This window comes from Sciurus vulgaris (genome assembly GCF_902686455.1).
Source record: "Sciurus vulgaris genome assembly, chromosome: 1".
NCBI classification, from domain to species: domain Eukaryota; kingdom Metazoa; phylum Chordata; class Mammalia; order Rodentia; family Sciuridae; genus Sciurus; species Sciurus vulgaris.
Window position 1 is genome coordinate 108055182 of NC_136461.1, and position 72089 is coordinate 108127270.

At 39.2% G+C, this 72089-nt stretch overlaps 1 protein-coding gene and 1 pseudogene across 2 annotated transcripts; both read left to right on the top strand.

Moving 5' to 3' along the window:
• Positions 1 to 11274: 11274 nt before the first annotated feature.
• On the top strand, positions 11275 to 27988 carry LOC306654249 (3 beta-hydroxysteroid dehydrogenase/Delta 5-->4-isomerase-like; the record flags this gene model as incomplete). The annotated part of the gene is made up of 3 exons (XM_079127612.1): positions 11275 to 11338; positions 17629 to 17751; positions 27108 to 27988. 3 exons carry the CDS (start codon positions 11275 to 11277, stop codon positions 27971 to 27973), a joined length of 1053 nt encoding a protein of 350 aa, XP_078983738.1. The 3' UTR covers positions 27974 to 27988.
• Positions 27989 to 33899: 5911 nt separating this feature from the next.
• Positions 33900 to 56042, top strand: LOC306663854 (3 beta-hydroxysteroid dehydrogenase/Delta 5-->4-isomerase-like; annotated as a pseudogene). Its single transcript has 3 exons — positions 33900 to 34027; positions 45669 to 45830; positions 55135 to 56042. The product of its transcript is annotated as a 3 beta-hydroxysteroid dehydrogenase/Delta 5-->4-isomerase-like (transcript).
• The last annotated feature ends 16047 nt before the right edge of the window (positions 56043 to 72089 follow it).

Consider the following 72089-nt stretch of genomic DNA (forward strand, 5'->3'; position numbering starts at 1 on the left):
TTCAACAAATGGTGCTGGGAAAACTGGAAATCCATATGCAACAGAATGAAACTAAACCCCTATCTCTCACTCTGCACAAAACTCAACTCAAAATGGATCAAGGCCCTTGGAATCAGACCCAAGACTCTGCAGATTATAGAAGAAAAAGTAGGTCCAAATCTTCAACTTGTTGTCTTAGGATCAGAATTCCTGAACAGGACTCCCATAGCACAAGAAATAAAAGCAAGAATCAATAACTGTGATAGATTCAAACTAAAAAGCTTTCTCTCAGCAAAGGAAACTATCAGCAATGCAAAGAGAGAATCTACAGAGTGGGAGAAAATCTTTGCCACTCATACTTCAGATAAGCACTAATTTCCAGAATATATATAAGGAACTCAAAAAACTCTACAGGAGGAATATAAATAACCCAATCAACAAATGGGCTAAGGAAATGAACAGACAGTTCACAGAAGATCTATAAGCAGTCAACAGATATATGAAAACATGTTCAACATCTCTAGTAATAAGAGAAATGCAATCAAAACTACCCTAAGATTCCATCTCACCCCAATTCGAATGGCAATTATCAAGAATACTAGCAACAATAGGTGTTGGTGAGGATGTGGGGAACCTTTTTATATCTGTTACAAATTTGCTAATTTTTCCATAAATTTACATTTTGTAACAATTGCTACAAAATTAATAAATTTAGAAAGATTAATCTTTTATAATGAAATAATATTTACCTAGCATGGCATACTCTACTTTCATCAATTTGTCTGCAAATGCCATAATATTCTCCTTTCTGGCTGAATAATATTCCCAATGAGCCAATCTCAAATAACATTTTTTTTTCTCATAAGTGGATGATGATACATAATGTAGGAAGCGGGTGGAGAATTAAAAGAAGAATGGAGAAACTTTAGATTACACAGAGAAAAATGAGAGGGAGAAGTGGGGGAATGAAAGATGGTGGAATGAGGCAGACATCATTACCCTGTGTATATGTGTGATTACACAAATGGTATGACTCTACATCGTGCACAACCATAGAAATGAAAAGCTGTACCCCATTTGAGTACAAGGAATGTACTCTGCAAATGTAAAAAGACATAAAAAGGGAAAGGAAAACCTGCACACACATAAAAAGAAATAATATGCTTTATGCTTTTCTTTTAGTTTTTTCCTCAAAACACAGCTTAAATTCTTGTATTATTTGTATATACACTTACACATATTAATTAGAATTTTAAGTCTCTATAACCTTGAGTTTTAGTAAAGACCCCCAAACAAAGCAATCCTAAAGTGCCAATGATTACCAATGACTCAAAAGAACACTTGTAATTGACATTTAATTGAGTCACACTAGGCTGTTCTCAAGGGAATTTCCAGCCTTGTGGACTGGATAAGAGCCATTGTCTGATCTTTTTTCCCTGAAAAAGGAACTGGACTGTGGGACTGGGGACTACAGGACTCCCCCTGTAAAGGCAGAGGACAGCCCCAGTGGGAGGCAGTCTGAATGCGTCCTATGCAAGTCTGGGGGACCAGATTCAGAAGGGCTGGGAGACCTGCTGTTTAACAGTCTCATCATCAAGGTGAGAGTCAATGCTCCAGTTAAGGGGCCTCTTCTGCTTGTGACAGCCATAGAACTTCACTCAAGGTGCATCAAGCTATGGCTGAGAAGCCTATGAAACTTGCTGTGTTAGCCTCTCTTCCCGTATCTTCCACGCGCCAGTGAAAACATGAGGTTAATTAAGAAATAAAGAGTGGAAAATGGAGAGTCACAGAACTCATCCTAAAAGGTGGAAATTTTTCAAACGTTTTTGAGAAATAAATGGATAAAGAAAATGTTGAAGCAAAACACTTGGGGCCAAGGGAAGTCTACAGTTAAAGGTGTTTTTGAGCCATTCCATATAAACTCTAGCCAGGACAAGAAAGAACCACATCCTGGGCAGTTTCCCACAACCAGCAGCATCGGGTCAAGGTAGCAATTGGAAGACGTCTGTCCCACCAGAGAAAAGAACATTTGTATGAACTTTGTGGGAGGAAGGTGCTATACTTTCCATAGAAGAGATGACTGGAATTTGGGTTTTACTACCAATTACTTTTTGCTTCTTGACTCTTCTAGGTTGAAATCAAATTGTGATGAATATTTGATAGATAATTGTCCTCCTTTTCTCTTTTCTTTCTTTCTCTTACTCTCTCTCTCTCTCTCTCTCTCTCTCTCTCTCTCTCTCTCTCTCTTTCTCATTTTCTCTCTGTCTCTCTCCCATATTATGTGCCTACCAAATCTAGAGTCTTGGGTATGCTAGAAAGACCCACAGAACTTTTTGTGTTTGTGTCTCCAAATTCAACATAAACTTAGGAATGTGGAGCAGTATTTTCTTTGTAGGTTTACCCCCAAATTATTAGCCAAAGAGCTTCTTTTCTGTTCTCTCCTCCAGTCTTGTGCCTTTTGTTAATTTTAGGACATATCAGAATATACTTCTCTTATTCAAAATGTTGGTAGTGATGAAAGTAAGAAGAAAAGTGTAAGTTAACACTCATAGGACTCTTCACTGTAGGCAGGAAATCAAAATGGTGACTAGGAAATAAAATAAAAAACATGAACATAGACAGAGTTGAACAAAGATCTTAATACTTCACTATTCAGTGGGGATGTGGTGAGTCATGACCAGTTACTTAACATGATAGTGTACAAACAATTTTGATGAGTTTATCCAAGTTGAGAGAAATTTTAACAGTCATAGAGATTACAATGCAAAATCTAATGTGATATTGACTGAAGCTATAGTCAGAGGAATCAAGAGACCATAGTCTGAATTCTCTTGACTTGAGCTTCTGATAGGGACAAATTCTTTTGCACAGGAGCAGGGGAAATGTTCTTGGGGAAAAAAGGAAAAATTCCTGGAACATAAAATTTAAAGATGATAAAATTCTGAGAATGGAAATGCATAAACTGGTTTATGCTATAAACTGTGTCTTATCATTAACTTAAACGTTTGATGGACAGGAAGACTACTTATATCTCACAGAGGAATGCTGCCCTGTGGAGAACAGTAAAGTCAAAACCCGTGGACAAAGTCCTAATGGATGCTACTGCTAGAAACATGAGGGTTGACAGAATGAAGAGAAGGCTCACAGGAGAGTTGTAGTCTTTCAACCCACTTTTCGTAAAGACTTTGTCTCTCTTTCACCTAACTATATTATAGGATGGACCTTTTATCTAATTGGGGGAGTGTTTCCCCTACCAAGCCCCACAAAATAGAAAAAACATTCATTAGTCAGCTTTTCATCACTGTGACCAAAATATCTGACAAGAAAAATATAGAGGAGGTAAAGATTCTTCTGGATCATGGTTTCATAGATTTTATTCCAAGGTGGGCAGAGCCCACTCCTCTGGGACTAAGGTGAGGCAGAGCACCATGGCAGGAGGGCGTGGTGGAGGAGCACCGGTCCATGCATGGCAGCCAGGAAGTAGAGTGAGAGAGAGGGGCAGTGGCTGCAGTGGTTCCAAGACACAGCCCTATGACCACCTCCTCCAGCCACAATTCACCTACCTACAGTTACCACCCAGTTACTAGAATCATTTGATGAGGTAATAGCTGTGTTCATCCAATCTTTTCACATCTGAATATTCCTGCATTAACACAGGAGTTTGGGGGTGGGGCTCATATATAAACATAACATCATGAATGCACATCCTTCAAACTATAGCAATTAGAATTGGTCATTGGAAAATGGTAATATGGGCTGAGCATGCAGAATTTAGAGTAACCACTGGTTTACAACAGTCTTATTTGGGACATAAACTGGGGTTTATGCAAAAATCCATGAATACCACACAGAGAAAACCACTTAAAAAACTTTGCATTAAAGGGCTTTTACTGGATGGACGTGTACTACTGTGACACTGCTCATTAAGGGAAAAATATATCACAGGATGTTTCCCCACAAATGATGATACTCATTTTTGTAATAGAAGAGGAGGGCAATGAAAATAGGTGTGCCATAGAAAACTAAGACCAAATTAAAATATGTTGGTGCAATGTGATTTTTAATGAGAAAACTGAGAATGATTACATCAACTATTTTATAAGAATGATCTCTTGCCACAGTGAATAAAAATTATGCTGACAGTATTTGGAAATGGAAGCAACGTTTCTGAAACATGTACTTGTAGACAATTTTTGACCTCAGGTGTTCATGGCATTTCTGCAAGATTTCTTCTGGCAGAGACTTTTGTCATAGTTTGAGGTAAGTGTGCATGAAAGCACTTCCTTTGTAGATCCCAGCTTTCTTGATAGTTTGAGATTTTACTACACTGACCCCATTTTGATTCTGACCATTTTCACATTCTTTCTGAGTATCAGGCATTAATTTAAGCTACTTTCATGAATAGAATTCATAAAATCACTTTGAAACCTCAAATACCACAATGTCTTAGATGACATCAGGAAAACACTCTGTTGGCATAATACTGCACAAGGAGACCTGATTCAAATGCAAATGGTTTACCCAGGACCATGCTTCCTGAGGGAGGCAAGGAAGAGGTAATTGCAAGCAAACAACCCATTTCCCTAGGATTGTAACTATGTAAAGAGCTGCTGGAGTCTATCAACACTTGGACCAAATTGTAGAAACGGCTCTCAACTGATGAAAAGAGAGACACTTGGTTTGCAGTTGACAGTTCCAAGATAAATGTATGGAAACTATTATCATGGAAGTTACTTTGATTGGAGAAGATAACAAGTCAGTTCAGTAGAATGAATTGCATGTACAAAAATGAAACTGTGGGAAAAGCCCCCCGTGTCCTGAGGTTTTCTGAATCATGGTAAGTGGCCAAAGTCATGCCCCAAGATCAGGCAGAAGGGCAGAGGAAACCTGGTAAAAGGACAACCACTTGGGGAACGTTCTTGTGAACATTTCCAGATTGCATTCAAGTAGGTTATTATGCCCATCAGAAAAACATCCTTCCAAGTCTGGAATGTTGTTGGAATTGCCATTATGATGTCCCCATTTCCCCACTGAACATGGTCTACAAAAGGAATTGAAAATGATGGTTGCACAGCAATGTAGACCTGGGGCTTACTCAAGACAAGGACCTTTCCCAACCTTTCAAGGTCATGATGCCATAGGAATTTCTCTCTTTCTGCAAAAGGGATAGAGGCAGCAGATGGCTACAGAATCCATGGAGGGAAAGTCCTGAACATTCTGACCTGTGAGACTGATGCTGGTAGGCCTGGGGGTCACACCTGGGCCCTAACAGGCATAGACACTGACTCTGCACTGGACTTTGATTACCCATGCCAGGGACAGATGTTCAGATGACTACTGACAAAAGCAGCAACTCTTGCTCAAGCTAAGACAAATGTTAGTTCTGCACACCAAGGCACTCTCTGTATACCCTGTGCTGTCCAACAGAAGGCAGAGATACCTCCTCAGTAATATTTTTCTAGAAGAGTGAAAGGGGCAACTGAAACACTGATTGTCTTAAGTGGGAGAGATAAAGACATGAAGGGCTGCCACATACCCCTTCTCAAGTCTGTGATCACACTCAACAGCAGTGCGGCTGAAGGAGTATCCCCACCTGGTGGTGCTCTGTAGTCCTGATGGATCTGGTGGGGACAGAGGGCAAGGATGGTGGTCAGACTGTTCAACTCCTGTCAAAGAAAGATCATGATGATATGACAACCATATACATGTGGGCTTTCCCTTACATCATCAACAAGGGTTTTCTGTGTGCACCTGCACTCATGGGATTTCTCTTTAGTCTGCTATAGGGTCACCCTGTCATCACACATCCTACTGGCTGGGTTCTGCTTCCCAAATTGGCCATGACTGCTTGGAGCTGCCTGGTGACAGGAGCAGGAGGCTTTCTGGGCCAGAGGATCATCCAATTATTGATGCAGGAGGAGGGCCCTGGACAAGGCCTTCAAAGTGGAATCCTGGAAGGAATTCTCTAGTAAGTGAGTCCACTATCACACACTCAAGGAAACTTGAGGTCATAAGGCTCCTGCTGTGTCTACATACATCAGAAGGAATCTGGGATGGCATTGCTTTCCGGAGAATCAATACTTGCCTGATTCAGATTTGGACAGAGTGGTAGTAGGCAGCCACTGAGCCATGTGACTCCATCCCTCCCATAGAGAATATCACATCAGGTTTCAAATCTGCTCACTGAACACTTCACTGTGCTGAAGGTGTGGGTGTGGCAATTGGTGTGAAAAATCAGCAGAGGATTATCTCACAGACACTCATAAATGCAACCCTGCCTCTCTTCATCACTCATAATTGGGTTCTTTCCTTATTTCTTTTGTTCTGTTTTGCTCTGTCTTGGTAGAGGGTGGGAATTCATTTAATATTTTCAGTGGAAGTGAATAAAAACAAAGTGAAGGTAAAGCAGCATGTTTATGTCTAAGAAAGTTACCAAGAGACAGAGACAGAAGAAGTTACTAGTTTGCATTTTGACACATGCGAGAATGTGAAATCATGAATTCTGATGAGTGGGACCAACACTAAAGCTATACTTGTAAACTGTGGTCTGGAAGAGAAATGGAAAAGAATCCCTGGGGATCTGCCTGCAACACACTTATGTCAGCAGTAGGCATCAAGGGAGAAGGTCCCCAAGAGGGGTAAGGTCAGTAAGTGGTAAGGAGAATTCCCTTAGGACCCTCAGATGCCTAAAAATCAAAGCTAGTTACTGCCCAGCTATGGTGAGGAGTATGGCCTTCAACATGTTTATATTAGTAGCACAGGAAGCAAAGCAGATGCCTGGGTTCTGGGAAAGGCCTTTGCACTTATTTTTAGCCCAGTGTTTTCTGTCATTGAATACACTGAAGCATTTTCACAAACTTAAGACGTTTTCTCCAAAAGCCAGGCAAGGGTGAGCAGAGAAATGGGAAGTGGATATTTGATTGGAACGAGGCCTCCACTAAATAAGCATAAGGCCTCAAAATGCCTGAGACAATAGGGTCTTCCATTCCTACATGAGACTGGCACAGAACTGCCTCTTACAGGCAGTCAGAGCTCCTGCACATACACCAGCATGCACTGCATGTAATGTGCCACAAGGAGGAAGAAAAGCCAACAGGCTAATGGCAGGCAGCTCCAGCCTGCATTCTCCCTTCCTCGCCTTCCACTTGTGGACTCTGCAGCCTATGGCAAATGAATAAGAAAAACAGGGAAAGATGCTCAGCCACTGGCTTAAGTTTTAGGCAAAAAATGAGCACAGAGAAAAGTGCTGAGCTTTCAGTGTTCAAACAACCATCAGGGAGCGGGTGGGATTTGGGGAAGAGACCGAGTTGTGTAGCTTGTGGAAATAGCCTGAGAGCTGGTGCAGAGTTGAGGTTGAGTGTGTAGCTGAGGAGAATCAAAGGGAATGCAGAGGCTCGATGCCCACTACTGATCAGGGTTAAACAGGTTATATTAGGTAGCATAGGTCCACAATGACCTTTGTACTAGGCAACATTGGCCTCAGATTTGCACATACGGTGTACAAGTAGGTGATGTACTGTTCAGTCATGTTAAAAAAATGTCAAGATACCACATTTGTGTCAATTATTTTGATGTTAAGTATGCGAATCATTTCTAAACTTTACAAAAAAATGTGTGCAATGGAGAAGACAGAGACTGGCCTTTGGCATCTTTCCATGTCCCTTCCTTCTTGTGTGGGGAATAGTTAAGACAGGCACTTGGCCTGGCCCTGGTCATTGTCTTCTGACATGGGAAGGTGTGTGGAACTAGTCCCCAGGAGCCATTGACATCAAAGCCTGGGGTCTTATAATACTTTTGCCTTTAATCCCCTGTGCACAGGAGAGGACTTGAGGCTATGGCTTATACTTCCTATAATCCCAGAGAAAGAAAGGAGATGCCTAAATGGCACTACAGGTTTTTCTACCATTTTTTCCATTGAAATTGCTTGCATATCTTGAATAAATTACAGATACTATGCTCCCAATCTGATTACTCAATATTCAAATTTTATAAGTAAATGCTCAGAAACCACTCTGAAGTTGTGACTATCTCTAGCCTCAACTAATACACTGACAGAAATCCAGGGTGACTGGATAGAGATCTCAATTAACCCTGCATATGTAGATGTTCAGAGATGGGTTTGCTGAGGGTGAGGACGAACGATGCCTACCCTACCTAGCCTCTTATTCAGCGCGATTACTCAGGCATTGGAGATCAAGCTCTGAAGGCACGGATCTAATTTTATTTAGGGTTGCACAGGACATATATAGACACATTATCCAATCAGGTTAACATGCTTGTTAAAGTATAACACAGTCAGCCTTTAGGTGAACTATACATCGAGGGTCCACGTAGTATAAACAAACCAAGCATGCCTAAGCAATTCTGCCCAGCAACAGGTCTGAGACAAAGGACTGGGGAAATGGCAAGCTCCAGCACACAGCATGAGGCAAGGCAGTGTGGGCAAGCTCACATCACAGCTTTCTGTGATGCATGTCAGAAGGAGGACTCCCCTCAGCTCAAACTCAGCCTCAGCAACTGCAAAGACCTTCATTCCATGGCGAGTCTTTACCATTACCTCAGTTTCTCTGTTCAGACTGGCTTACTTAGACCATGGTGTCAGTGACTGCTGTCAGATAAACTTGAGGAATGTTTCTTACATGTATAGAGACTCTATCTGCACATTCGAGCTGGGAAATTCTTCAAGTGTAGGTCTGAGAATCAGAACCCCTGTTTTCATCCTAGAGATCACTATCTGTATAAAAACCAGTGTGGCCATGAGGTGCCTGTGCAATCAGGAGCTGGTCTGGCTGATGCTTCAAGTCACAACAGTCAGGTTTTGAGCAGGACCTCTCTCCATCCAGATGCCAGCCCAGCCTTGCTATGACCTTGCTGGGCAGGAAAAGAGCATATGAAGGCATAAAGCAGAACATAGCCCTGATTATTAAAAAAAAAAAAAAAAAGATGTTTTTCCTTCTTCTTCTTATCTGTCTTGAAGACTTCCTCCTGAGGAATTCCTGGTGCAAGTTTTCATGAGGTGGACAGACACTAGCTAAGGAATGACTGGAACAATATACAGACTAGTTTATCAGTTCCTTTCTGTATAATTGGTAATTATTAATTTATATTTTTGAACATGTGGAAGTAAAGAAACACACTTGTGTGATTCAGGAAGACAATATTATTCTATTTAAGACAGCATCTCACCACATTTTCCAGGCTGACCTCAAACTCTCCATGCACATGTGTAGTCCTCCAGTCTAGTTGGGATTATAGGTGTGCAGCACTGTGACTGGCAGCAATAGAGTTATAGATTAAATTTTAGAATGTTCTGCCCAACATAGCCACCTATCTGAACTTTTTCCCCAACAACCCAGACATTGATAAGAAATGAAGACAAAGATCTTTGTACACAAACTCCAGTATTGTTATATGAACACACTGTCAATTATCCAGAGTCAAACTGTCAAAAAGAGGGTGGGCAATAAGCATATAGCAAGAAATCAAGGTTGTAAAATCAGGGAGAAAGCACAGCATATATAGACCCAGACCTGCCATGGAGAATGAGGAGATCAGCACCGGGGCTCTTTCAGCTGCCTTTACACTATAACAGGTTACACCATTCCACGTTTCTTTAACTATTCTTCGTGTTGGGGTGTTGGTAGAGGCCAGGGGTGTGGAGGCAAAGGTGGGATTTTCACCATAATAGATTGAAGGAAACAAAAGTGTTATTATAGAATATATATTAATGCTGTTGTTTGGGGCCAGTTTTTCACTCATGTCCCTCTATAAGGCAAAAAATAGTGAGTCATAAAAATCTCCTCATTCTACTGTGGTCCTGTCCTATACCCTTAAGGAAGTAATGCTGAAGAAACTGCACAGAAAGATCTTGCTCAGTCTGTCACCATTGCATCAGTCCCTTTCTGTCCAATCATATTGCCACATGGTTTTCCAAATGCCTGTCATACCTATGCAGTAAAGTACCCTTAATAAAGCAAAAGGACAAGGTTCAGACAGTTTCCTAATGGATGAATACACGGAGGTTCTAAGAGGGTGCCTGTGTCCTTCCCAAACATTTTGCTCTGTGCGTCTCTACATCTGTATCCATTGTAGTAATATCCTATAGAGTAAACAGGTGAAGCATTTTGTGGACTCTCGCCCCAAATCCAAGCACAACAATATGCTGATCATCTACACATATTGGAAATAAATAGCAACAAATGCCCAAACATGTTTCCCCCTGAAATCTCCTTGCTGCTTAAAATCTGGAAACTCGGGGAGGAAGCAATTACCTGTGGTCCTTCACTGAGATTTCATTAACTAAATTCACATCACAGGATGACTCATTTCTGTTAACACTCTGCCCAGACTTCTCTTATTCTATAGTCCTCTATTAAAGTCCCGTAGAGAATAATTTACAAATCATTGTTTCAGGGGCCTTATAGACTTTCTCCAAAGCACAGGGACTTTCCCTGAAAATTATTATCTAGCTACCCCCAAATTGTCTACATACCCCATTTTGCACCTTCCTTGGAGACTTGGTTCATGGGGACTTGGTCCCTTGGATGCACATGGAAATGCATTTAATCAGGGAAAATAAAATTACCAGTCCCTTGGTAATTGTTATCCAGAAGGCCTAAAGTGAAAATGGAAGAGACTGACTGATGCTAGACAAAGCTTAGAATTCATTCTGCCTGAACTCAGACTACCAGCCTCAGAACGAACCCCTCTGGGAAAAATTCCTGGAGCAACAGAGAGTACCTCTAGGACTCTAGGCACAAAGCAGGACACCCATTTGGGGAAGTAACTGACCAACAATCTATGGATCCCAGAGGGTTTGGTTTGAAAAAACTGATTCATTTACTCAAATGGATTGTGACAGTAACATCCTTAGAAGCAGTGTGTTTGTTTTAAATGTACAGAATAAAAGAGCATATTTGGGTTCATGCAGGATACACAGCTCCAGTGAAACCATTGCAGATGGCTGTACCTGATGCAAAGCCACACTAGGTTATTTCCAAGGGAACAGATGGCCTGGGGAAATATAAAAAGCCACTGTACAATGGCTTTCATGCTGAGAACAGGACTTGCCACATCCCATAAAAATGCTGACTGGAGCAGCTCACATAAAGTAACTTTAATACTTCCTGTGCACATGTGTGGGACTAGATTCAGTATGACTGGGATATACACCCATTCATTAAGCTCATCACCCATGTCATGGGAGATGCTTTGGTTAGTGGGGACCCTCTACTTGGGCACCCTATTTGCTGTACCTGAGAAAGCATTTCAAATAGAATGTCTCTGCTTACCCTAATGCATCTTACAGATGCCAAGATAAACAAGAGGCTAATTAAGGAGAGAGTAGTGAAAAATGGAGGTAGAACTGTAAGATTCATCCCAGGGAAGGTGAACATTTTAAAATGGATTTTGAGAATTAAGATGGGTGTGGAAAATATTAAAGTAAAACACTTCAGGCCAAGGGAAGTGTCAAATAAAAGGGCTTATTGAGCCATTCCATACAAATGCTAGGCAGTAGAAAAAGGAACCAGGTCTTGGGCAGGTCTCACAACTACCAAGATCAGAACAAGTTGGGCCATGTCTGCCACTCCAGAGCTAAGACCATTGTATGGACTTTGGGGAAGGAACGTGCTGTGACCTCCACTGACCATAGATTAGCAGAACAATGCTTTCACAGGAGGTTTCAGGACAGGAGGAAAATCTGTTTGAAGAACTTGTTGAGTGTTCTGGATGGTAAACAGCTCCCAATGACTCCTTGATAGTAGTCTGCTTCCCTTTTGAGTCTAGGGCTTCAACATATGCTTAGGATTATGGAGCAGTTCCTTATTTGTTTTGTCCTAAGCTGTTATCTCAAAAACATTAAAAAATCTTTTACTCTCTTCCATTCTCTGGCCTAGTACTGAATTTAGACCATCTCAGAATTTGGGGTCTTATGAAAAACAGTGGTGAGTGTGAAAGTGGAAAATTGAAAAGGAGAGTTAAAAGTCTCTTCTCAGCAAAGTGTAAATCTTGAGCCAGTTACCAAGAAGTGGAGTGAATAAAATTGACATTGATGGGTTTAAAAATATAATACTGCCAAGAACTAGCTGTACCAGTAAAAAAGACTGGAAATATTGATTTCTTCCCAAAATATCAAAATTTATTGAATAATATTAAATTTATTAATTTATTTGTTTTTCAGTACATTCACAAATTAAACCACTTTCACCAGTTATAATTCACTGAAAACACACCTGGTTCACTTGGTATCAGGTACAAGGCAATCACATGTTCTTTTGTCTATTCCAATCTTAATATTAATTCTAATATTTCTCACACTAAAAGGCATATATGAAATTTTAAACAAATATATATATATATATATATATATATATATATATATATATATATATAAAGGGGGTTTAGACAGAGACAGAAAGAGAGAGCAAAAATGATTTAAGTTGGCCCATGGTTTCAGGTTGTCTTTGCATGCAAAGCAGAGAGCAGATGTGAGTGAAAAGTTTACTTTACGTTGTCACATAAGAATTTTAAGGAATGAGTTCTGCAGAGATGAAGTGAAAGACACAGGATAGCAGATTGTTTCAATAGCAGATTGTTTCAAAGTATCAATTTTAGGTGTCAGCATGAAGGTGTCATAGATGGTTATAAGGGGCAGGAGAGAGACCAGGCTATATATATGAAAAACCCAAATTGAATATCAAATTCAATGTTGAAAATTTGAAAACTTTTCCTTTAAAATATGGTACAAGAAAAGGGTGTCTACTTTCTTCCCCATTATTTGATATAATACTCAAAAATTTAGACAGGGTGATTAAGAAAGGAAAGGATATCAAAGGGATGAAAGTAGGAAAGGAAAAAAAATCAAATTCACTGTCTGCAGATGATATGATCCTGTACTTAGAAGATTCTAAAAGTTCCATCAGAAGACTGATAGACCTAATAAATAAATTCAGAAAAGGAACAGGTTACAGGATCAACTTAAAAAGTAAATAACTGTTCTAGACACCAAAAATGAATCTACTGAGCTAGAAATTGGGAAAATGACTTCATTCACAATAGCTTCAAGAAATTCCTAGGAATAAATCTAACCAAGGAGGTAAAATGAAATGAAAACTATGAAACCCTGAAGGAAGAAATCAAATGAAGCACAAGAAGGTGCAAAGACATCCCATAATCATGGATAGGCAAAAATAATATTGCTAAATTTACCATAATACCAAAAGCAATATACACATTCAATGCAATCCTCATCAAAATACCAATTCCATTTTTCACAGACAAGTACAAACATATCTGAAATTCAACTAGAAAAATAAAAGATGAAGAATAAGCAAAGCAATTCTAAGCAAAAAAAAAAAAAATGCAATTCTGGATGCATCACAATATCTGACTTCAGTCTGTACCACAGAGTATAGTAACCCCATGTTACTGGTGTAAAAATAGACAAATTGATCAATGGTACAGAACAAATGATGCCATTTGTAGCCCACACTGATACAGTCATCTGATCCTTGACAAACATGCCAAAAATATACATTGGAGAAAAGAGAGTTTTAAGTGGTGTTGGGAAAACTGTTTATCCATATGCAGAAGAATGAGACTAGATCCTAAAACATCACCCCGCACAAAACTTAAATCAAAATGCATAAAAACCTCAGAATTTGACCAGAAACTATACAAACCCTATGGGAAAACATAAGGTCAACCCTCCAACATATGGTTACAGATAGTGACTTTCTCAATAGTACCCCTGAAGCTCAGGATATAATGTCAAGATTTAATAAATGGGATGCCATCAACTTAAAATGCTTCTGCAGAACAAAGAAAACAATTATGAATGTGAAGAGAGAACCTTCAGAATGGGAGAAAATCTTTGCTACCTACTCATCTGACAGAAAATTAATATCCAGCATATGTAGAGAACTCAAAAAAGTTAACACCAAGAAACCAACAATGCAATTAATAAATGGGCAAATGAACTAAACAGACACATCTCGAAAGAAGAAATACAAATGGTGACCAACAAATGTATGAAAAAGCGTTCAACCTCTTTAGCAATTAGGGAAACACAAAAGAATTCATCTCACTCAAGTTAGAGTGGCAGCCATCACGAAAACAAACAATATCAATGCTGGAGAGACTCTGGAGGAAAAGGAAACATTTTATAGTGTTGGTGGAATTATAAATTAGTATAGCCACCGTGGAATTAAGAATGAAAGTTCCTCAAAAGACTACACATGGAACCATCACTTAACCCAGTAATGTCACTCTTCAGTCTTTATCCAAAAGAATTAAAGACAGCATAGTATAGCAATACATACATACCCATATATACTCTAGTAAGTGAGCTTGAAACTTGGAACCATAAGGCTCCTCCCAAGTCTATACTCATCAGCAGGAATCTGGATGGTATTTTCTTCAGGAGGCTGGATACTTATCTGTTCATAACTGGACAGGGTGGCAGTAGGCAGCCTCTGAACCTCTAGGACTCCATTTCTCCCATTTAGAGAATGCCATATCAGTTCTTTCCTCTGCTCACTATTCTTTACTGTAATGAAGGTATTGGTGTTTCAATCGGTGTGTAACATCAACACAGTATTATTCACCTGCAGCCTCCAGCACTTGGAGCCTGCCTCACACTGTTGTTCTGGATCTCTTTGTTCATTTTGTTCTCTTTTGCTCTGTTTTGGTGGTGTTGGGGAAGGTAAATGTGACAATTCATTTAGCATTTTTTGTAGAGGTGGTCGAAAATGCATGGAAAGTAACACTACATTTGAGTATCTAAGAAAGATATAGAAAGACATAGAGACAGAAAATGTAATAATGAGGACTTGTAGAACGTCTACTGAATGACCGACACAAAGTGGAAGCCAACATGACTGAATGTACATCTCCTGGACTCTACCTACACCTTTCTCACTATCCCCATTCTGTTCTTCAACCCACAAAGTAAAGGACAGCAAATTTGATTGAGCAACCCATGATCTGTGCTAAATTGGCTGCCCCTGGTAAAAGTATAACCGCAACACAGATGTCGCATATTACCACATGCTCCATCCCCAGATCCTCCAACAATCCTGTGGGAAGGCAGGAAAGGGAAAGTACCCACCTAGACAGAGAGGACCTTGAGGTGCAGCAAGGAGAGGAAACTGGTCCGATGTTATCTAATCACTCAGGAGCAGAGGCCAGGATAAAGACCCATCCCTGAGCCCCAGAGTGGCACTGGGTATGAATTGTGACACAGTGACACAGTGAGTCCTCAGTCTCTCTCTTGCCTTCCTTGATGGAAATAAGTCACCTGCCTCCATCCCCATTCCCTGGATTCTAGGGGTCTTCCTGTAGGAACAGACTTCCCAGAGGACACTCTCCTACAAAAAGTGGGCCTTTAATAGTACTTTTGGACCCGAGCCATTCCTTTGCTCTTCTCTGCTCCATTGGTCCACTTCAGTGGCCCATGTCCTCCCCTATTTGATTCATTATGGCCTGTAAAAAATGTTAATGTTTCACCAATATTAACTCTAAGTCCTATGTCTGAGCAATATTTGCAAATTAACATCTAATGACAGGAAAGGGCAATGCTCACCCTAAGGAATAGCCTCCTAATGGTCACAGTTCAGTGGGAGTGAAAGATAGGCAGGAGCTGGCAACATGGTACCAGAACAGAAACCAAGAGTGTCCATCCATTGCCAGGCACTATGTGATACCTTGACAGTATCAAGTCATTATTTCCCCATGACAGCCCTAGGTCATAGGAAACATTGTTACATTCCATTTCTACAAATAAGACAGGCACAGGGAAATTAATTAACTTGCCCAAGACTCCATAACTAGAATAAGCATTCAGAGTTTTAGAACAGGGGCTCTAACTACAGTAATTTAGCTCCTAAAGATAGCCCAATTACTTATCTCTGGACCTCCCTCCAATGCAGATCTTACCAGAAAAGTAACTGCCTAGTCTCTATACATAAAAGCAGGCCAAGACCTCAGTTTCTTGGACAAGGCAGAAACTATGACTTCATTTGAAGTACCCGATGTGTCTTCTCCCAGTTCTCAGGATCTCTGAGCATGGATGGCAGAAGGTCCCTTTTTCTTTGGGCTCTGAGTTTTACCACTATTACCTTTTAAGGCAACAGCAAAGGAGAGTAAGGAGCAGGTGCCAGGGACATAGCCAGCACAATGCTACTTTCATGAAAACCCACCTCCTTCCCCTTCCCTATCCTTTTGCCCTCCACTACAGAGTCTTCCTGGAGTTGCCTACAAGGATAAGCATTCTGGAGGACAAACAAATGCAGCAGAGGATTAAAGAAACAAGCAGTTCTAATCATATCGAAGGAAGAATCATCATTAAACCTGAATTTTCCCCTCAGATTGTCCCTCCTGCTATTCTAGAACATGGAGGCCAAATTTCAGTTCAGTTGACTTCCCCATACTCTCACTCAAAAAAGTTGATTCTAAACAATTGGTTCTGTCCTTGGGCTGCATGGAAAAGTGACCATGGCTTGAAGGTAGAATCAGAATGGAATCTTTGCTAGAAGTATGTCTTAGAGCTCTCCCTTATTTCTCTGAGCCTCACTCTCCTCCCCTACACAGGAGACAGGGACACTCCACGAGATAGTGAGGAAAGGAAGGACGCAGAGTAGAATTGTGTGCAAATTATAAAGCACAATCAAGTGTAGGATATTGATGCAGACAGCATGCAGCACAGTGTGGACTTCATGTACTAATTTGAGGTGACAATGTTACTGACAGTGATTCCTGGAGACTGAAGACAAGCTTGAAGACACTGATGTTGTGCCCAGTGCCCAACACTAAATGGTTACAAGGGCAGTCCCTTGGAGACTGATTCATTTTCAGGACTGATGTTTGCTTTTGATTATATCTTATAAGAGATGTTCCAATAAATCCATCATAGGAGCCCATCTCAAGCTCACTGATAAGGGCTCCACTGTTCTCCTAATCACATGAGCAGCAAACACCTGGTATGATGTAATCTTTTCTGCCCAACTCTGATTCGGGCAGTACCAGCACCTGTCAGGGGAAGCCTGATATTCTTACTTTGTAGGTCTCCCTCCTCTTCTCCCACTGTTGGGACTTAGACACTCCTCATGGGGTCTGGAGCAGAGACATACCTGTTAACCTGTTACTCACCCTACCCTCTCTTACACTCCATAGCTGTGCATTTGAAATGATGAAACCAGGTTTAGCATCCTATGCCACACTCTACATCTGCTTCTCCATCAATTCCAAGTCCATAAATGATTCTTTATTCCTATAAAATTAAATTCTAATTTCCCCCTCAAGTCCAGATCCTCACAACCTCCCCATTCTTCTTAATGGAATTGATAAACTTCCCATGAATCTATTTGAATAATTGTTGAGCTGTCTACTCAGTTTCACTTTCGAAACTAGAATGTGATTAAAAACAGTCATTTTTTTTCTTTCTGAGTAAATGCTACATGTTCTGATTTCTGTGCATTTCTTTACTTGTTTGTTTGTTTGTTTGTTTTTCATGGAAATCATCTCTCACTAACACTCTCCCTCCCATCTCTGATGGTCCTTGAAGATACAGGTCACAGTCTTCTTATGACATTTCCAAGCCCATCCCAAATACTTCCTAATCACCTGCCTAATCACCTTGTGTTCCCACAGGTTTGCAGACAAAGATCAAGGTGACATTGTTGGAAGGAGACATTTTGGATGCCCAGTGCCTGAGGAAAGCCTGCCAAGGGATCTCAGTTGTCATTCATACAGCTGCTATTATTGATATCTTGGGTATCAGTCAGAGAGACCATCATGAATGTCAATCTTAAATGTAGAGAGGCCTGGGATGACATGGAGTAGGTGGAACTGTGGGTGGCAAAGGAAGATGAGGAGGGGTAAAGAAGCCCCACCATGGTAACCTGCTGTTCTCTGGCCCAGGTATCTTTTTTCACCTATCCCAGATAACAAAGCTCAGGGCTGTTATTCTTAGGATTTTATGTGAGGAACCAAAGGCTGAAATGTGGCAAGGTCCCACAATTAATTAGTAGAAAAATGGGAACTTAAACTCACATATGTATGGTTCATCTGCCATGAACCTCTTGCTACTGTTTCTTCTTTCCAAACTTACCTGATTCTAAATCCAAATTATTTTTTGTTTGTTCTTATTAGATATGCATGACAGTAGCGTGTATTTTGATATACTCCACATACATGTAGTATAACTTACCATTCTTGTGGTTGTACATGATATAGAGTTTCACTGGTGTATATTCATATATAAACCTATCAAAGTTATGTCCAATCCAATCTACTCTTTACTTTTCCAATCCCCACTCCTGTCCCTTCATTCCCCTTTTTCTAGTCCATTGAAATTATGTTCTTCCCTCCCCCACTTACTGTGTATTAGCATCCACATAGCAAAGAGAACATTTGGCCTTTTGATTTTTGGTAGTCACCTTATTTCACTTAGCATGATACTTTCTAGTTCCATTCATTTACTGGAAAATGCCATAATTTCATTCTTCTTTATAGCTGAGTAGTATTTCATTGTGTACATATACCTGCCACATTTTCTTCATCCATTCGTCTATTGAAGAGCACTTACATTGTTTCCATAACTTAGCTCCTATGAATTGAGCTGCTATAAACATGTTGTGACCATGTAACTATAGTATACTTATTTTAAGTCCTTTGCATATATCCCAAGGAGTGGGCTATCTGGGTCAAATGCTTGTTCCATCCCTACTTTTTGAGGAATTTTCATGCTGCTTTCCAGAGAGGTTGCAGCAATATGCATTTCACCAGCAATATATGAGTGTACCTTTTCTCCCACATCCTTGCCAACATTAATTGTTACTTATATTTTTTTTCATTTTTTAATAAACACACAGAAAAACAGCACTTTGTTTAATAAATGTATACAAAATTTTATTTTGAAATTTGCAAACACAGTACATATACAAATACTTTGACTTAATTACATGAACAAACCGCAGTCTCAAAATCTTTCTAAAATCAATCATACATAAAATACCAGGTTTCTGAAGGGGTATATAGAAAGCATATACAATTTTTTAAAATGTGATATGGCTTATTAAATAGCATATTAATTTAGAGAAGCATAAACTTACTAGATGCACAATATCTTTCAGGTGGAAAACTGACATACTGACACATTTCAATTTTGTGTTATATTTATTTCCAAGTATTCTTAATTGCACTATTTAAATGGATACTATCATAGATTTAACTAAGAATGTCTCCATAAATGTTTTGCAATATTAACAAAAAACATGAAATGTTTGTTGGTTACCACAACATGATTGGAAGAGCAGTTAAAACCCCTTGTAGGTAGGTGAGAACTCAATGAGTGACTGGCCAAAGGGCACTCATATAATTCAACACCCAAAAATTACCACACAATTTCTTCTAATTTGCATGTTCCAACACATAAATAATACATTTAATTGGCAATCTGTAAATCAAATCTGAAGCCCTAACTTAACAGGATTCAGATAGATCTGGAGTTAGGATCTGAACACTATTTTGGCCATAGTGATATTAAGCTTCATCAGTCATCTGGAGATCAGACTTGCATCCCTTCAAACAGCATATAGCGAGGTATCACTGTTCATTTATAACAATTCTTGGTTCAAAGACGAACTCAACCAAGCTCATATTCTTGATAATTGCCATTCTAACTGGAGTGAGATAAACTCTCAGTGGAATTTTCATTTGCATTTCTTGAATTGCTAAAGATGTTGAACATTTCTTCAAATATTTGTTGACAGATCATATTTCTTCTCCTGTAAAGTCCCTTTTCAGTTCTTTTGCCCATTGGCTGATTGACTTATTTGAGGGTTTTTTGATGTTAAGTTTTTCATGTTCTTAATATATCCTGGAAATTAATGCTCTCTCTGAGCTGCAGGTGGCAAAGATTTTCTCCCATTCTGTAAGCTCTCTATTCATGTTCTTGATGGTTTCCTTTGCTGTGAAGAAGCTTTACTTAGATACCACCCCATTTATTGATTCTTGATTTTACTTCTTGTGCTTTAAGAGTTTTGTTGAGGAATTTGGTTCTGAAACTGACATGATGGAGATTTGAACCTACATTTTCTTCTAATAGGTGCAGGGACTCTAGCCTAATGCCTAGGTGCTTGATCCACTTTAACTTGAGTTTTGTGCAGGATGAGAGATAGGACCTTCCTTTCATTTTGCTACATATGAAACGTCAGTTTTCCCAGCATCATTTGTGGAAGAGATTATCTTTTCTTTAATGTATGTTTATGTCACCTTTGTCTGGTTTGGGATAGCTGTATTCATATGGGTACATGAGTCTTTTATTCTGTTCCAGTGTTCTTCATGTCTGTTTTGCTGCCAGTACCATGCCATTTTGGTATAGCTCTGTAATATAATCTAAGACTGGAATTATGATGCTTTCTGCTTCACTTTTCTTGTTGAGGATTGCTGTGGCTATTCAAGGCCTCATATTTTTCCAAATGAACTTCATGAAGGCCTTTGCTGTTTCTATGAAGAACACCATTAGGATTGCAATAGGAATTGTATTAAATCTGAATAGTGCTTTGGTAGTATGACCATTTTGAGAGTATTAATTCACCTCTCCAAGAACGTGGGAGATCTGTCCATGTTTTAATCTTCATTTTCCTTCTTTAGTGCCTGGAGATTTCATTGCAGTGGTCTTTTACCATTTTGTTAGATTGTTTCCTAAATGTTGTATTTTTTTGAGGCCATTGTGATTGTGATACTTTTCCTAATGTCTCTATCAGTTGATTCATCACTTTGTACAGGAATGCAATTGATACATGGGTGTTGATTTTATATCCTACTACTTTGCTAAATTCATTTATGAGTTACCTAAAAGTTTATTGGTGAAGTGTTTGGAACTTCTAAATATTGAATCGTGTCATCATCAAATATGAATAGTTTGAGTTCTTCTTTTCCTATTCATATCCCTGCAATGTTTTTCTTCTAATTGTTCTAGCTCTAGTTTCATGGACTATATTGAATAGAAGTAGGGGAAAAAAGGCATTCTTGTCTTGTTCCAGTTTTTAGAGGGAATGTTTTCAATTTTTCTCCATTTAGAATGATGTTGGTCATAGGTTCAATGTGTACAGCTTTTACAATGTTGAGATATGTTCCCACTGTCCCTAGTTTTTCTAGTGTTTTGAATATGAAATGATGCTATATTTTGTCAAATTCTTTTTCTGTATCTATTGATATAATCATATTATTCTTATCTCTAAGACTACTGATGTGATAAATTATATTTATTGATTTCCATACCTTGAACCAACCTTGCATCCCTGAAATGAACCCCACTTGATCACAGTGCACTGTCTTTTTAATACGTTTTTGTATGAGATTTTCCAGTATTTTATTAAGAATTTTTGCATCTATCTTCATCAAGTACATTGGTTCAAAGTTTTCTTTCCTTTATTTGTCTTTGTCTGGTTTTGGTATCAGGGTAATACTAACTTTGTGGAATCAATACGTAAGCATTCCCTCCCTTTTCGTTTCATGTCTTCTACTACATTTGATGTTCGTTTGCTCTTCTTTTTCTAGGGATTTGGGATGTAATGTTAGGTTATTTATTTGTTGACTTTTCTATTCTTTTAATGAATGAGCTCAATGCAATGAACTTTCCTCTTAGCACTGCCTTCATAGTGTCAGAATATTTTGGTATCTCACTATTCTCATTTATCTTGAAGTAGTTTTTTATTTCTTCCCTAATTTTTTATGCTACCCATTAGTCATTCAATAGTGAATTCTTTAGTCTCCAGGTATTAGAGTAACTTCTATTTTTTTTATTCTATCATTGATTTCTAATTGCATTCCATTATAATCTAATAGAAAGCAGGGTATTATCTCCATCTTTTGTATTCACTCATAGTTGCTTTGTGGCCAAAGATATGACCTATTTTAGAGAAGGATTCATATATTACTGAGAAGAAAGTGTATTCAGTCATTAATGGATGAAATATTCTATATATGTCTGTTAAGTCTAAATTTTTTTTTTTTTTTTTTGGCAGTGATGGGGATTGAACACAGGGCCTTGTGCTTGCAAGGCAAGCACTCTACAAACAGAGCTATATTCCCAGTCCTAAATCAATTGCAGTTTTTAGTTCTATAATTTATTTATTTAATTTTTGTTTTGAGGAAAAATCCAGTAGTGAGAGATTTATGTTAAAGTCACCCAGTAATTTTGTGTTGTGGTCTATTTGATTCTTAAAATTGAGAAGGTTTGCTTCATGTACATAGATACTCCACTGTTTGGGGCATAAATATTTATGGTTGTTTTATCTAAAGAATAAATATAAGATTTATCAGGATAGATGAAGTCTTAGAAATATAAATCAAAGGAATGCACAATCTTTTCAATGAAATACATTTAATTCCCTTAAACAGTATGATCTGTCCCTTCTGATTAACTTTGACTTGAAGACCACTTCATCTGATATGAAGATAGAAATCCCTGCTTGTTTATGAGATCCAAATGAATAATATGTTTTTTTCCCATACTTTTACTTTCAGTCTCTGGATGTCATTGTCTATGAGGTGAGTCTCTTGGAGACTGCATGTTTTTGGGTCTTGAGTTTTAATCCAAATTGCCAGTCTATGTGTTTTGATTGATGAGTTTAGGCCATTTATATTTATTATTTGAAATGCTTTTTATATCCTTTCATTTTGATTTATTTCTGGTTTTTTACTTTGAATTACCTCCTCCTTTGATTGACTATTCTTCTAGTATAGTTCCTCCCTTTGCTGGTTTTGAGTATGTTTCTTATTGCCTGCTTTCTAGTTGTAAATTCTTTAAACATTTGTTTATCATGGAAGGTTTTTATTTCATCATCAATTCTGAAGCTTAATTTGCTGGATAAAGAATTCTTGGCTGACATCCATTTTCTTTCAGAGCTTTGTATATACTATTTCAAGACCTCCTAGCTTTGAGGGTGGGTTGAGAAATCAGCTGAGATTCAGATCAGTTTCCCAGTAAAAGTGACCTGTCATTTTTCTCTGGCAGTCTTTAAATTTCTATCTTTATTCTGTATGTTAGGCATTTTCATATAATGTGCTTTGGTGTAGGTCTGTTTTAATTTTGTACATTTGGGATCATGTAAGCCTCTTTATTTGATTTTCCATTTCATTCTTCAGGTTTGGGAAATTTTCTGATATTATTTCATTGAAAAGATTGCACATTCCTTTGATTTGTATCTCCAAACCTTTCTCTATCCTGATAAGTCTTATATTTGTCCTTTTTATATTATTGAATATTTCTTGAACATTCTGTTCATGGTCTCTCAACATCTTTTCTAAATGGCAAACTTTATTTTTGAGATTACATATTTTGTCTTCATTGCCTGAAACTCTATCTTCCAAGTTGTCTTTGTTGGTAATGCTTTCCATTGAATCATTTTGGTTACTGATCCCTTCATTTCAAGGATTTCTGCTTGATTTGTTTTCAGAATCTCTATCTTTTTATTGAAGTTATCTTTTATTTCCTATATTATCTCTTTGATTTAATTTCTTACAACATATTTACCTCATAGATAGATTAAATTATACATTATGAACTCCTTCTCTGATATTTCTTCCACTGAGATGTTGATTTACCCTGTTATTGAAATACCTTGGTTTCTTTGGAGTGATTTGTTCTCTAGATTTTCATGTTGATTGTGTGTCTACCCTTATAGCCCTATGGATCTGAGGTGATAGTGATTCTACCCTGTGGACTTGAAGTGTCCCTGAATGTTTCCACTACATCACCATTTGGTGGAGACTAATAATAACAATAACCAACATAAACAATATGCAGCTTTAAATAAAATATTTTCTCCTATGATATCTATAATGTTAATGTATGTCACAATCAACAGAAATGATATTGTCACTTATTACCTACAATAAAAAGAATAATTTACAAAAGCATTTACAATTTTGAATGGTGGACAGGGATAGAACAGAGGTGATGTAGGGTGTGATGTTTATGATGGTGGAAAAGAGAAAATAGGAGTAAAAATTTAAAGGATGAGTGAAATAGAGAACAATAGAGGGAGGCTGTTAGCAGAAGAAAAGAGAGAAAGAGAATGACAGGAAACATAAAAGTGACAAAAATGTCTATGTGTATACATACATATTCTATATATATCTATATATATACATATATACATATTATATAATATATATGAGGTAAAAAGTTTTAAATTAAAAGTGAAATAAAGAATTCAAAAGAAAACTGAAATAAAAGAACCAAATATTTTAGTTCTCAAAATACTGATCCATGAAAAATAACTGGTTTCAAAAATGCTAGAAATGAGAAGAAAACAAATATGATTATGCATAAATGTCCATTAACCATTAAGGTCACAATTAAATGAAGAAAAAACAAAAACATTGATGAAAAGTTAAAGAACTTTTTTTTGTTGAAGTTCAAAAGATTCTCAGCTTCCCTTCACTGCACTCTTCTGTAAGTTCATCTGCTTCCCCCTCAGGATGGGGATTGCTGGAGTAAGAGTTAATTCCCTAGGCAGAACTCCTGGAGGCAGGGTTTAGGTTTAGGTATGCTCCAGCTCCTTCACTGAATGCCAATTTGTTTAGCAATTTAAATCAGCACACCTCCAAGGCCCTGCAATTGGGGGTCCATGCTGGAAGACCGCACCATGAGGATCTCCCCTGGGTACTATTACTTCACCTACAAACCCCATATTTTTCTGATCTTGGATTCAGTCTTTAATCTCAATCTCTCCCACCCCTGCCCTTTTGAATTCCTGGCCAGGAACATCTCTCCCAGCTTGTCCTGCAAGCAACAAGATTGGAGGGGGGAAACCTGGTGGGTTTCCACAAACAGTAGTACTTTGTGTAAACTTCTCTCCATGTTTGATTCTCTCCTGGTCATGTAGGCACTGTCCTTCTCATGCAGTGTGTTTCCTAGGCCGTGTTTTGGGCCAGCCTTCAGTTTGCCAGGAATTGGCTCCCTCTGCTGTGGGCCTCAAAGTTGTGGTTGCAAACAGATCTTTCCTCCATCCTCCAAACACAGCCAGGAGAGATGTTACTTTTTCCCCATACAAGGATGTTTTCCAGGGTGCCTTTCAGTTTAGTTAAGCAATGTCTTTGATCTCTAAACTCTCCATACACAGACATGCTTCAGGACTCCTAAAAATGCAGGTTTCTTTAATTCCCTGATCCCTCCACTTTGCTCACAGAGGGACATTCTGGCTGGTGCTGCTGGAGACTTCTTCCTTATTTTATATATCCAACTTCCTGAGTCTCAGATTTGCTTTGCATGTCCAGTATTAAATTCCAATAAAGTGCCCCCATTTTTCTCGCCTGACCGAGGAGCTTCCTATCTCCTTTCTTGGTTTCTTGCCATGGATCAAAGAAGAAAGCAACATTCTCTATTTCATGACCTTGAAACCTCTCACTACAAATTCTTGAGATCCATCCACCCCTGTTTCCCTGGGCCAGAAGAGACCTTGAAGTTTTCTCCTACTTCATGCTTCTAAGTCTTCAATCAGGGCTGATGAGAACACCCAGAGCCCTCCTCAGGAAAGGCTTCCTCTCCAGAAAACTGGCAAAGCTGGCTCACAAAGGTCTGCTAAGAGAGAACAACCCAGCATACCACAACCCATGATATTTTTAAACAATGATCATTTTCCACTCTCCATAATCCTACCTCTTCAGCTCACTGAGTTCACTGTTGTGAAGCAGGTCCTATACAAGTGCCCAAAATAACACTTGCATATATCAGTATTTCCAAATACCTTTTATAAAGCTACCACAAGGTACTTTTGAGTCCCCAGTCATTACAAGAATACAACTATTTTCCTACATAACAACATGCTGACCACCCACAAGGTAAGATAATCCAGGACTTAACAAAAGTTTCATTGGTACTCCTGTCTACTCTCTGCTTCTGTTTCAACAATAGATGTGAAATGAAAAAGGAAGTGTTGGAGGCACAAATCACAAATATGCTGTCAACATTGCCTGCTGGTTAACATTTTCTCTAATATATGAATTAATTTTTGTAACAAGTTAGGCTCTTTCTCCAGATAAGCAAGTTGCACAAGCACTTTAAAAGGGAAAATAAAAGAAAAAGTAAACCTGCCAAAAAGATATTATTCCTTCTTCAAAACAAGAAACTCTGCATCATCTCCAAGACCTGCAGGTCTATTCTGTTACAGGGATTCCACACAATGACAATATTATATGTCTTCCCAGCAGAAAGTTCATGCTACTTTTTGGTTTCAGTGAGGCTCGATAGTAAAGTCCAGTGTGGAACTCCAAAAAATTAAGTAAAGGGAATGATTTTCACCCCTACTGCTTATAACTAGGCAAAGAGAATGATAGAAAGACTTTAGAGTGGGCTTTTAAAGAACACACAGTCAGGAATAGGATCTGGGTCTCCAGCACCTCCCCCAACTCAATAACCAATTGCTCAGTGACCAAAAAATTTCCATGTTATAAAGTGTTTTTTAATCCTCAGCAAATGTGAAACATGGCAACACTGTAATATCTGTTTAACAGGGTATGTCATCTATAAACAACCATTTATGAGCTCATTTCATGTGAAATTCCAACCATTCTTGAGAGTATGAGCTCCTGAGTTTTTAGATTTGAAAGTCTTATCTTTAATGAAATGATATGCAAGAAAAAGACTGATTGACTCATTGGCTGATTTTTTTGATAATTCTGGGAACCAAACCCAGGTCCCAGAGCATGCTAAACAAGCGCTCTACCCCAGTTATATCCCAAGAACAAATGGCAATATGGTAACATCCACATGGCAAAATATTAACTGGAAACTCTATGCTCATTTCCAGAATCAAAATACACACACACACACACACACACACACACACACACAATGGAAACACACATATTGGAAAAGACAGTTTATGACCCTGAAAGGCAAAAACTTATCATTACAGATCACAGATGTCAGATTCCTTTCTACAGTTTTTCCCAAGACTTTAGCATTGCAGTTGTGAATTTAGGGACAGAGAAAAATACACATGAATCAGGAGTAAATCCCTCCATTGTGCTAACAGATAGAGATGAATGTGACTCTATGATCATGGTGCCTTAGGGTTATTTCCTAACACGGACATCTTACTCCCCATGTGCAGGTACCCGACTCCTGTTGGAGGCCTGCATCCAAGCTAGTGTGCCAGTCTTCATCTACACCAGCTCAGTAGCTGTGGCTGCACCTAACTCCTATAAAGAGATCATCCAGAATGGTCACGAGGAAGAGCATCATGGAACTACATGGACTGCTCCATACCCATACAGCAAAAAGCTGGCTGAGAAGGCTGTGCTGGCAGCTAACGGGAGCACTCTGAAAAATGGGGGCACCTTGTGGACTTGTTCTTTAAGGCCCATGTACATCTATGGGGAAGGAAGCCCTGTACTTTCTCATCTTGTGGTGGAGACCCTCAGAAACAATGGGATCCTGAGAGGAGTAGGCAAGCATTCTGAAGTCAATCCAGTCTATGTGGGCAACGTGGCCTGGGCACACATTCTGGCCTCCAGGAGCCTGCGGGACCCCAAGAAGGCTGCAAGCATTGGAGGACAGTTCTACTACATCTCAGATGACACACCTCACCAAAGCTATGATGACTTAAATTACAACCTGACCAAAAAATGGGGCTTCCAGCCTGATTCCAGGCAGAGCCTTCCTCTCTCTCTGATGTACTGGCTTGCCTTCCTGCTGGAGGCAATGAGCGTCTTCCTGAGTCCCATTTACAAATATCAGCCCCCCTTTGACCGCTATTTACTGACATTAACAAATAGTGTGTATACCTTCTCCTATAAGAAAGCTCAGCGAGATCTGGGTTATAAGTCTTTAAACACCTGGGAAGAAGCCAAAGAGAAAACTGTGGAGTGGATTGGTTCACTAGTGGGAAAAACACAAGTGAGCACTGAGGAAAAAGGCTCACTGATGGGCAGATGGCAGGGATGGGGACCTTGGTTTTTGTCAGGAGCTATATGTTGAGTTCCTCCAAATGGTTCCCTCTAGAAAGTGACAAATGAAGCATCCCAGGTTTGGCTGCCTCCCTTTCACACAATAGTCAGTTTGTTGATTTCCTCTGACCTCATTATTCTATTTCCTTTTTCCAATGCTAAAGCTTTTCCTTTCCTTGGTCATCTCCCATTTCTTCATAAAGCTTAATGAAAAGACCAATAAATGTTTTTAACACATACCAGGTGAAAGGGCGTTTCTATGAATTACAATTTCCTATTTTCCTTCTTCCCCTAGGTATATCCACCTCTGGTTCAAAAACAGAGTGGAACAGGAGTGGAAAAAGCAAGGATAAGGCCTGAATGGATCCTCAGACTGACTGCAGCCTACAAGTTTCAGGTACATACTGAACTCCTTCACTAGGTTCCACAGATCAAACCCAGGTGGAGTTGCTCATGCTGAAGCTCCACACCACAAGTTGAAAATAAATTCTTCATTCCAACCTCCAAGAAATCAGCAAGGAGACCCTGACCACATTCTCACACAGGTCAAGTATACTTGCCAGAACAAAGAAGGGCACATTGCTTTCACACTCACAAGGCAAGAACCTTTGAAATATCCAATCTGACTTTTGTTTTCTGATTTTGTTTCCTTTAGACACTTCACATCTAAAAGCCACCTCCTGTCCTATGTCCACTGAACATCTAAAGTTCAATATGCTTTACTTGATTCTACAACCACAAGGAAAACCAAGGCAGATGCATAAACTTAGTCTGCTACAAGTTTGCATTTTGACACCTAGGAAAACACAAATCACAAATTCAGTTGATTTGGATTATCATTAAGATATATTGTATTCCTATGTTCTGAAGGATAAAGGGAGAAAAAAATCTTTAGGAACCACTTGCAACATCCATACCAACTGATAGAGCAGCTTGCATGTGGTGCAGTGCCAGTTAGGGTAATGTAACAGAATATTTGTTAGTCACCTCAGTTTCCCAAAGAACAAGAATAAGTCTACCACACTCTGATGAGGTCTACACACCTTCAACATTTCTAGTCCAGTAGCACAGGAAATAAAGGTAAGACGTGGGATCTGGGAAACACCTTCACTATTCTTTTTAGCCCAGTGATTCCTGTCATAGAAAACTGAGGCATTTTCACAAACCTCGGACATTTTCTCCAAAAGGCAGACAAGGGTGAGCCGAGAAAGGGACGTGGATATTGAATTGTATGGTTGCCTCCACTCCATAAGCTTAAGGCCTCATAATGCTTGGGACAACAGGGTCTTCCATTCCTACTTGACACTGACACAGAACTGCCTCTTACAGGCAGTCAGAGCTCCTGCACATACACCAGCATGCACTGCATGTAATGTACCACAAGGAGGAAGAAAAGCCAACAGGCCAATGGCAGGCAGCTCCAGCCTGCACTCTCCTTTCTCTTACGTAATCCTGGGGGCTGCAGACTATGGCAGGGGTATAAGGAAAAGCACAGCTACATGCTCAGCCACTGACTGGAGTGCAAAAGCCAAAAAATGCACAGAGAAAAGAGCTGAATGTAAGGTGTGTTTGAAATCTTAAGAGAGTAGGTGGGACTGGGGAAGGAGACCAAGTGGTTCACCTTAGTAGCAGCCTGAGAGCTGGTTCAGGAGGGTGAGTGTGAGGGAGGGTGGGTGAAGGATGAGGGGAATAGAGAGGCTTGAGTCCAACTGAGCATGGATTGGTGGAGGGGATTAGGTATCACAGGTTCCAGATTAACCTTTACACTGGGCAAGGCCAGCCTAGAGGGCAAACATAGAATGTCCAAGTGGGTGATGTCTGCTCAAGACCTAGTGGCAAATGTCAATTTTTTTCTCTTATGGGAAGAGGGAATGAATGAATTACCACTGAACTTTATCCCCATCAGGTTTCTTTTTTCATTTTCAGATGAGGTCTCAATAAATTGCTGGGGCTGGCCAAAATGTGTGATCCTCCTGCCTCAGTATCAAGAGTCCCAGGAGTTACAGGTGTGTGTTGCAACACCTGACCCCAGGAGAGAATTTTTATTTCAATTATTTTATCTGTAAATATTTCTAAACTATGAAAAAATAGTGCCACGTGGAGCAGAGAAGAAACAGTGGTGGTGTCCCATACCCCTTCCTGCCTTCTCTGGTGAAAAGCAAAGATAGGCACTTGGCCTGGCCGTGGCCATTGTCTTTCCATATGGGGAAGGTATGTGCATGTTGGTCTCCAGGAGCACTGACAGCAAAGCCTTGGGGTCTTCCAATGTTCTTCCCTCTAGTTCCCTGGACACAGAGCAGGACAGAGATTTATGGTCTTCCACTTTCTGTCATACCCCAAAAAGAAAGGAGATGCCTAACTGGAACTATAGGCATCTCTATCTTTTTCAACATTAAAATTGCCTAAGTTGCTTTATAAATCACAGATACTTGTGTTTTACTGTTATTAATCAATACCCAGATTCAAACAGCAAATGATAAATTTGCTCCAAAGTTAAGAACATCTCAATCCTCAGTTAATCAAGCCCTAGAATTCCCAGTGACCAGGTGATGTTAAGTGGAACTTTGAAATAACCCATCTTATTTTATTGTCTACTTTGGTTTTCTTTAGCCCCTTTATACAACAAAAGTCACCTTGTTTGGTAAGCTCATTGAACACCCAAAGTTCAATGGGTATTTTCTGATTCACAAACCACAAGTAAAAACCAATGAATATCTTTATACTTAATCTATTAAAAATTTTCTTTTTGAAACCTGAGAATATACTAATTATACTAATCACTAATTTGATTGAGAGTGGCTATCACTAAGGATATAGCTTAAGACTTTCCTCTGAGAGAGAAAGATAAAAAAAAAAAAAAACACTAAGGAACCACTTGCAACGCTTCAAGGAAAAAAGAATCAACAGTGAGCAGAGAAATGGAATGTTCACCAGAAATAGGTAAAGTGAAAATATAACCTTCCCTCCGGCAGCTTAGATACCTGAAGAACAAAAGCCAGTGCCTCCCAGCTCTGATGAGGCAACCACACCTTCCTTGACTGGATATGGAATTCAAAGTCCAGTAACAAAAAGCATAGGATGTCCATAAGTTCTTGACAAGGGTACTTTCTCCATTTCAGTCCATTGGAATCCATCACTGAACCCACTAGGGCAGTCTCACAGGGATAGGATGAGGCATCGTCTCCGAAAAGAAGATAAGTAGTGTGAATGAATCAGACAGTGAATTGACTGAAGGAACATAAGGCCTCAAATACTTTGCATAACAAAGTCCACTATCCCTACATACAGTGGCATAGAATGCCAGGTAGTCAGAGCTCCTAGACATAAGCTACATGCACCACATGAAATGCACCACACAGGGGCAGCAGAGACAGGAGAGACAATGGCAGCCTGCATAAGTCCTTTTCTTCCCTTCACTACATGGGGACTCTGCAGCCTCTGGTGAAGAAATAAGGGAAAGCACAGGTAGGTGCTCAGCCACTGGCTAAAGTGGTCTGAATATTTGAACACAGAGAGAGCAGCTGATCCTATAGTGTTGGGGAAAGCCTCATAGTGAAAATGGGATTCAAAAGCCAAAGAGGTTCATGTTGGGAACCAGATTACCAGAGGGTGAAGTGGCCAGAGGGTGATGGCCTGTGCAAGAACTTTCAAAATGTGAGAGCACCAAATTTTATGTTAATTATTTTGATCCTGAACTATTACAAACTCTAAACATTAAAAAGAAAAAAGTAAAGTTCAAAGTCCAGTTCCAGGAGGGGGACATGTGGGTGGAGTTACAAGTTTAAGCATAAAATCATGCTTCCTAAAAACTGGGTGCTGATCAATTCTGATCATTGCTGGAGATAGATCTCACTGTCTATTTTATCTTACTTTGACATTCCTGAATGCTTGAAATAGGATTTTTTTTTAAATAATCTCCCTATCAATGGAAAAGAAGTGTGTAAACTGGGAGAAAAGTCACGTGGACTGGAGCCAGTCCCATAGGTTACAATCTTTCATGTCTGTCACTGACTCTGGTCTATTTCAGAGATAAAATGTGAGACCAGGTGGTTACTGAACACACAGGAAAGTGTGCAGAGTACACAAAGGATCCCTCATGGGCAGGGGCTCAAAGGTCCCAAGATTTTCGACTGGATATGGAGATATGGGAGGATTCCACAGGCAGAAAAACAGGGAAATTGATCCAGAATGGCGAGTCCTTCAAAGACTCATGTGGGAAAGGGGGTCCTGCTCCTGCACAAGGAGACTTGTCTGGGCTGACCAGAGAGCTCAGGTGCAGAGGAGGAAGATATACCTGCACAGGCATGAGGGACACAGGCCTGAAAACACCCACCTTGGTCTTCTCAGGAGATACTCCTTCTTTCTTCTCCTCAGAGTGTACCTTCTGTGCTCCTTCTAGAGAACATTGGACATTCTATTTTACTTTCCATTTTTATGCCTCATCTACCTCTAAACTTCTGACTCTATAGAAAAATATGTCCTCCACGGGGATTGGTGATCCAAAGATGGCAGACTAGAGGGTGACTGCATCTCCAGTCGCTCCAGAACCCAGAATTCAAGAAGGAGAGGCATTGAGAGACTTGGACTAATAGAGCCACGGGGTGAGTCTCCCCCACCGGTGAAGCGCTGCCCGGGTGGCAGGCCCGGATTCGGGTGGCTTATTAGAGTAGGGTAGGGCAGCTAGAGTCTTCCCCAGGCAGCTCTGTGCACTCCAGCGGTGGGCTCCCCCCACAGGGCCAGATTCTCAAGCATCTCGGAGCAGGCAACCCAGTGAGAGCCTTTCTGCACAGAAATAAAGCTTCAAGTCCCTGAACCAGGGCAGCGAGTTCCTGCCCGCACATTGCTTAGGGACCTGGACAGGGCAGCCAGGGACTTCCCCAAGCAGCCCACAGCCCGCCCCCTCCGCAGGAAGTGCCTTTCCAAGCTAGCTTCTCGGAGCAGGCCCCCCAGTGAGAGCCTTTCCACACAGAGCCAGCTCCAAATCCTGGAAGCAATAGCAGGCTAGGGGCAGCTTTCCTTGGAAGCACTGCATTATCAACTTACTCCAAGACTTCAGGCTACTAAAGGCAGGAAGGTGATACACTGGAAATCTACAGGGACACTATCAGCCAATAGAAGAATTCTGCAATATCACAAAGTCCCACTGACATCTGACCAATAAGAGAAAACAAGGGAAGAAGATGTCCCAAACAAACCTAGATACTATATCAATAAAACTCAATGACAGCACAGAAGAAGAAATGTCCGAAAAGGAGTTCAGAATGTACATAATTAAAACAATCAGGAAGCAAATGAGGAGATGAAAGAGCAAATGCAGGCATTGAAGGAGGAGGTGAAAGAGCAAATGCAGGCATTAAATGATTGCACCAATCAACAGTTAAAGGAGCAAATATGGGAAGCAAGAGATCATTTCAATAAAGAGTTAGAGATACTGAAAAAAAAAAACCAGAAATCGTTGTTGAAATGAAGGAAATAATAAACAAAGTTAAAAACTCCATAGAAAGCATAACCAATAGGATAGAACACCTGGAAGACAGAACCTCAGATATTGAAGACAAAATATTTAATCTTGAAAACAAAGTTGACGAAACAGAAAAGATGGTAAGAAATCATGAACAGAATCTACAAAATTATGGGATATCATGAAAAGGCCAGATTTAAGAATTATTGGGATTGAGGAAGGCATAGAGAAACAAACCTAAGGAATGAAACAATCTATTCAATGAAATAATATCAGAAAATTTCCCAAATCTGAAGAATGAAATGGAAAACCAAGTACAAGAGGGTCAAAGAAAGATCATGATGATATGACAACCATATACATGTGGGCTTTCCCTTACATCATCAACAAGGGTTTTCTGTGTGCACCTGCACTCATGGGATTTCTCTTTAGTCTGCTATAGGGTCACCCTGTCATCACACATCCTACTGGCTGGGTTCTGCTTCCCAAATTGGCCATGACTGCTTGGAGCTGCCTGGTGACAGGAGCAGGAGGCTTTCTGGGCCAGAGGATCATCCAATTATTGATGCAGGAGGAGGGCCCTGGACAAGGCCTTCAAAGTGGAATCCTGGAAGGAATTCTCTAGTAAGTGAGTCCACTATCACACACTCAAGGAAACTTGAGGTCATAAGGCTCCTGCTGTGTCTACATACATCAGAAGGAATCTGGGATGGCATTGCTTTCCGGAGAATCAATACTTGCCTGATTCAGATTTGGACAGAGTGGTAGTAGGCAGCCACTGAGCCATGTGACTCCATCCCTCCCATAGAGAATATCACATCAGGTTTCAATCTGCTCACTGAACACTTCACTGTGCTGAAGGTGTGGGTGTGGCAATTGGTGTGAAAAATCAGCAGAGGATTATCTCACAGACACTCATAAATGCAACCCTGCCTCTCTTCATCACTCATAATTGGGTTCTTTCCTTATTTCTTTTGTTCTGTTTTGCTCTTTTGGTAGAGGGTGGGAATTCATTTAATATTTCAGTGGAAGTGAATAAAAACAAAGTGAAGGTAAAGCAGCATGTTTATGTCTAAGAAAGTTACCAAGAGACAGAGACAGAAGAAGTTACTAGTTTGCATTTTGACACATGCGAGAATGTGAAATCATGAATTCTGATGAGTGGGACCAACACTAAAGCTATACTTGTAAACTGTGGTCTGGAAGAGAAATGGAAAAGAATCCCTGGGGATCTGCCTGCAACACACTTATGTCAGCAGTAGGCATCAAGGGAGAAGGTCCCCAAGAGGGGTAAGGTCAGTAAGTGTAAGGAGAATTCCCTTAGGACCCTCAGATGCCTAAAAATCAAAGCTAGTTACTGCCCAGCTATGGTGAGGAGTATGGCCTTCAACATGTTTATATTAGTAGCACAGGAAGCAAAGCAGATGCCTGGGTTCTGGGAAAGGCCTTTGCACTTATTTTTAGCCCAGTGTTTTCTGTCATTGAATACACTGAAGCATTTTCACAAACTTAAGACGTTTTCTCCAAAAGCCAGGCAAGGGTGAGCAGAGAAATGGGAAGTGGATATTTGATTGGAACGAGGCCTCCACTAAATAAGCATAAGGCCTCAAAATGCCTGAGACAATAGGGTCTTCCATTCCTATGAGACTGGCACAGAACTGCCTCTTACAGGCAGTCAGAGCTCCTGCACATACACCAGCATGCACTGCATGTAATGTGCCACAAGGAGGAAGAAAAGCCAACAGGCTAATGGCAGGCAGCTCCAGCCTGCATTCTCCCTTCCTCGCCTTCCACTTGTGGACTCTGCAGCCTATGGCAAATGAATAAGAAAAACAGGGAAAGATGCTCAGCCACTGGCTTAAGTTTTAGGCAAAAAATGAGCACAGAGAAAAGTGCTGAGCTTTCAGTGTTCAAACAACCATCAGGGAGCGGGTGGGATTTGGGGAAGAGACCGAGTTGTGTAGCTTGTGGAAATAGCCTGAGAGCTGGTGCAGAGTTGAGGTTGAGTGTGTAGCTGAGGAGAATCAAAGGGAATGCAGAGGCTCGATGCCCACTACTGATCAGGGTTAAACAGGTTATATTAGGTAGCATAGGTCCACAATGACCTTTGTACTAGGCAACATTGGCCTCAGATTTGCACATACGGTGTACAAGTAGGTGATGTACTGTTCAGTCATGTTAAAAAAATGTCAAGATACCACATTTGTGTCAATTATTTTGATGTTAAGTATGCGAATCATTTCTAAACTTTACAAAAAAATGTGTGCAATGGAGAAGACAGAGACTGGCCTTTGGCATCTTTCCATGTCCCTTCCTTCTTGTGTGGGGAATAGTTAAGACAGGCACTTGGCCTGGCCCTGGTCATTGTCTTCTGACATGGGAAGGTGTGTGGAACTAGTCCCCAGGAGCCATTGACATCAAAGCCTGGGGTCTTATAATACTTTTGCCTTTAATCCCCTGTGCACAGGAGAGGACTTGAGGCTATGGCTTATACTTCCTATAATCCCAGAGAAAGAAAGGAGATGCCTAAATGGCACTACAGGTTTTTCTACCATTTTTTCCATTGAAATTGCTTGCATATCTTGAATAAATTACAGATACTATGCTCCCAATCTGATTACTCAATATTCAAATTTTATAAGTAAATGCTCAGAAACCACTCTGAAGTTGTGACTATCTCTAGCCTCAACTAATACACTGACAGAAATCCAGGGTGACTGGATAGAGATCTCAATTAACCCTGCATATGTAGATGTTCAGAGATGGGTTTGCTGAGGGTGAGGACGAACGATGCCTACCCTACCTAGCCTCTTATTCAGCGCGATTACTCAGGCATTGGAGATCAAGCTCTGAAGGCACGGATCTAATTTTATTTAGGGTTGCACAGGACATATATAGACACATTATCCAATCAGGTTAACATGCTTGTTAAAGTATAACACAGTCAGCCTTTAGGTGAACTATACATCGAGGGTCCACGTAGTATAAACAAACCAAGCATGCCTAAGCAATTCTGCCCAGCAACAGGTCTGAGACAAAGGACTGGGGAAATGGCAAGCTCCAGCACACAGCATGAGGCAAGGCAGTGTGGGCAAGCTCACATCACAGCTTTCTGTGATGCATGTCAGAAGGAGGACTCCCCTCAGCTCAAACTCAGCCTCAGCAACTGCAAAGACCTTCATTCCATGGTGAGTCTTTACCATTACCTCAGTTTCTCTGTTCAGACTGGCTTACTTAGACCATGGTGTCAGTGACTGCTGTCAGATAAACTTGAGGAATGTTTCTACATGTATAGAGACTCTATCCGCACATTCGAGCTGGGAAATTCTTCAAGTGTAGGTCTGAGAATCAGAACCCCTGTTTTCATCCTAGAGATCACTATCTGTATAAAAACCAGTGTGGCCATGAGGTGCCTGTGCAATCAGGAGCTGGTCTGGCTGATGCTTCAAGTCACAACAGTCAGGTTTTGAGCAGGACCTCTCTCCATCCAGATGCCAGCCCAGCCTTGCTATGACCTGCTGGGCAGGAAAAGAGCATATGAAGGCATAAAGCAGAACATAGCCCTGATTATTAAAAAAAAAAAAAAAAGATGTTTTTCCTTCTTCTTCTTATCTGTCTTGAAGACTTCCTCCTGAGGAATTCCTGGTGCAAGTTTTCATGAGGTGGACAGACACTAGCTAAGGAATGACTGGAACAATATACAGACTAGTTTATCAGTTCCTTTCTGTATAATTGGTAATTATTAATTTATATTTTTGAACACGTGGAAGTAAAGAAACACACTTGTGTGATTCAGGAAGACAATATTATTCTATTTAAGACAGCATCTCACCACATTTTCCAGGCTGACCTCAAACTCTCCATGCACATGTGTAGTCCTCCAGTCTAGTTGGGATTATAGGTGTGCAGCACTGTGACTGGCAGCAATAGAGTTATAGATTAATTTTAGAATGTTCTGCCCAACATAGCCACCTATCTGAACTTTTTCCCCAACAACCCAGACATTGATAAGAAATGAAGACAAAGATCTTTGTACACAAACTCCAGTATTGTTATATGAACACACTGTCAATTATCCAGAGTCAAACTGTCAAAAAGAGGGTGGGCAATAAGCATATAGCAAGAAATCAAGGTTGTAAAATCAGGGAGAAAGCACAGCATATATAGACCCAGACCTGCCATGGAGAATGAGGAGATCAGCACCGGGGCTCTTTCAGCTGCCTTTACACTATAACAGGTTACACCATTCCACGTTTCTTTAACTATTCTTCGTGTTGGGGTGTTGGTAGAGGCCAGGGTGTGGAGGCAAAGGTGGGATTTTCACCATAATAGATTGAGGAAACAAAAGTGTTATTATAGAATATATTAATGCTGTTGTTTGGGGCCAGTTTTTCACTCATGTCCCTCTATAAGGCAAAAAATAGTGAGTCATAAAAATCTCCTCATTCTACTGTGGTCCTGTCCTATACCCTTAAGGAAGTAATGCTGAAGAAACTGCACAGAAAGATCTTGCTCAGTCTGTCACCATTGCATCAGTCCCTTTCTGTCCAATCATATTGCCACATGGTTTTCCAAATGCCTGTCATACCTATGCAGTAAAGTACCCTTAATAAAGCAAAAGGACAAGGTTCAGACAGTTTCCTAATGGATGAATACACGGAGGTTCTAAGAGGGTGCCTGTGTCCTTCCCAAACATTTTGCTCTGTGCGTCTCTACATCTGTATCCATTGTAGTAATATCCTATAGAGTAAACAGGTGAAGCATTTTGTGGACTCTCGCCCCAAATCCAAGCACAACAATATGCTGATCATCTACACATATTGGAAATAAATAGCAACAAATGCCCAAACATGTTTCCCCCTGAAATCTCCTTGCTGCTTAAAATCTGGAAACTCGGGGAGGAAGCAATTACCTGTGGTCCTTCATTGAGATTTCATTAACTAAATTCACATCACAGGATGACTCATTTCTGTTAACACTCTGCCCAGACTTCTCTTATTCTATAGTCCTCTATTAAAGTCCCGTAGAGAATAATTTACAAATCATTGTTTCAGGGGCCTTATAGACTTTCTCCAAAGCACAGGGACTTTCCCTGAAAATTATTATCTAGCTACCCCAAATTGTCTACATACCCCATTTTGCACCTTCCTTGGAGACTTGGTTCATGGGGACTTGGTCCCTTGGATGCACATGGAAATGCATTTAATCAGGGAAAATAAAATTACCAGTCCCTTGGTAATTGTTATCCAGAAGGCCTAAAGTGAAAATGGAAGAGACTGACTGATGCTAGACAAAGCTTAGAATTCATTCTGCCTGAACTCAGACTACCAGCCTCAGAACGAACCCCTCTGGGAAAAATTCCTGGAGCAACAGAGAGTACCTCTAGGACTCTAGGCACAAAGCAGGACACCCATTTGGGGAAGTAACTGACCAACAATCTATGGATCCCAGAGGGTTTGGTTTGAAAAAACTGATTCATTTACTCAAATGGATTGTGACAGTAACATCCTTAGAAGCAGTGTGTTTGTTTTAAATGTACAGAATAAAAGAGCATATTTGGGTTCATGCAGGATACACAGCTCCAGTGAAACCATTGCAGATGGCTGTACCTGATGCAAAGCCACACTAGGTTATTTCCAAGGGAACAGATGGCCTGGGGAAATATAAAAAGCCACTGTACAATGGCTTTCATGCTGAGAACAGGACTTGCCACATCCCATAAAAATGCTGACTGGAGCAGCTCACATAAGTAACTTTAATACTTCCTGTGCACATGTGTGGGACTAGATTCAGTATGACTGGGATATACACCCATTCATTAAGCTCATCACCCATGTCATGGGAGATGCTTTGGTTAGTGGGGACCCTCTACTTGGGCACCCTATTTGCTGTACCTGAGAAAGCATTTCAAATAGAATGTCTCTGCTTACCCTAATGCATCTTACAGATGCCAAGATAAACAAGAGGCTAATTAAGGAGAGAGTAGTGAAAAATGGAGGTAGAACTGTAAGATTCATCCCAGGGAAGGTGAACATTTTAAAATGGATTTTGAGAATTAAGATGGGTGTGGAAAATATTAAAGTAAAACACTTCAGGCCAAGGGAAGTGTCAAATAAAAGGGCTTATTGAGCCATTCCATACAAATGCTAGGCAGTAGAAAAAGGAACCAGGTCTTGGGCAGGTCTCACAACTACCAAGATCAGAACAAGTTGGGCCATGTCTGCCACTCCAGAGCTAAGACCATTGTATGGACTTTGGGGAAGGAACGTGCTGTGACCTCCACTGACCATAGATTAGCAGAACAATGCTTTCACAGGAGGTTTCAGGACAGGAGGAAAATCTGTTTGAAGAACTTGTTGAGTGTTCTGGATGGTAAACAGCTCCCAATGACTCCTTGATAGTAGTCTGCTTCCCTTTTGAGTCTAGGGCTTCAACATATGCTTAGGATTATGGAGCAGTTCCTTATTTGTTTTGTCCTAAGCTGTTATCTCAAAAACATTAAAAAATCTTTTACTCTCTTCCATTCTCTGGCCTAGTACTGAATTTAGACCATCTCAGAATTTGGGGTCTTATGAAAAACAGTGGTGAGTGTGAAAGTGGAAAATTGAAAGGAGAGTTAAAAGTCTCTTCTCAGCAAAGTGTAAATCTTGAGCCAGTTACCAAGAAGTGGAGTGAATAAAATTGACATTGATGGGTTTAAAAATTAATACTGCCAAGAACTAGCTGTACCAGTAAAAAAGACTGGAAATATTGATTTCTTCCCAAAATATCAAAATTTATTGAATATTTAAATTATTTATTAATTATTTGTTTTTCAGTACATTCACAAATTAAACCACTTTCACCAGTTATAATTCACTGAAAACACACCTGGTTCACTTGGTATCAGGTACAAGGCAATCACATGTTCTTTTGTCTATTCCAATCTTAATATTAATTCTAATATTTCTCACACTAAAAGGCATATATGAAATTTTAAACAAATATATATATATATATATATATATATATATATATATATATATATAAAGGGGGTTTAGACAGAGACAGAAAGAGAGAGCAAAAATGATTTAAGTTGGCCCATGGTTTCAGGTTGTCTTTGCATGCAAAGCAGAGAGCAGATGTGAGTGAAAAGTTTACTTTAATTGTCACATAAGAATTTTAAGGAATGAGTTCTGCAGAGATGAAGTGAAAGACACGGATAGCAGATTGTTTCAATAGCAGATTGTTTCAAAGTATCAATTTTAGGTGTCAGCATGAAGGTGTCATAGATGGTTATAAGGGGCAGAGAGAGACCAGGCTATATATATGAAAAACCCAAATTGAATATCAAATTCAATGTTGAAAATTTGAAAACTTTTCCTTTAAAATATGGTACAAGAAAAGGGTGTCTACTTTCTTCCCCATTATTTGATATAATACTCAAAAATTTAGACAGGGTGATTAAGAAAGGAAAGGATATCAAAGGGATGAAAGTAGGAAAGGAAAAAAAATCAAATTCACTGTCTGCAGATGATATGATCCTGTACTTAGAAGATTCTAAAAGTTCCATCAGAAGACTGATAGACCTAATAAATAAATTCAGAAAAGGAACAGGTTACAGGATCAACTTAAAAAGTAAATAACTGTTCTAGACACCAAAAATGAATCTACTGAGCTAGAAATTGGGAAAATGACTTCATTCACAATAGCTTCAAGAAATTCCTAGGAATAAATCTAACCAAGGAGGTAAAATGAAATGAAAACTATGAAACCCTGAAGGAAGAAATCAAATGAAGCACAAGAAGGTGCAAAGACATCCCATATCATGGATAGGCAAAAATAATATTGCTAAATTTACCATAATACCAAAAGCAATATACACATTCAATGCAATCCTCATCAAAATACACCAATTCCATTTTTCACAGACAAGTACAAACATATCTGAAATTCAACTAGAAAAATAAAATGAAGATAAGCAAAGCAATTCTAAGCAAAAAAAAAAAATGCAATTCTGGATGCATCACCATATCTGACTTCAGTCTGTACCACAGAGTATAGTAACCCCATGTTACTGGTGTAAAAATAGACAAATTGATCAATGGTACAGAACAAATGATGCCATTTGTAGCCCACACTGATACAGTCATCTGATCCTTGACAAACGTGCCAAAAATATACATTGGAGAAAAGAGTTTTAAGTGGTGTTGGGAAAACTGTTTATCCATATGCAAAGAATGAGACTAGATCCTAAAATCACCCCGCACAAAACTTAAATCAAAATGCATAAAAACCTCAGAATTTGACCAGAAACTATACAAACCCTATGGGAAAACATAAGGTCAACCCTCCAACATATGGTTACAGATAGTGACTTTCTCAATAGTACCCCTGAAGCTCAGGATATAATGTCAAGATTTAATAAATGGGATGCCATCAACTTAAAATGCTTCTGCAGACAAAGAAAACAATTAAGAATGTGAAGAGAGAACCTTCAGAATGGGAGAAAATCTTTGCTACCTACTCATCTGACAGAAAATTAATATCCAGCATATGTAGAGAACTCAAAAAAGTTAACACCAAGAAACCAACAATGCAATTAATAAATGGGCAAATGAACTAAACAGACACATCTCGAAAGAAGAAATACAAATGGTGACCAACAAATGTATGAAAAAGCGTTCAACCTCTTTAGCAATTAGGGAAACACAAAGAATTCATCTCACTCAAGTTAGAGTGGCAGCCATCACGAAAACAAACAATATCAATGCTGGAGAGACTCTGGAGGAAAAGGAAACATTTTATAGTGTTGGTGGAATTATAAATTAGTATAGCCACCGTGGAATTAAGAATGAAAGTTCCTCAAAAGACTACACATGGAACCATCACTTAACCCAGTAATGTCACTCTTCAGTCTTTATCCAAAAGAATTAAAGACAGCATAGTATAGCAATACATACATACCCATATATACTCTAGTAAGTGAGCTTGAAACTTGGAACCATAAGGCTCCTCCCAAGTCTATACTCATCAGCAGGAATCTGGATGGTATTTTCTTCAGGAGGCTGGATACTTATCTGTTCATAACTGGACAGGGTGGCAGTAGGCAGCCTCTGAACCTCTAGGACTCCATTTCTCCCATTTAGAGAATGCCATATCAGTTCTTTCCTCTGCTCACTATTCTTTACTGTAATGAAGGTATTGGTGTTTCAATCGGTGTGTAACATCAACACAGTATTATTCACCTGCAGCCTCCAGCACTTGGAGCCTGCCTCACACTGTTGTTCTGGATCTCTTTGTTCATTTTGTTCTCTTTTGCTCTGTTTTGGTGGTGTTGGGGAAGGTAAATGTGACAATTCATTTAGCATTTTTTGTAGAGGTGGTCGAAAATGCATGGAAAGTAACACTACATTTGAGTATCTAAGAAAGATATAGAAAGACATAGAGACAGAAAATGTAATAATGAGGACTTGTAGAACGTCTACTGAATGACCGACACAAAGTGGAAGCCAACATGACTGAATGTACATCTCCTGGACTCTACCTACACCTTCTCACTATCCCCATTCTGTTCTTCAACCCACAAAGTAAAGGACAGCAAATTTGATTGAGCAACCCATGATCTGTGCTAAATTGGCTGCCCCTGGTAAAAGTATAACCGCAACACAGATGTCGCATATTACCACATGCTCCATCCCCAGATCCTCCAACAATCCTGTGGAAGGCAGGAAAGGGAAAGTACCCACCTAGACAGAGAGGACCTTGAGGTGCAGCAAGGAGAGGAAACTGGTCCGATGTTATCTAATCACTCAGGAGCAGAGGCCAGGATAAAGACCCATCCCTGAGCCCCAGAGTGGCACTGGGTATGAATTGTGACACAGTGACACAGTGAGTCCTCAGTCCTCTCTCTTGCCTTCCTGGATGGAAATAAGTCACCTGCCTCCATCCCCATTCCCTGGATTCTAGGGGTCTTCCTGTAGGAACAGACTTCCCAGAGGACACTCTCCTACAAAAGTGGGCCTTTAATAGTACTTTTGGACCCGAGCCATTCCTTTGCTCTTCTCTGCTCCATTGGTCACTTCAGTGGCCCATGTCCTCCCCTATTTGATTCATTATGGCCTGTAAAAAATGTTAATGGTTTCACCCAATATTAACTCTAAGTCCTATGTCTGAGCAATATTTGCAAATTAACATCTAATGACAGGAAAGGGCAATGCTCACCCTAAGGAATAGCCTCCTAATGGTCACAGTTCAGTGGGAGTGAAAGATAGGCAGGAGCTGGCAACATGGTACCAGAACAGAAACCAAGAGTGTCCATCCATTGCCAGGCACTATGTGATACCTTGACAGTATCAAGTCATTATTTCCCCATGACAGCCCTAGGTCATAGGAAACATTGTTACATTCCATTTCTACAATAAGACAGGCACAGGGAAATTAATTAACTTGCCCAAGACTCCATAACTAGAATAAGCATTCAGAGTTTTAGAACAGGGGCTCTAACTACAGTAATTTAGCTCCTAAAGATAGCCCAATTACTTATCTCTGGACCTCCCTCCAATGCAGATCTTACCAGAAAAGTAACTGCCTAGTCTCTATACATAAAAGCAGGCCAAGACCTCAGTTTCTTGGACAGGCAGAAACTATGACTTCATTTGAAGTACCCGATGTGTCTTCTCCCAGTTCTCAGGATCTCTGAGCATGGATGGCAGAAGGTCCCTTTTTCTTTGGGCTCTGAGTTTTACCACTATTACCTTTTAAGGCAACAGCAAAGGAGAGTAAGGAGCAGGTGCCAGGGACATAGCAGCACAATGCTACTTTCATGAAAACCCACCTCCTTCCCCTTCCCTATCCTTTTGCCCTCCACTACAGAGTCTTCCTGGAGTTGCCTACAAGGATAAGCATTCTGGAGGACAAACAAATGCAGCAGAGGATTAAAGAAACAAGCAGTTTCTAATCATATCGAAGGAAGAATCATCATTAAACCTGAATTTTCCCCTCAGATTGTCCCTCCTGCTATTCTAGAACATGGAGGGCCAAATTTCAGTTCAGTTGACTTCCCCATACTCTCACTCAAAAAAGTTGATTCTAAACAATTGGTTCTGTCCTGGGCTGCATGGAAAAGTGACCATGGCTTGAAGGTAGAATCAGAATGGAATCTTTGCTAGAAGTATGTCTTAGAGCTCTCCCTTATTTCTCTGAGCCTCACTCTCCTCCCCTACACAGGAGACAGGGACACTCCACGAGATAGTGAGGAAAGGAAGGACGCAGAGTAGAATTGTGTGCAATTATAAAGCACAATCAAGTGTAGGATATTGATGCAGACAGCATGCAGCACAGTGTGGACTTCATGTACTAATTTGAGGTGACAATGTTACTGACAGTGATTCCCTGGAGACTGAAGACAAGCTTGAAGACACTGATGTTGTGCCCAGTGCCCAACACTAAATGGTTACAAGGGCAGTCCCTTGGAGACTGATTCATTTTCAGGACTGTGTTTGCTTTTGATTATATCTTATAGAGATGTTCCAATAAATCCATCATAGGAGCCCATCTCAAGCTCACTGATAAGGGCTCCACTGTTCTCCTAATCACATGAGCAGCAAACACCTGGTATGATGTAATCTTTCTGCCCAACTCTGATTCGGGCAGTACCAGCACCTGTCAGGGGAAGCCTGATATTCTTACTTTGTAGGTCTCCCTCCTCTTCTCCCACTGTTGGGACTTAGACACTCCTCATGGGGTCTGGAGCAGAGACATACCTGTTAACCTGTTACTCAACCCTACCCTCTCTTACACTCCATAGCTGTGCATTTGAAATGATGAAACCAGGTTTAGCATCCTATGCCACACTCTACATCTTGCTTCTCCATCAATTCCAAGTCCATAAATGATTCTTTATTCCTATAAAATTAAATTCTAATTTCCCCCTCAAGTCCAGATCCTCACAACCTCCCCATTCTTCTTAATGGAATTGATAAACTTCCCATGAATCTATTTGATAATTGTTGAGCTGTCTACTCAGTTTCACTTTCGAAACTAGAATGTGATTAAAAACAGTCATTTTTTTTCTTTCTGAGTAAATGCTACATGTTCTGATTTCTGTGCATTTCTTTACTTGTTTGTTTGTTTGTTTGTTTTTCATGGAAATCATCTCTCACTAACACTCTCCCTCCCATCTCTGATGGTCCTTGAAGATACAGGTCACAGTCTTCTTATGACATTTCCCAAGCCCATCCAAATACTTCCTAATCACCTGCCTAATCACCTTGTGTTCCCACAGGTGTGCAGACAAAGATCAAGGTGACATTGTTGGAAGGAGACATTTGGATGCCCAGTGCCTGAGGAAAGCCTGCCAAGGGATCTCAGTTGTCATTCATACAGCTGCTATTATTGATATCTTGGGTATCAGTCAGAGAGACCATCATGAATGTCAATCTTAAATGTAGAGAGGCCTGGGATGACATGGAGTAGGTGGAACTGTGGGTGGCAAAGGAAGATGAGGAGGGGTAAAGAAGCCCACCATGGTAACCTGCTGTTCTCTGGCCCAGTTATCTTTTTTCACCTATCCCAGATAACAAAGCTCAGGGCTGTTATTCTTAGGATTTTATGTGAGGAACCAAAGGCTGAAATGTGGCAAGTCCCACAATTAATTAGTAGAAAAATGGGAACTTAAACTCACATATGTATGGTTCATCTGCCATGAACCTCTTGCTACTGTTCTTCTTCTTTCCAACTTACCTGATTCTAAATCCAAATTATTTTTTGTTTGTTCTTATTAGATATGCATGACAGTAGCGTGTATTTTGATATACTCCACATACATGTAGTATAACTTACCATTCTTGTGGTTGTACATGATATAGAGTTTCACTGGGTGTATATTCATATATAAACCTATCAAAGTTATGTCCAATCCAATCTACTCTTTACTTTTCCAATCCCCACTCCTGTCCCTTCATTCCCCTTTTTCTAGTCCATTGAAATTATGTTCTTCCCTCCCCCACTTACTGTGTATTAGCATCCACATAGCAAAGAGAACATTTGGCCTTTTGATTTTTGGTAGTCACCTTATTTCACTTAGCATGATACTTTCTAGTTCCATTCATTTACTGGAAAATGCCATAATTTCATCTTCTTTATAGCTGAGTAGTATTTCATTGTGTACATATACCTGCCACATTTTCTTCATCCATTCGTCTATTGAGAGCACTTACATTGTTTCCATAAACTTAGCTCCTATGAATTGAGCTGCTATAAACATGTTGTGGACCATGTAACTATAGTATACTTATTTAAGTCCTTTGCATATATCCCAAGGAGTGGGCTATCTGGGTCAAATGCTTGTTCCATCCCTACTTTTTGAGGAATTTTCATGCTGCTTTCCAGAGAGGTTGCAGCAATATGCATTCACCAGCAATATATGAGTGTACCTTTCTCCCACATCCTTGCCAACATTAATTGTTACTTATATTTTTTTCATTTTTTAATAAACACACAGAAAAACAGCACTTTGTTTAATAAATGTATACAAAATTTTATTTTGAAATTTGCAAACACAGTACATATACAAATACTTTGACTTAATTACATGAACAAAACCGCAGTCTCAAAATCTTTCTAAAATCAATCATACATAAAATACCAGGTTTCTGAAGGGGTATATAGAAAGCATATACAATTTTTTAAAATGTGATATGGCTATTAAATAGCATATTAATTTAGAGAAGCATAAACTTACTAGATGCACAATATCTTCAGGTGGAAAACTGACATACTGACACATTTCAATTTTGTGTTATATTTATTTCCAAGTATTCTTAATTGCACTATTTAAATGGATACTATCATAGATTTAACTAAGAATGTCTCCATAAATGTTTTGCAATATTAACAAAAAACATGAAATGTTTGTTGGTTACCACAACATGATTGGAAGAGCAGTTAAAAACCACCCTTGTAGGTAGGTGAGAACTCAATGAGTGACTGGCCAAAAGGGCACTCATATAATTCAACACCCAAAAATTACCACACAATTTCTTCTAATTTGCATGTTCCAACACATAAATAATACATTTAATTGGCAATCTGTAAATCAAATCTGAAGCCCTAACTTAACAGGATTCAGATAGATTTGGAGTTAGGATCGAACACTATTTTGCCATAGTGATATTAAGCTTCATCAGTCATCTGGAGATCAGACTTGCATCCCTTCAAACAGCATATAGCGAGGTATCACTGTTCATTTATAACAATTCTTGGTTCAAAGACGAACTCAACCAAGCTCATATTCTTGATAATTGCCATTCTAACTGGAGTGAGATAAACTCTCAGTGGAATTTTCATTTGCATTCTTGAATTGCTAAAGATGTTGAACATTTCTTCAAATATTTGTTGACAGATCATATTTCTTCTCCTGTAAAGTCCCTTTCAGTTCTTTTGCCCATTGGCTGATTGACTTATTTGAGGGTTTTTGATGTTAAGTTTTCATGTTCTTATATATCCTGGAAATTAATGCTCTCTCTGAGCTGCAGGTGGCAAAAGATTTTCTCCCATTCTGTAAGCTCTCTATCATGTTCTTGATGGTTTTCCTTGCTGCTTGAAGAAGCTTACTTAGATACCACCCCATTTATTGATTCTTGATTTTACTTCTTGTGCTTTAAGAGTTTTGTTGAGGAATTTGGTTCTGAAACTGACATGATGGAGATTTGAACCTACATTTTCTTCTAATAGGTGCAGGGACTCTAGCCTAATGCCTAGGTGCTTGATCCACTTTAACTTGAGTTTTGTGCAGGATGAGAGATAGGACCTTCCTTTCATTTTGCTACATATGAAACGTCAGTTTTCCCCAGCATCATTTGTGGAAGAGATTATCTTTTCTTTAATGTATGTTTATGTCACCTTTGTCTGGTTTGGGATAGCTGTATTCATATGGGTACATGAGTCTTTTATTCTGTTCCAGTGTTCTTCATGTCTGTTTTGCTGCCAGTACCATGCCATTTTGGTATAGCTCTGTAATATAATCTAAGACTGGAATTATGATGCTTTCTGCTTCACTTTTCTTGTTGAGGATTGCTGTGGCTATTCAAGGCCTCATATTTTCCAAATGAACTTCATGAAGGCCTTTGCTGTTTCTATGAAGAACACCATTAGGATTGCAATAGGAATTGTATTAAATCTGAATAGTGCTTTTGGTAGTATGACCATTTTGAGAGTATTAATTCACCTCTCCAAGAACGTGGGAGATCTGTCCATGTTTTAATCTTCATTTTCCTTCTTTAGTGCCTGGAGATTTCATTGCAGTGGTCTTTTACCATTTTGTTAGATTGTTTCCTAATGTTGTATTTTTTTGAGGCCATTGTGATTGTGATACTTTCCTAATGTCTCTATCAGTTGATTCATCACTTTGTACAGGAATGCAATTGATACATGGGTGTTGATTTTATATCCTACTACTTTGCTAAATTCATTTATGAGTTACCTAAAAGTTTATTGGTGAAGTGTTGATTGGAACTTCTAAATATTGAATCGTGTCATCATCAAATATGAATAGTTTGAGTTCTTCTTTTCCTATTCATATCCCTGCAATGTTTTTCTTCTAATTGTTCTAGCTCTAGTTTCATGGACTATATTGAATAGAAGTAGGGGAAAAAAGGCATTCTTGTCTTGTTCCAGTTTTTAGAGGGAATGTTTTCAATTTTTCTCCATTTAGAATGATGTTGGTCATAGGTTCAATGTGTACAGCTTTTACAATGTTGAGATATGTTCCCACTGTCCCTAGTTTTTCTAGTGTTTTGAATATGAAATGATGCTATATTTTGTCAAATTCTTTTCTGTATCTATTGATATAATCTATTATTCTTATCTCTAAGACTACTGATGTGATAAATTATATTTATTGATTTCCATACCTTGAACCAACCTTGCATCCCTGAAATGAACCCCACTTGATCACAGTGCACTGTCTTTTTAATACGTTTTTGTATGAGATTTTCCAGTATTTTATTAAGAATTTTTGCATCTATCTTCATCAAGTACATTGGTTCAAAGTTTTCTTTCCTTTATTTGTCTTTGTCTGGTTTTGGTATCAGGGTAATACTAACTTTGTGGAATCAATACGTAAGCATTCCCTCCCTTTTCGTTCATGTCTTCTACTACATTTGATGTTCGTTTGCTCTTCTTTTTCTAGGGATTTGGGATGTAATGTTAGGTTATTTATTTGTTGACTTTTCTATTCTTTAATGAATGAGCTCAATGCAATGAACTTTCCTCTTAGCACTGCCTTCATAGTGTCAGAATATTTTGGTATCTCACTATTCTCATTTATCTTGAAGTAGTTTTTATTTCTTCCCTAATTTTTTATGCTACCCATTAGTCATTCAATAGTGAATTCTTTAGTCTCCAGGTATTAGAGTAACTTCTATTTTTTTATTCTATCATTGATTTCTAATTGCATTCCATTATAATCTAATAGAAAGCAGGGTATTATCTCCATCTTTTGTATTCACTCATAGTTGCTTTGTGGCCAAAGATATGACCTATTTTAGAGAAGGATTCATATATTACTGAGAAGAAAGTGTATTCAGTCATTAATGGATGAAATATTCTATATATGTCTGTTTAAGTCTAAATTTTTTTTTTTTTTTTTTTGGCAGTGATGGGGATTGAACACAGGGCCTTGTGCTTGCAAGGCAAGCACTCTACAAACAGAGCTATATTCCCAGTCCTAAATCAATTGCAGTTTTTAGTTCTATAATTTATTTATTTAATTTTTGTTTTGAGGAAAAATCCAGTAGTGAGAGATTTATGTTAAAGTCACCCAGTAATTTTGTGTTGTGGTCTATTTGATTCTTAAAATTGAGAAGGTTTGCTTCATGTACATAGATACTCCACTGTTTGGGGCATAAATATTTATGGTTGTTTTATCTAAAGAATAAATATAAGATTTATCAGGATAGATGAAGTCTTAGAAATATAAATCAAAGGAATGCACAATCTTTTCAATGAAATACATTTAATTCCCTTAAACAGTATGATCTGTCCCTTCTGATTAACTTTGACTTGAAGACCACTTCATCTGATATGAAGATAGAAATCCCTGCTTGTTTATGAGATCCAAATGAATAATATGTTTTTTTCCCATACTTTTACTTTCAGTCTCTGGATGTCATTGTCTATGAGGTGAGTCTCTTGGAGACTGCATGTTTTTGGGTCTTGAGTTTTAATCCAAATTGCCAGTCTATGTGTTTTGATTGATGAGTTTAGGCCATTTATATTTATTATTTGAAATGCTTTTTATATCCTTTCATTTTGATTTATTTCTGGTTTTTACTTTGAATTACCTCCTCCTTTGATTGACTATTCTTCTAGTATAGTTCCTCCCTTTGCTGGTTTTGAGTATGTTTCTTATTGCCTGCTTTCTAGTTGTAAATTCTTTAAACATTTGTTTATCATGGAAGGTTTTTATTTCATCATCAATTCTGAAGCTTAATTTGCTGGATAAAGAATTCTTGGCTGACATCCATTTTCTTTCAGAGCTTTGTATATACTATTTCAAGACCTCCTAGCTTTGAGGGTGGGTTGAGAAATCAGCTGAGATTCAGATCAGTTTCCCAGTAAAAGTGACCTGTCATTTTTCTCTGGCAGTCTTTAAATTTCTATCTTTATTCTGTATGTTAGGCATTTTCATATAATGTGCTTTGGTGTAGGTCTGTTTTAATTTTGTACATTTGGGATCATGTAAGCCTCTTTATTTGATTTTCCATTTCATTCTTCAGGTTTGGGAAATTTTCTGATATTATTTCATTGAAAGATTGCACATTCCTTTGATTTGTATCTCCAAACCTTTCTCTATCCTGATAAGTCTTATATTTGTCCTTTTTATATTATTGAATATTTCTTGAACATTCTGTTCATGGTCTCTCAACATCTTTTCTAAATGGCAAACTTTATTTTTGAGATTACATATTTTGTCTTCATTGCCTGAAACTCTATCTTCCAAGTTGTCTTTGTTGGTAATGCTTTCCATTGAATCATTTTGGTTACTGATCCCTTCATTTCAAGGATTTCTGCTTGATTTGTTTTCAGAATCTCTATCTTTTTATTGAAGTTATCTTTTATTTCCTATATTATCTCTTTGATTTAATTTCTTACAACATATTTACCTCATAGATAGATTAAATTATACATTATGAACTCCTTCTCTGATATTTCTTCCACTGAGATGTTGATTTACCCTGTTATTGAAATACCTTGGTTTCTTTGGAGTGATTTGTTCTCTAGATTTCATGTTGATTGTGTGTCTACCCTTATAGCCCTATGGATCTGAGGTGATAGTGATTCTACCCTGTGGACTTGAAGTGTCCCTGAATGTTTCCACTACATCACCATTTGGTGGAGACTAATAATAACAATAACCAACATAAACAATATGCAGCTTTAAATAAAATATTTTCTCCTATGATATCTATAATGTTAATGTATGTCACAATCAACAGAAATGATATTGTCACTTATTACCTACAATAAAAAGAATAATTTACAAAAGCATTTACAATTTTGAATGGTGGACAGGGATAGAACAGAGGTGATGTAGGGTGTGATGTTTATGATGGTGGAAAAGAGAAAATAGGAGTAAAAATTTAAAGGATGAGTGAAATAGAGAACAATAGAGGGAGGCTGTTAGCAGAAGAAAAGAGAGAAAGAGAATGACAGGAAACATAAAAGTGACAAAAATGTCTATGTGTATACATACATATTCTATATATATCTATATATATACATATATACATATTATATAATATATATGAGGTAAAAAGTTTTAAATTAAAAGTGAAATAAAGAATTCAAAAGAAAACTGAAATAAAAGAACCAAATATTTTAGTTCTCAAAATACTGATCCATGAAAAATAACTGGTTTCAAAATGCTAGAAATGAGAAGAAACAAATATGATTATGCATAAATGTCCATTAACCATTAAGGTCACAATTAAATGAAGAAAAAACAAAAACATTGATGAAAAGTTAAAGAACTTTTTTTTGTTGAAGTTCAAAAGATTCTCAGCTTCCCTTCACTGCACTCTCTGTAAGTTCATCTGCTTCCCCCTCAGGATGGGGATTGCTGGAGTAAGAGTTAATTCCCTAGGCAGAACTCCTGGAGGCAGGGTTTAGGTTTAGGTATGCTCCAGCTCCTTCACTGAATGCCAATTTGTTTAGCAATTTAAATCAGCACACCTCCAAGGCCCTGCAATTGGGGGTCCATGCTGGAAGACCGCACCATGAGGATCTCCCCTGGGTACTATTACTTCACCTACAAACCCCATATTTTTCTGATCTTGGATTCAGTCTTTAATCTCAATCTCTCCCACCCCTGCCCTTTTGAATTCCTGGCCAGGAACATCTCTCCCAGCTTGTCCTGCAAGCAACAAGATTGGAGGGGGGAAACCTGGTGGGTTTCCACAAACAGTAGTACTTTGTGTAAACTTCTCTCCATGTTTGATTCTCTCCTGGTCATGTAGGCACTGTCCTTCTCATGCAGTGTGTTTCCTAGGCCCGTGTTTTGGGCCAGCCTTCAGTTTGCCAGGAATTGGCTCCCTCTGCTGTGGGCCTCAAAGTTGTGGTTGCAAACAGATCTTTCCTCCATCCTCCAAACACAGCCAGGAGAGATGTTACTTTTTCCCCATACAAGGATGTTTTCCAGGGTGCCTTTCAGTTTAGTTAAGCAATGTCTTTGATCTCTAAACTCTCCATACACAGACATGCTTCAGGACTCCTAAAAATGCAGGTTTCTTTAATTCCCTGATCCCTCCACTTTGCTCACAGAGGGACATTCTGGCTGGTGCTGCTGGAGACTTCTTCCTTATTTTATATATCCAACTTCCTGAGTCTCAGATTTGCTTTGCATGTCCAGTATTAAATTCCAATAAAGTGCCCCCATTTTTCTCGCCCTGACCGAGGAGCTTCCTATCTCCTTTCTTGGTTTCTTGCCATGGATCAAAGAAGAAAGCAACATTCTCTATTTCATGACCTTGAAACCTCTCACTACAAATTCTTGAGATCCATCCACCCCTGTTTCCCTGGGCCAGAAGAGACCTTGAAGTTTTCTCCTACTTCATGCTTCTAAGTCTTCAATCAGGGCTGATGAGAACACCCAGAGCCCTCCTCAGGAAAGGCTTCCTCTCCAGAAAACTGGCAAAGCTGGCTCACAAAGGTCTGCTAAGAGAGAACAACCCAGCATACCACAACCCATGATATTTTTAAACAATGATCATTTTCCACTCTCCATAATCCTACCTCTTCAGCTCACTGAGTTCACTGTTGTGAAGCAGGTCCTATACAAGTGCCCAAAATAACACTTGCATATATCAGTATTTCCAAATACCTTTTATAAAGCTACCACAAGGTACTTTTGAGTCCCCAGTCATTACAAGAATACAACTATTTCCTACATAACAACATGCTGACCACCCACAAGGTAAGATAATCCAGGACTTAACAAAAGTTTCATTGGTACTCCTGTCTACTCTCTGCTTCTGTTTCAACAATAGATGTGAAATGAAAAAGGAAGTGTTGGAGGCACAAATCACAAATATGCTGTCAACATTGCCTGCTGGTTAACATTTTCTCTAATATATGAATTAATTTTTGTAACAAGTTAGGCTCTTTCTCCAGATAAGCAAGTTGCACAAGCACTTTAAAAGGGAAAATAAAAGAAAAAGTAAACCTGCCAAAAAGATATTATTCCTTCTTCAAAACAAGAAACTCTGCATCATCTCCAAGACCTGCAGGTCTATTCTGTTACAGGGATTCCACACAATGACAATATTATATGTCTTCCCAGCAGAAAGTTCATGCTACTTTTTGGTTTCAGTGAGGCTCGATAGTAAAGTCCAGTGTGGAACTCCAAAAAATTAAGTAAAGGGAATGATTTTCACCCCTACTGCTTATAACTAGGCAAAGAGAATGATAGAAAGACTTTAGAGTGGGCTTTTAAAGAACACACAGTCAGGAATAGGATCTGGGTCTCCAGCACCTCCCCCAACTCAATAACCAATTGCTCAGTGACCAAAAAAATTTCCATGTTATAAAGTGTTTTTTAATCCTCAGCAAATGTGAAACATGGCAACACTGTAATATCTGTTTAACAGGGTATGTCATCTATAAACAACCATTTATGAGCTCATTTCATGTGAAATTCCAACCATTCTTGAGAGTATGAGCTCCTGAGTTTTTAGATTTGAAAGTCTTATCTTTAATGAAATGATATGCAAGAAAAAGACTGATTGACTCATTGGCTGATTTTTTTGATAATTCTGGGAACCAAACCCAGGTCCCAGAGCATGCTAAACAAGCGCTCTACCCCAGTTATATCCCAAGAACAAATGGCAATATGGTAACATCCACATGGCAAAATATTAACTGGAAACTCTATGCTCATTTCCAGAATCAAAATACACACACACACACACACACACACACACACACACACAATGGAAACACACATATTGGAAAAGACAGTTTATGACCCTGAAAGGCAAAAACTTATCATTACAGATCACAGATGTCAGATTCCTTTCTACAGTTTTTCCCAAGACTTTAGCATTGCAGTTGTGAATTTAGGACAGAGAAAAATACACATGAATCAGGAGTAAATCCCTCCATTGTGCTAACAGATAGAGATGAATGTGACTCTATGATCATGGTGCCTTAGGGTTATTTCCTAACACGGACATCTTACTCCCCATGTGCAGGTACCCGACTCCTGTTGGAGGCCTGCATCCAAGCTAGTGTGCCAGTCTTCATCTACACCAGCTCAGTAGCTGTGGCTGCACCTAACTCCTATAAAGAGATCATCCAGAATGGTCACGAGGAAGAGCATCATGGAACTACATGGACTGCTCCATACCCATACAGCAAAAAGCTGGCTGAGAAGGCTGTGCTGGCAGCTAACGGGAGCACTCTGAAAAATGGGGGCACCTTGTGGACTTGTTCTTTAAGGCCCATGTACATCTATGGGGAAGGAAGCCCTGTACTTTCTCATCTTGTGGTGGAGACCCTCAGAAACAATGGGATCCTGAGAGGAGTAGGCAAGCATTCTGAAGTCAATCCAGTCTATGTGGGCAACGTGGCCTGGGCACACATTCTGGCCTCCAGGAGCCTGCGGGACCCCAAGAAGGCTGCAAGCATTGGAGGACAGTTCTACTACATCTCAGATGACACACCTCACCAAAGCTATGATGACTTAAATTACAACCTGACCAAAAAATGGGGCTTCCAGCCTGATTCCAGGCAGAGCCTTCCTCTCTCTCTGATGTACTGGCTTGCCTTCCTGCTGGAGGCAATGAGCGTCTTCCTGAGTCCCATTTACAAATATCAGCCCCCCTTTGACCGCTATTTACTGACATTAACAAATAGTGTGTATACCTTCTCCTATAAGAAAGCTCAGCGAGATCTGGGTTATAAGTCTTTAAACACCTGGGAAGAAGCCAAAGAGAAAACTGTGGAGTGGATTGGTTCACTAGTGGAAAAACACAAGTGAGCACTGAGGAAAAAGGCTCACTGATGGGCAGATGGCAGGGATGGGGACCTTGGTTTTGTCAGGAGCTATATGTTGAGTTCCTCCAAATGGTTCCCTCTAGAAAGTGACAAATGAAGCATCCCAGGTTTGGCTGCCTCCCTTTCACACAATAGTCAGTTTGTTGATTTCCTCTGACCTCATTATTCTATTTCCTTTTTCCAATGCTAAAGCTTTTCCTTTCCTTGGTCATCTCCCATTTCTTCATAAAGCTTAATGAAAAGACCAATAAATGTTTTAACACATACCAGGTGAAAGGGCGTTTCTATGAATTACAATTTCCTATTTTCCTTCTTCCCCTAGGTATATCCACCTCTGGTTCAAAAACAGAGTGGAACAGGAGTGGAAAAAGCAAGGATAAGGCCTGAATGGATCCTCAGACTGACTGCAGCCTACAAGTTTCAGGTACATACTGAACTCCTTCACTAGGTTCCACAGATCAAACCCAGGTGGAGTTGCTCATGCTGAAGCTCCACACCACAAGTTGAAAATAAATTCTTCATCCAACCTCCAAGAAATCAGCAAGGAGACCCTGACCACATTCTCACACAGGTCAAGTATACTTGCCAGAACAAAGAAGGGCACATTGCTTTCACACTCACAAGGCAAGAACCTTTGAAATATCCAATCTGACTTTTGTTTTCTGATTTTGTTTCCTTTAGACACTTCACATCTAAAAGCCACCTCCTGTCCTATGTCCACTGAACATCTAAAGTTCAATATGCTTTACTTGATTCTACAACCACAAGGAAAACCCAAGGCAGATGCATAAACTTAGTCTGCTACAAGTTTGCATTTTGACACCTAGGAAAACACAAATCACAAATTCAGTTGATTTGGATTATCATTAAGATATATTGTATTCCTATGTTCTGAAGGATAAAGGGAGAAAAAAATCTTTAGGAACCACTTGCAACATCCATACCAACTGATAGAGCAGCTTGCATGTGGTGCAGTGCCAGTTAGGGTAATGTAACAGAATATTTGTTAGTCACCTCAGTTTCCCAAAGAACAAGAATAAGTCTACCACACTCTGATGAGGTCTACACACCTTCAACATTTCTAGTCCAGTAGCACAGGAAATAAAGGTAAGACGTGGGATCTGGGAAACACCTTCACTATTCTTTTTAGCCCAGTGATTCCTGTCATAGAAAACTGAGGCATTTTCACAAACCTCGGACATTTTCTCCAAAAGGCAGACAAGGGTGAGCCGAGAAAGGGACGTGGATATTGAATTGTATGGTTGCCTCCACTCCATAAGCTTAAGGCCTCATAATGCTTGGGACAACAGGGTCTTCCATTCCTACTTGACACTGACACAGAACTGCCTCTTACAGGCAGTCAGAGCTCCTGCACATACACCAGCATGCACTGCATGTAATGTACCACAAGGAGGAAGAAAAGCCAACAGGCCAATGGCAGGCAGCTCCAGCCTGCACTCTCCTTTCTCTTACGTAATCCTGGGGGCTGCAGACTATGGCAGGGGTATAAGGAAAAGCACAGCTACATGCTCAGCCACTGACTGGAGTGCAAAGCCAAAAAATGCACAGAGAAAAGAGCTGAATGTAAGGTGTGTTTGAAATCTTAAGAGAGTAGGTGGGACTGGGGAAGGAGACCAAGTGGTTCACCTTAGTAGCAGCCTGAGAGCTGGTTCAGGAGGGTGAGTGTGAGGGAGGGTGGGTGAAGGATGAGGGGAATAGAGAGGCTTGAGTCCAACTGAGCATGGATTGGTGGAGGGGATTAGGTATCACAGGTTCCAGATTAACCTTTACACTGGGCAAGGCCAGCCTAGAGGGCAAACATAGAATGTCCAAGTGGGTGATGTCCTGCTCAAGACCTAGTGGCAAAATGTCAATTTTTTTCTCTTATGGGAAGAGGGAATGAATGATATACCACTGAACTTTATCCCCATCAGGTTTCTTTTTTTCATTTTCAGATGAGGTCTCAATAAATTGCTGGGGCTGGCCAAAATGTGTGATCCTCCTGCCTCAGTATCAAGAGTCCCAGGAGTTACAGGTGTGTGTTGCAACACCTGACCCCAGGAGAGAATTTTTATTTCAATTATTTTCATCTGTAAATATTTCTAAACTATGAAAAAATAGTGCCACGTGGAGCAGAGAAGAAACAGTGGTGGTGTCCAATACCCCTTCCTGCCTTCTCTGGTGAAAAGCAAAGATAGGCACTTGGCCTGGCCGTGGCCATTGTCTTTCCATATGGGGAAGGTATGTGCATGTTGGTCTCCAGGAGCCACTGACAGCAAAGCCTTGGGGTCTTCCAATGTTCTTTCCCTCTAGTTCCCTGGACACAGAGCAGGACAGAGATTTATGTCTTCCACTTTCTGTCATACCCCAAAAAGAAAGGAGATGCCTAACTGGAACTATAGGCATCTCTATCTTTTTCAACATTAAAATTGCCTAAGTTGCTTTATAAAATCACAGATACTTGTGTTTTACTGTTATTAATCAATACCCAGATTCAAACAGCAAATGATAAATTTGCTCCAAAGTTAAGAACATCTCAATCCTCAGTTAATCAAGCCCTAGAATTCCCAGTGACCAGGTGATGTTAAGTGGAACTTTGAAATAACCCATCTTATTTTATTGTCTACTTTGGTTTTCTTTAGCCCCTTTATACAACAAAAGTCACCTTGTTTGGTAAGCTCATTGAACACCCAAAGTTCAATGGGTATTTTCTGATTCACAAACCACAAGTAAAAACCAATGAATATCTTTATACTTAATCTATTAAAAATTTTCTTTTTGAAACCTGAGAATATACTAATTATACTAATCACTAATTTGATTGAGAGTGGCTATCACTAAGGATATAGCTTAAGACTTTCCTCTGAGAGAGAAAGATAAAAAAAAAAAAAAAAACACTAAGGAACCACTTGCAACGCTTCAAGGAAAAAAGAATCAACAGTGAGCAGAGAAATGGAATGTTCACCAGAAATAGGTAAAGTGAAAATATAACCTTCCCTCCGGCAGCTTAGATACCTGAAGAACAAAAGCCAGTGCCTCCCAGCTCTGATGAGGCAACCACACCTTCCTTGACTGGATATGGAATTCAAAGTCCAGTAACAAAAAGCATAGGATGTCCATAAGTTCTTGACAAGGGTACTTTCTCCATTTCAGTCCATTGGAATCCATCACTGAACCCACTAGGGCAGTCTCACAGGGATAGGATGAGGCATCGTCTCCGAAAAGAAGATAAGTAGTGTGAATGAATCAGACAGTGAATTGACTGAAGGAACATAAGGCCTCAAATACTTTGCATAACAAAGTCCACTATCCCTACATACAGTGGCATAGAATGCCAGGTAGTCAGAGCTCCTAGACATAAGCTACATGCACCACATGAAATGCACCACACAGGGGCAGCAGAGACAGGAGAGACAATGGCAGCCTGCATAAGTCCTTTTCTTCCCTTCACTACATGGGGACTCTGCAGCCTCTGGTGAAGAAATAAGGGAAAGCACAGGTAGGTGCTCAGCCACTGGCTAAAGTGGTCTGAATATTTGAACACAGAGAGAGCAGCTGATCCTATAGTGTTGGGGAAAGCCTCATAGTGAAAATGGGATTCAAAAGCCAAAGAGGTTCATGTTGGGAACCAGATTACCAGAGGGTGAAGTGGCCAGAGGGTGATGGCCTGTGCAAGAACTTTCAAAATGTGAGAGCACCAAATTTTATGTTAATTATTTTGATCCTGAACTATTACAAACTCTAAACATTAAAAAAGAAAAAAGTAAAGTTCAAAGTCCAGTTCCAGGAGGGGGACATGTGGGTGGAGTTACAAGTTTAAGCATAAAATCATGCTTCCTAAAAACTGGGTGCTGATCAATTCTGATCATTGCTGGAGATAGATCTCACTGTCTATTTTATCTTACTTTGACATTCCTGAATGCTTGAAATAGGATTTTTTTTTAAATAATCTCCCTATCAATGGAAAAGAAGTGTGTAAACTGGGAAAAAGTCACGTGGACTGGAGCCAGTCCCATAGGTTACAATCTTTCATGTCTGTCACTGACTCTGGTCTATTTCAGAGATAAAATGTGAGACCAGGTGGTTACTGAACACACAGGAAAGTGTGCAGAGTACACAAAGGATCCCTCCTGGGCAGGGGCTCAAAGGTCCCAAGATTTTCGACTGGATATGGAGATATGGGAGGATTCCACAGGCAGAAAAACAAGGGAAATTGATCCAGATGGAGAGTCTTCAAAGACTCATGTGGGAAAGGGGGTCCTGCTCCTGCACAAGGAGACTTGTCTGGGCTGACCAGAGAGCTCAGGTGCAGAGGAGGAAGATATACCTGCACAGGCATGAGGGACACAGGCCTGAAACACCCACCTTGGTCTTCTCAGGAGATACTCCTTCTTTCTTCTCCTCAGAGTGTACCTTCTGTGCTCCTTCTAGAGAACATTGGACATTCTATTTTACTTTCCATTTTTATGCCTCATCTCCTCTAAACTTCTGACTCTATAGAAAAAGATGTCCTCCACGGGGTGATCCAAGATGGCAGACTAGAGGGTGACTGCATCTCCAGTCGCTCCAGAACCCAGAATTCAAGAAGGAGAGGCATTGAGAGACTTGGACTAAATAGAGCCACGGGGTGAGTCTCCCCCACCGGTGAAGCGCTGCCCGGGTGGCAGGCCCGGATTCGGGTGGCTTATTAGAGTAGGGTAGGGCAGCTAGAGTCTTCCCCAGGCAGCTCTGTGCACTCCAGCGGTGGGCTCCCCCCACAGGGCCAGATTCTCAAGCATCTCGGAGCAGGCAACCCAGTGAGAGCCTTTCTGCACAGAAATAAAGCTTCAAGTCCCTGAACCAGGGCAGCGAGTTCCTGCCCGCACATTGCTTAGGGACCTGGACAGGGCAGCCAGGGACTTCCCCAAGCAGCCCACAGCCCGGCCCCCTCCGCAGGAAGAGCCTTTCCAAGCTAGCTTCTCGGAGCAGGCCCCCCAGTGAGAGCCTTTCCACACAGAGCCAGCTCCAAGTCCTGGAACCAATAGCAGGCTAGGGGCAGCTTTCCTTGGAAGCACTGCATTATCAACTTACTCCAAGACTTCAGGCTACTAAAGGCAGGAAGGTGATACACTGGAAATCTACAGGGACACTATCAGCCAATAGAAGAATTCTGCAATATCACAAAGTCCCACTGACATCTGACCAATAAGAGAAAACAAGGGAAGAAGATGTCCCAAACAAACCTAGATACTATATCAATAAAACTCAATGACAGCACAGAAGAAGAAATGTCCGAAAAGGAGTTCAGAATGTACATAATTAAAACAATCAGGAAAGCAAATGAGGAGATGAAAGAGCAAATGCAGGCATTGAAGGAGGAGGTGAAAGAGCAAATGCAGGCATTAAATGATTGCACCAATCAACAGTTAAAGGAGCAAATATGGGAAGCAAGAGATCATTTCAATAAAGAGTTAGAGATACTGAAAAAAAAAAAACCAGAAATCGTTGAAATGAAGGAAATAATAAACAAAGTTAAAAACTCCATAGAAAGCATAACCAATAGGATAGAACACCTGGAAGACAGAACCTCAGATATTGAAGACAAAATATTTAATCTTGAAAACAAAGTTGACGAAACAGAAAAGATGGTAAGAAATCATGAACAGAATCTACAAGAATTATGGGATATCATGAAAAGGCCAGATTTAAGAATTATTGGGATTGAGGAAGGCATAGAGAAACAAACCTAAGGAATGAACAATCTATTCAATGAAATAATATCAGAAAATTTCCCAAATCTGAAGAATGAAATGGAAAACCAAGTACAAGAGGCTTATAGGACTCCAAATATACAAAATTACAACAGACCCACACCAAGGCACATTATTATGAAAATACCTAACATACAAAATAAAGACAGAATTTTAAAGGCCGCGAGAGAAAAGAATCAAATTACATTCAGTTGGAAACCAATAAGAATATCAGCAAATTTTTCAATCCAGACCCTAAAAGCTAGAAGGGCCTGGAACAACATTTACCAAGCCCTGAAAGAAAATGGAGCCAACCAAGAATCTTACACCCAGCAAAATGTACTTTCAGATTTGATGATGAAATAATATCCTTCCATGATAAACAAAAGCTAAAAGAATTTACAAAAAGAAGCCAGCACTGCAGAACATTCTCAGAAAAATATTCCATGAGGAAGAGATGAAAACCAACGATGTAAATCAGCAATGGGAGGAACTAGCCTAAAGGAATAGCCAAATAAAGGAGAAACCAAATCATGTCAAAAAACAAAAATGAGTCAAATGATTGGGAATACAAATCATATTAAAATAATAACCCTGAATTTTAATGGCATGAAATCATCAATCAAAAGATATAGACTGGCAGATTGGATTAAAAAGAAAAATCCAATAATTTGCTGCCTGCAAGAGACTCATCTCATAGAAAGAGACATCCATTGACTAAAGGTGAAAGGATGGGAAAAAACATACCATGCACATGGACACAGCAAAAAAGCTGGAATATCCATCCTCATTTCAGATAATGTGGACTTCAAGCCAAAACTAGTCAGAAGGGATAAAGAAGGACATTACATACTGCTTAAGAGAAGATAAATCAGCAAGAAATAACAATAATAGATAAATATCTATGCCCCGAACATTTGCTCATCCATGTATGTCAAACAAATCCTTCTCAATTCCAGAAATCAAATAGACCACAACACAATAATAATAGGTGATATTAACACACCTCTCTCACCACTGGATAGATCATCCAAACAAAAATTGAATAAAGAAACCATAGATCTCAATAACACAATCAACGATTTAGACTTAACCGACTTATATAGAATATACCATCCAACAAAGAACAAATACACTTTCTTCTCAGCAGCACATGGATCCTTCTCTAAAATAGTCCATGTTTTATGCCACAAAGCTACCATTAGCAAATACAAGAAGATAGAGATACTACCTTGTACTCTATCAGATCAAAATGGAATGAAATTAGAAATAAATGACAGAATAAAAAACAGAAACTTCTCCAATACCTGGAGATTAAATAATACACTATTATATGATGAATGAATAACAGAAGACATCAGGAGGGAAATTTAAGATTTCTTAGAAGTAAACAAAAACAAAGACACATCATATCAAAATCTCTGGGACACTATGAAAGCAGTACTTAGAGGAAGATTTATTTCATGGGGCGCAGTCAACAAAAAAAGTAGAAATAAACAAATAAATGACTTAACACTACACCTTTCAAAGCCCTAGAAAAAGAAGAGCAGACCAACACCAAAAGTAGTAGAAGAGAGGAAATAGTTAAAATCAGAGCCAAAATCAACGAAATTGAAACAAAAGAAACAATCGGAAAAATTAACAAAATAAATAGTTGGTTCTTTGAAAAAATAAACAAAATTGGTAAACCTTTAGCCACACTAACAAAGAGAAAGAGGGAGAAAACTCAAATTACTAAAATTCGGAATGAACAAGGAAATATCACAACAGACACAAGTGAAATACAAAACATAATTAGAAGCTATTTTGAAAATCTCCAACGAAACAGAGAACCTGGAAGACATCAACAAGTTTCTAGAGACATATGAATTACCTAAACTGAACGAGGAGGACATACACAACTTAAATAAATCAATTTCAAGCAATGAAATAGAAGAGGTCATCAAAAGCCTACCAACAAAGAGAAGCCCAGGACCAGATGGGTTCTCAGCTGAGTTCTACAAAACCTTTAAAGAAGAGCTCATTCCAATATTTCTCAAAGTATTCCATAAAATAGAAGAGGAGGGAACCCTCCCAAACTCATTCTATGAAGCCAATATCACCCTGATACCTAAACCAGACAGAGACACATCGAGGAAAGAAAATTTCAGACCAATATCCTTAATGAACATCGATGCAAAAATTCTCAACAAAATTTTAGCAAATCGCATACAAAAATATATTAAAAAGATAGTGCACCACGATCAAGTGGGTTTTATCCCAGGGATGCAAGGTTGGTTCAACATCCATAAATCAATAAATGTCATTCACCATATCAACAGACTAAAAGTTAAAAATCACATGATTATTTCAATAGATGCAGAAAAAGCATTCGATAAACTATAGCACCTCTCCATGCTCAAAACACTAGAGAAAATTGGGGTAGTGGGAATATTCCTTAACATTGTAAAGGCCATCTACGCTAAGCCCATGGCCAATATCATTCTAAATGGTGAAAAACTGAAAGCATTCCCCCTAAAAACTGGAACAAGGCAGGGATGCCCTCTTTCACCACTTCTATTCGACATTGTTCTTGAGACTCTAGCCAGAGCAATTAGACAAACCAAAGAAATTAAAGGGATACGAATTGGAAAAGAGGAACTCAAACTATCCCTGTTCGCTGATGACATGATTCTATATTTAGAGGAACCTGGAAATTCCACCAGAAAACTCTTAGAACTCATCAGTGAATTCAGTAAAATGGCAGGTTACAAGATCAATGCTCATAAATCCAATGCATTTTTATACATAAGTGATGAATCTTCAGAAAGAGAAATTAGGAAAACTACCCCATTCACAATAGCATTGAAAAAAATAAAATACTTGGGAATCAATCTCACAAAAGAGGTGAAAGACCTCTACAATGAGAACTACAGAACACTAAAGAAAGAAATTAAAGGAAACCTTAGAAGATGGAAAGATCTCCCATGTTCTTGGATAGGCAGAATTAATATTGTCAAAATGGCCACACTACCAAAAGTGCTATACAGATTCAATGCAATTCCAATTAAAATCCCAATGATGTACCTTACAGAAATAGAGCAAGCAATTATGAAATTCATCTGGAAGAATAAGAAACCCAGAATAGCTAAAGCAATCCTTAGTAGAAAGAGCAAAGCAGGGGATATTGCAATACCAGATCTTCAACTCTATTACAAAGCAATAGTAACAAAAACAGCATGGTATTGGTACCAAAATAGGTAGATCAATGGTACAGAATAGAGGACATGGACACAAACCCAAATAAATACAATTTTCTCATACTAGACAAAGATGCCAAAAATATGCAATGGAGAAAATAAAGATAGCCTCCTCAACAAATGATGCTGGGAAAACTGGAAAACCATATGCAACAGAATGAAACTAAACCCCTATCTCTCACCCTGCACAAAACTCAACTCAAAATGGATCAAGGACCTCGGAATCAGACCAGAGACCCTGCATCTTATAGAAGACAAAGTAGGTCCAAACCTTCAACTTGTTGGCTTAGGAGCAGACTTCCTTAACAGGACTCCCATAGCACAAGAAATAAAAGCAAGAATCAACAACTGGGATAGATTCAAACTAAAAAGCTTTCTCTCAGCAAAGGAAACTATCAGTAATGTGAAGAGAGTGCCTACAGAGTGGGAGAATATCTTTGCCACTCATACTTCAGATAGAGCACTAATTTTCAGATTCTATAAAGAACTCAAAAAACTCTACACCAAGAATACAAATAATCCAATGAACAAAAGGGCTAAGGAAATGAACAGACACTTCAGAGAAGAAGATGTACAAGCAATCAACAGATATATAAAAAAAAGTTCAACATCTCTAGTAATAAGAGAAATGCAAATCAAAACTACCCTAAGATTTCCTCTCACCCCAATTAGAATGGCGATTATCAAGAACACAAGCAACAATAGTTGTTGGCGAGGATGTGGGGAAAAAGGTACACTCAGACATTGCTGGTGGGGTTGCAAATTAGTGCAGCCAGTCTGGAAAGCAGTATGGAGATTCCTCAGAAAACTTGGAATGGAACCACCATTTGACCCAGCTATCCCACTCCTTGGCCTATACCCAAAGGACTTAAAATCAGCATACTACAGAGATACAGCCACATCAATGTTCATAGCTTCTCAATTCACTATAACCAGATTGTGGAACCAACCTAGATGCCCTTCAGTTGATGAATGGATAAAGAAACTGTGGCATATATATACAATGGAATATTACTCCACCATGAAGAATAATAAAATTATGGCATTTGCAGGCAAATGGATGAAATTGGAGGATGTCATGCTAAGTGAGATATGCCAATCTCAAAAAACCAAAGGACGAATGATCTCGCTGATAAGCGGATGAGGACATATAAGGGGGGTATGAGGGGTTAGCATTAGGGTTAGGGTTAGGTTTAGGGTTAGGGGTAAGGAGGGTGGTAAGAATGGAGGAATGAAGTACTGTATAGAGGGAAACGAGGGGTGGGAGGGGTCGGGGGGAAGGGAAAAAATAACAGAATGAATCAAACAATATTGCCCTATGTAAATTTATGATTTTTAATTGAAATAAATAAATTTTAAAAAGAAAAAGAAAAAGATGTCATTTCCAACAGTGACAAGCAATGAGAGTCACAGAACAGGTCTGGGCACTCACTACTCAGTCGGCCATGGGAGGCAGTGAAAGTTTCTCCTTGTTTTCCCAGAAAGGTCACTGTGGTGGCACTCCTGTAGGAAGGATGGAAAGAGAAGAGGAGGACACTTCAAGAAGCTAGTCATGCTGGACACAATGGCATTTGAGTATAATCCCACTGATTAGGGAGCCTGAGGCAAGAGTTACCAAGGTCAAGGCCAGTCTAGTAACTTATTGTCTCATATTTTTAAAAAATGGGGGGGGGGTGCTGGAAATGTAGCTGAGTGGTAATGTGCCCTGGTTTCAATCCCCACTGCCAGGAAAAAAAAAAAAAAAAGACAAAAAAAGATGTAAAAGAAAGAAAAGGGAAGAAGAGAAAGGAATTAAAGAAAGGGAAGAGAGGGAGCGGAGAGGGAAAAAGTCCAGAGAGGGTGGCCTCGTGTATTTCACATTAACACAATGTAATGCAGGATGCAAGCCAAGGAAAGTGTGGGACAGAGTGGACAGGTGGTCACATCAGTCCTGTGGCAACACTTTCTCAAACTTTAAGCCTGATGGCATCCCCTACTCCTCCTCCTTCCTCTCACTCAGTTCTACCCGCTCTACCTCTGAAATACGGTGAATGTGTCACTTCCTCCCTTGTCACCCAGTCTTGATTCAGACCCCTCTTCCCTATTCCCCCACAGAGCCTTCCTGCCTGGGTAGTCATCCGTGAAAGCCATGCTGAGCACAGTTGCCAGAGATGCCTCTCCAAAATACATCAAACCTTGTCAATTTCCCCCTTAAAACCATTGAGCAAATCCCCAGGAAAAGGACAAGTCTGACAGTCTGAGGATGACACCAAAGGCATGAAGACTTACCATCTACCACCTCAGACTAAATGCTTACCAATCCCTGTTCTACCCCCAGTCCCATATCCAACTCAGTGTTCCAACCCTATACCTTGATTTTGAACTTCCTGCTTAATTCTATATTTTCATGTTAGTACGCAAAATCCTTCTGCTTAGAGGGTGCCCAACTCCTTTCTGGCACATACTTCTCGGTTCCTTATTCACCAAAAGAAGCTTCTCACCTGGCCCCACATCCACAGTCTCCAGGGATGCCCTGCACTTTTGCCTGCTGTCTAGCACCTGTGTTGCAGCTGACCATCTATCAACACGTGGGGGCACCTCTGCCCTCTAGCATGGATTATTCTCAACCTGGAGGTCACAATCCCTCGTGGGATCGCTCCCTTCTTGATAATGACACTGCATTATCAAATATCTCTCAGGCATCAGGCTACTTAAAAGTAGGAGGTTTGAACAGTACAGTATAGTTTTATTGTAAATTTTTCTATTAGCACTATGTTTATGATTATTCCTATTATACCTATGATTATCCTACTTTTTCTTGATTAATATTTTTCTCACTCTATTTTTCTCTTATCTATTTCTTTCTTTAGAGACTCTTTCTCCCTTTTCTCATGCTAACAACAAATTTCTTTTAATTCCCCTGTCACTATTCGTATGACCTAGTACCTCTATAGACTAACTCCTTATCTCATTAACATTATATCCTACACCCTTCCCCATTCTATCTGTCCACCATAAGAGATTGTGGTCCTTACTGTAAATCTATTGTTTAAGCTGTTATAATAATTAAACTCACCGTATCTGTTTATGAAGACAATATTGTTAATATCTTAATATGGACTATTTGGGTTAAGGATGCATGTTGTTTAAATTGTGTGCTACTAATATTGATCTCCCTCTTTAAGATGAGGTATTGGAAACCTGCAGGGACACTATAAGACTATCGGAGGGAAACTGCAAAACCTCGGATTTACACTGCTAGAGTGGAAGATACACAAACAACATGAGAAAACAAGGGAAGAAAGTGTCCAAAACAAACCTAGATGCTTTATCAATAGAGTCCAATGACAGCATGGCAGAAGAAATGTCAGAAAGGGAGATCATAATGTACATAATTAAAAAGATCTGAGAAGCAAAGAGATAAGAGAGCAAATACAGGCAATGAATGATTGCACAAACGGTTAAAAGAATAAATGCAGAAAGCAAAACCTAATTTCAATAAAGAGATAGAGAGACTAAAAAAAAAAAACAGAAATCCTTGAAATGAAGGAAACAATAAACCAAATTAAAAATACAATAGAAAACATAACCAACAGACTAGATCACTTGGAAGACAGAACCTCAGGCAATGAAGAGAAAATATTTTATCTTGACTACAAAATTGACCAAACTGAAAAGATGGCAAGGAATCATGAATAGAACCTCCAAGAATTGTGGGATATCATGAAAAGACAAACCTTCAAGTCAAAGTTAGTCAGAAAGGATAAAGAAGGACATTTCATACTGCTTAAGGGAAGCATAAATCAGCAGAACATAACAATCATAAATATTTATGCCCAAAACAATGGCACATGCATGTACATCAAACAAATCCTTCTCAATTCCAGTAAGCAAATAGATTGCAACACAATTATTCCAGGTGACTTTAACACAACTCACTGTTGGACAGATCTTCCAAACAATAATTGAAAAAAGAAACCATAGAACTTAATAACACAATCAATAATTTAGACTTAACAGACATATATAGAATATTCCACTCATCAGAGAGCAAATGCACTTTCTTCTCAGCAGCACATGGTTCCTTCTGTAAAATAGACCACAAGTTAAGCCACAAAACTACTCTTAGCAAACACAAAAAATTAGAGATACTGCCTTGTATTCTATCAGATCATAATGGAATAAAATTGGAAATCAATGAAAGAATATTATATTGAATGATACATGAATAGCAGAAGACATCAGGGAAGAGACTAAAAATTCTCAGAGGTAAATGAAAACAATGATACAACATATCAAAATCTCTGGAATGCTAGGAAAGCAGTACTAAGAGGAAAATTCATTGCATGGTGTGCATTCAATAAAAGAAGAAAACAAATAAGTCAACAAATAAGATACACAACATTACAGCTCAAAGCCCAAGAAAAAGAAGAACAGATCAACACCAAAAGTAGTAGAAGACAGGAAATAATTAAAGTCAGAGCTGAAATCAATGAAACTGAAACAATGGAAACAATTTTAAAAATTGCCAAAGAAAGAAAGTTGGTTCTTTGAAAAAGTAACAAAATAGATAAACCCTTAGCCACACTACTGAAGAGAATGAAAGAGAAAACTCAAATTACTAAAATTCATGATGAACAAGGAAATATCACGACAGACACCACTGAAATAAAAAAATATAATTAGAACCTATTTTGAAAATCTATACTCCAAAAAACAGAAAATCTCAAAGACATGGACAGTTTTCAAGAGACATATGATCCACCCAAACTGAATCTGGAGGACATACACAATTTAAACAGATCAATTTTGAGCAATGAAATAGAAGAAGTCATCAAAATCTACCAACCAAGGAAAGCCCAGGACCAGATGGATTCCCAACTGGTTCTGAATGACCATCAAAGAAAAATTTATTCCAAAACTCCTCAAAGTATTTCATGAAATAGAAAAGGAGAGAACACTTCCAAACTCATTTTTGGAAGCTAGTATCACCCTGGTACCAAAACCAAAGACACATCGAGGAAAGAAAACTTCAGAACAATATCCCTAATGAAAACACATGCAAAAATTCTTAACAACATTTTAGCAAATTGCATACAAAACACATTAAAAAGATAGTGCACCATGATCAAGTGGGGTTCATCACAGGAATGCAACATTGGTTCAACAACTAGAAAGCAATAAATGTAATCCACCACATCAATAGACTTAAAGTTAAGAATCATATGATTATTTCAATAGATGCAGAAAAATCATTGATAAAATACAGCACACCTTTGTGCTCAAAACACTAGGAAAAATAGGGATAGTAGGAACATACCTCAACATTGTAAAGGCTATCCATGCTAAACCCCCAACCAACATTATTCTATATAGAGAAGAACTAGAAACTGGAACACTTCTATTCAAAATTGTCTTTGAAACTCTAGCCAAAGCAATTAGACTGACCAAAGAAACTAACTGGATAGGAAAAAAAAGGAACTCAAACTATCACTATTTGCTGATGACATGATTCTATATTTAGAGAATCCAAAAATTCCACCAGGAAGCTTCTAGAACTCATAAATGAATTCAGTAAAGTAGCAGGACATAAAATCAACACTCATAAATATAATGCATTTTCATTAATAAGTGATGAATCCTCTAAAAGAAAACTTAGGAAAACTACCCCATTCACAATAGCCTCAAAAAAAAAAAAACTTGTAAATGAATCTAACAAAAGAAGTGAAAGACCTCTGCAATGAGAACTACAGAACACTAAGAAAAGAAATTAAAAGAAAACCTTAGAAGATGGAAATATCTCCCATGTTCTTGGATAGACAGAATTCATATTGTCAAAATGGCCATACTGCCAAAAACACTATACAAATTCAATGAAATTCCAATTAAAATACCAATGGCATACCTCATAGAAATAGAGAAAGCAATCATGAAATTCATTTGGAAAAATAAGAGACCCAGAATAATCAAAGCAATCCTTTCCAGGAAGAGCAAAGCAGGTGGTATCACAATACCAGAACTCCAACTATACTACTGAGCAATAGAAACAAAAATGACATGGTATTGGCACCAAAATAGACAGGAAGACCAATGGTACAGAATAGAGGACACAGAGAAAAACCCACATAAATACAGTTATCTAATACTAGACGAAGTTGCCCAAACACATAATATGGAGAAAACATAGCCTCTTTGATAAATGGTGCTGGGAAAACTGGAAATCCATATGGAACAAAATGAAATTAAACAGCTATCTCTCACCCTGCATGAAACTCAGTTCAAAAGGGATCAAGGACCTAGGAATTAGACCAGAGACCCTACATCTAATAGAAGAAAAATAGGTTCAAATCTTCATCAGGTTGGCATAGAACCAGAATTCCTTAACAAGACTCCCAAAGCACAAGAAATAAAAACAGGAATCAATAAATGGGATAGATTCAAACTAAAAAGCTTTTTCATAGCAAAGGAAATAATCAACAATGTGAAGAGAGAGCCTTCAGAGTGGGAGAAAATCTTTGCCACACACACTTCAGGAACAGCTCTAATCTCCAGAATCTATAAAGAACTCAAAAAACTTTACACCAAGAATACAACCCAATTAATAAATTATCTAAGGAAATGAGCAGACACTTCACAGAAGAAGCTTTGCAAGTAATCAACAGATATATGAAAAAAATGTATAATATCTCTAGTAGTAAGACAAATATAAATTAACTCTACCGTAAGATTTCATCTCACCCCAATTAGAAGTCTATTATCAAGAATACAAGCAACAATAGATGTTGGCAATGATGCAGGAAAAAGGTATACTCATACATTGCTTGTGGGGTTGTAAATTGGTACAGCCACTCTGGAAAGCAGTATGGAAATTCCTTAGAAAACTCGGAGTGGAACCACCCACCATTTGACCCAGCTATTCCACTCGTTGGCCTATACCCAAAGGACTTAAAATCAGCATACTACAGTGACACAGCTACATCAATGTTTATAGCTGCTCAATTCACAATAGCTAGATTTTGGAACCAACCTAGATGCCCTCCAATAAATGAATGGATAAAGAAACTATGGTATATATAACAATGGAATATTAGTTAGCCATAAAGAAGAATAAAATTATGGCATTTGCAGGCAAATGGATGAAGTTGCAGAATATCATGCTAAGTGAAATAAACCAATCCCAAAAACCAGAGGCCAAATGATTTC